The sequence below is a fragment of the Lethenteron reissneri genome, chromosome 52, assembly GCF_015708825.2.
Source record: "Lethenteron reissneri isolate LAM-NWPU_2019-01 chromosome 52, ASM1570882v1, whole genome shotgun sequence".
Lineage (NCBI taxonomy): Eukaryota > Metazoa > Chordata > Hyperoartia > Petromyzontiformes > Petromyzontidae > Lethenteron > Lethenteron reissneri.
The window spans coordinates 10,277,548-10,349,636 of record NC_083830.1 but is presented as its reverse complement, the minus strand read 5'-3'; the positions used below and the strand labels follow the sequence as shown (position 1 = coordinate 10,349,636).

Below are 72,089 nucleotides of genomic sequence, written 5' to 3'. Positions count from 1 at the left end.
GGGGTTAGTGGACCTCATTTACTTCCGGCCCAGACCATAGTAAGAGGGGACGGTGAACCCTTCATCGCGGTCCTCAATGTGGGCTCGCAGACGGTGGTGGTCCCACAGGGAACCGTGCTTGCTCACGCAACGCCGGTGCCATGTGAGGAAACCGTCGCAAATCACGTCAGCGTTGTCCCTGCGCCGCGACCGCATTCGGACAGCGATGAAGGGTGGCTCGAGGCGCTTTGTGCGGGATCGACGGACCTGTCAGATTCAGAGCGTCAACAACTTAAAACACTACTGCGGGAATTTTCCGACGTTTTTAGTCGGAATAAATACGATTTGGGTTGTACTCACCTGCTGCGTCACCATATTGACACGGGTGACAGCGCGCCAATTCGCCAAAATCCGTTTCGGTTGAGTCCCGCCGAAAAGGACCATGTCAAATCGGCTATTGATGACATGTTGGCCGCCGACATCATTTCTCCTTCCACCAGCCCTTGGGGAGCGCCGATCGTCCTGGTTAAAAAGCAGGACGGATCGTTGCGGTTTTGCGTTGATTTTCGGCGCCTTAACAAAATTTCGGTTGCTGACGCATACCCGCTCCCTCGGATGGATGAATCGCTGGACGCCTTGGCGGGGGCGCGATTCTTTTCCACACTCGATTTACTTTCGGGATTCTGGCAGCTTCCTCTGGACGATGATTCAAAGCCTAAAACTGCTTTCCGTACACCGCACGGCCTGTTCCAATTCAACCGGTTGCCGATGGGCTTACACTCAGCGCCGGCAACTTTCCAGCGTTTGATGGAATTGGTTTTGGCTGGATTGCAATGGGAGTCGTGCCTCATTTATTTGGATGACGTTATCGTCTTTGCTAAAACTTTTGACGAACATCTCCAGAGGTTGCGGGCGGTTTTCCTAAAGATGCGGGCTGCTAATTTGAAATTCAAACCCCAAAAATGCCATTTGTTGCGCGATTCGGTGCGTTATTTGGGGCACATCGTGGGACGCTCAGGTATTGCTACCGATCCCGCCAAAACGCAATGTGTCAGCTCCTGGCCGACTCCCACCTCGGTGGGAGAGGTCAGGAGTTTCATTGGTTTCGCGTCGTATTACCGACGGTTCGTCGCTGATTTTGCGACAATTGCCAAACCCCTGCACGCTTTAACATCTAAAGGGGTTCGGTTCCACTGGGGTCAAGAGGAGGAGGCTGCTTTCTGCTCCCTTCGGGATGCCCCGGTAAAAGCCCCTCCCTTGGTTTACCCCGATTTTTCTAAGCCCTTTTTGCTCGACACCGATGCGAGCAACACGGGTATTGGGGGTGTGCTTTCCCAGGTGGTTGATGGCGTGGAACGGGTGGTCGCGTACGGTAGTCGGGTGTTGTCTCCTGCGGAGCAAAGATATTGTGTCACCCGTAGGGAACTGTTGGCAATTGTCTATTTCATCCAACAGTATCGCCCATATCTGTACGGTCGGCATTTCACCGTCCGCACAGATCATGCGGCACTACAGTATGCCCTGCGAGTTCAACAACCATCGGGACAGTTGTCTCGATGGTTGGAGATTCTCCAGGACTTTGATTTTGAAACCACCTACCGTAAGGGCGTTCGCCATACGAATGCGGACGCTCTGTCGCGCATGCCAACCACCTCCGAATGTGCATGCCTCCTGGGGTCGGGACGTTGCAGGCCTTCAGGAGACGCATCGGTTCCGGTCTTGGCAGCCACCGACGACGACGAACCATTAATTACCAATTCGATCGAACAACAGGGAAGAGATTCCCTGTTGGGGTTGCCCGTCACTGAATGGGGGCGCCTCCAGATGGAGGATACCTCCCTCCTCGGGTGGCGTCGTCGCGTCGGGGGTGCTGGGCGGGTGAAGGGTGATTCGGATGCATGGGAAATGGTGCAAGGTCTGCTGATGCATTGGGACGGGAAATCCCAGCGACATCGGCTGGTGGTCCCTTCTGGGTTGCGAGGCAGGGTGGTGTGGGCCGCGCATGAGCGCCTATTACACCTGGGGACCCAAAAGACTCTTGCACTACTACAACTTGATTTTTTTTGGCCTGGCATGACGAGGGATGTTGGGGATCTATTGGGATCATGCCCTCGGTGTGCGCAACGGAAACCGCCGGCGCGGGAGTCTAACCCGCCCTTGCAATCGATCAAAGTGTCCAGAATAAATGAACTTGTCGCGCTGGACATTTTGGGCCCATTTCCCACCACCCCCAGGGGCAATAGGTATTTGTTGACTGGTGTCGAGTATTTTACACGCTGGCCTATGGCCTGGCCCCTTGCCAACCAGTCAGCAGCAGCCATCGTGGAGGCCTTTGTTCAGGGATACGTCCTGGACAAAGGTGCTCCGGAGCGGCTGCTGACCGACCAGGGCAGAAATTTTTCCGGTAAATTACTCAAACAAGTCTGTGACCTCCTAGGCACGAAGAAAATTCGTACCTCCCCGTATCACCCGCAAACTGACGGGATGGTCGAGCGCCTGCATCGCACCATTACGTCAATGATGTCACAGCAGGTCTCGGACTCACAGACTGACTGGGACCTGCATATTCAAGGGGTCTTGGCGGCATACCGGATGGCACCCCATGCAGCTACGGGATTTTCCCCCTTTTACCTCATGTACGGTCGCGAACCCGACCCGCCTGTTCGCGCCCAGCTGCAGATCCCCGAGCCGCAAGGGAAAACTAAATTGGCTGACCACGTCAAATTTAATCTGGCCAAATTAACAGAGGCGCGGGATGCTGCAATGCTAAACTCGGACCTCCGTCAAAAGGCGAATGAGCGCCTCAGGCTGGGTCGGGCGCACATGATACAGTGGAAGCCGGGGGACAAGGCATGGCTGCACTGTCCCCAAGTGCCACTGGCTACCTCCTCTAAGCTCGTGCGGCCGTGGCGGGGCCCTGTGGAGGTGGTCCAAGTTTTGCGACCACAGTGCGTGCGCATTAAATGGGGGAAGCGGCGATGGTTCGTGCACCCCTCTAGGTTAAAACCCTTCGTTGCGGTACACAAACCCACTTCACACATGCGTGGCCAAACGTGTGGGGGGTCGACCGACTCATTGGGTCCGTCTCCGTCGTTCTCACCTAATGCCTTGCCGGCCGTGCCACCTCCAGGTGCATCAGGACTGACGGGCTCACGCCCGACCACCCCTCCTGGGGATACCGACGGTCGCGCGGCATCGGATGAGGACTCACTCCGGGACGGACAATTGCCACCTGACGGTCCGCCACCCGAGGTTACCCCGTGTGAGGGGCCCGCGGCAAGGACGCGCGCAAAAATGCGCAGACTGTTATGAGGCCGGAAGATGTGTACATAGGTTGTGTTCATCGTGTGTTGTGTGGGTGGTGTGTTCCCTGCCCATTGAATGTACATATGTTGGGTTCATTGTGTGTTGTGTGGGTGGTGTGTTCCCTGCCCATTGAAATGTACATACGTTGGGTTCACCTGGTGTTGTGTGTATGGTGGGTTCCCTGCAAATTGTATATAGGTTGTTTTTTTTACGGAATTCGTATTTATTCAAGGGGGGTGCGTCGGGTTGTTTTCTCTTCTTGCTGTTGCATTTTGTTGTGTTCTTGTTGCTGTTCTTGTTATTGTTGAAAAATAGTGAGGCACACGCGCGGTCAAGGTGTAAATGCACTTTTATTGTCATTTTTGTATGTTGGCAGCCGGGACGGCTGCAAGCTATGCGGGGGGGGGGGGGGGGGGGGGGTGGGGGTGTTAAAGAGAGGGCCCGTTATGCATGGCAGCCTATGGAAAACAAACACAGTGGGCGGGGCTACGTAAGTGCACGAGGAGGTGCCCTCTACGACGTCCCAACCAGACACCCTGGGGGGGGCTGGTTCGAACGTTATGATCCCCCGGGGCCCCACCCCTCAGGGAGGGGTTGGGTATAAAAGGAGATGTTCAAAGGGCTCGAGTCAGTTATGTTTTAAGCTAAGGGAAGAAGACTGAAGACGTCTTAGATAGAGCCCTGGACTCCCCTAGTTCGATGTCCTTTTCAGGGCCGGACAGGACTGAGCCAGCGGCGTGGTCCCGAAAGCCAGAGCCGGTGCTCTTGTAAGAGCTGGTCTGGAACTCCGGGTACCGGGCCCGACTTACCAGTGTCGGGCCAGATAGCCTCCCCTAGCCCAGTAGTGGAGGACTCGGGGCTAGGACAGAGCTAGCTAGGGGTGTATTCCAAGTTATACGGGTGAGGGGGCCGATACCCCCTCGAGTGTTATATGCCCACTGTCGTATTGTGAAATAAATATACGTGTGCCTCAACCTCGGCGTCAAGCGTCTTCACCGGTACTTCACTATTGTAAGGACAGTGCAGTCAACCTCCGGTCTGAGTGGACTAGTGGCCACGGGAGGTAATGACACGGGAGTCGGCCTGCAGGGCGAATCGACTCGTGGCCACGGAAATTATCGAGAACTAGCAGAAGTACCCGGCGTTGCCCGGGTGAAAAATATATTTCTTAATAACCTTACATATATACACAGATTGGCTGCTACCCCTGCCCCCCCCCCCCCCCCCCCAGTCACGATCTCCTCGGCCGCTGTGCAGTAATATGTACGGCCTATAGTGTGGTGGGGTGTCGAGGCCTAGTACCGTGCAGAGCCTCCAGCCTCGCCTAAATTGCCCACCCGGCTGAGGCTGGGTACCGGGGCCGTTACCCCCCCCCCCCCCCCCGCGCTACAAAAATACTGTCTAATCGATATAATTTTATTATCTACCGACCCTATAATAGTAATTGCACACATTGGGGTGGGGGGGAGTGAAGAGGACGTGAAACATTGATGAATTTACCTCAGAGTCGCGTGTTAATGTGTGCGCATATTTTTAACGGGAATTAAAAATGGCGTCCACCCCGCAGCGAATGCGTCGCTACCCGTTGCCAGGGGCAACTGCCGTGGAAAACCAAACGGACCAATCGCGTCTCGCAAATCCCTCACATTTCGTCCAATGAAACTGCGTATGGTCCGGCGACATACAAACAGACACACACACAGACAGACAGACAAACAGACAGACAGATTTGCGATTTTATATATATAGATAGGGGCGTGGTCAGGTGACGTAAGAGGACAGTAGATCGAGTGGTCAAAGGTCGCTCTCGGGCCAATGAGAATTGAGAATATGGGCGTGGCCACACCGTAGATAAGGGGAATAGGCGGGAGACTCAGGGCTGCCAAAGTGGGGGTCTCGAATGTGTGATCAAGTGCGAGGGCGTGCTCCCTCAAATAAACATCTCAGGAACAAGTGCGTCAAAGTCGTCATTACACTTATACTGGCAAAAAAATCACGTAATATATATGTACATACAAACTTCATTTTGCAAAAATCTTTTTAATGTGGCACTTACTGAATGGTTATACAGCTCAGTATTATACTTAATTCAAAATAAGCTTAAAAATGTTTAAAGCACAGTACTCCAATAAGCTGTTGTGCACTGCAGATGCTGCATGTACTACATCGCTGGAACTAAAACACAATAACTTCCATGTGCGGGAATTGAACGCAGGCATTGTTGTGCAAGCCACAGTGGGCAGACATGCATATAACAAACACGATATGCCAGAAAATAGGACTCCCCATTAATTGAAATTATATTGCAAGTCAAGTCACACTATCAAATAAGGATGGGCAAGATTAAGGTCCATATCCATATATTCCCAAACGGCACAACGGACAACTTGGTCAGTTTTATTGCGATAGTTATATAACGACAGCAGCGCATTTTAAGTCCGATGAAAAAGGAAGTTCACCAACAAGGCATTGTGGGTTTCTCCTTTGATACCGGACAACCTGGACACACATTTCCTTGGCGTAATTTGACAGGCATGATTGTGTTCAGGCTGATGAATGAGAGCCTACTGTTGGCTTATATCCATATATTGCATACAATTTTGAAATTCACATTTTTCTTATAAACAGAAACATTTTAAGGCACTTAAGAGTTTTATGGAAAAAAGTCAAAGGCTGAAGTGTCACCATGCTCAAATGAGCCACGCTAGGCGGTGGAAATTCCACATTTTCGCAGCAAGTGCAACTTAACTAGTTATCGATAAGCGCTTACTCCGTTGGCAGAGGCAGTGCCTGGTTAATTTGTTTCACGACTTCGCTGTGACTTTTGTTTTCCGCGCTGGACGTGTTGGGTTTACGAGCCCTTTGTCTTACGAATCATTGTCTCCATCATGTCCCACTGCTCCTTTGAGACCTGAAAACAACATCGACATCGTCAGTCACCAACTTCGGTGTTCGGATTAGCACGGTTGGTGGCTATGAACGGTGCAAAAGAATTTCAACATACTTACAAAAACATTAATGGCTTCTGGCAGCGTGAATCTGGGGGCATCGTGTCACCGTTGCATTAAAACCAAAGCACGTGTCTGTTAAAGCGAGATCTTCACTTAGGGTGTCGCTCCACTTGGCTAATTCATTAACCCCATTGTCAAACTCAAGAAACCTAAGACGGACGTCTAATTGCCTTTTAACTATCCCAAGAACAAGAGTTGGAATGGGTAACAAAACCTTTGCTGTTGCAGTACCAGCGTGTTGTATTGCGTCTGTTTTTGTAATGTTCTTACCCGCCCCTACTGTATATCTGTGAAAAAGAGCTTTATAGCTTATCGGATTCCTTCAACATAAAAACTCTGATATTCTGAACGTTTTGGAACAACCTTGTTTCTTCCTTAACATCGTAAACCTTCCTTTAAAACATATCCTGAAGCAGAAGATTAGTGCTGGATACAACCGCATTTGCCAATAAGATTTGTAACTTTCATCGCTACCCATGTATCGATAGTTAATTTTCTGTTTTATTGAGGGATTGTGTTGTCTTTGTGTGGTCTGGGACTGTTCTTGCTGTTGTTTTGTTGCCTTTCCCAACCTTGGGAATTGATTTACTCATGCCGTTTTAACTTATATACTTAATATATTTTATGTATTCAGTGATTTGTTTACCTATCCTATTCTTTGCACAAAAATCGTGTTTTTGTTTTGTTTGTTGTAACTTTCTGACCCATCCCTACTGGACATGTGAAAAAGAGCTTCATAGCTCATCGGATTTCTCCAGGATAAATACAGATTCTAATTAAGCAAATAGTCACTGGTCAGCAGAGACCCAAACGTAACGGCTACAGGGCTGGTGCGACGCGACCTACTCGATCTAATCCAGCCGTACCTGTTTGAGACCGTTAAACTCCCCAGCCATCGACACGTACTCTCCTCCATCCAGCCTCACCACCTGCAAGGGAAAAGTGGCATTTGAAGGTGGCGCACGGTAGCAAGTCCAACTTTCTCTTGCTGGAATTAGTGACGTAAATGTGCACGTGTGAACCGCCGCAGAGGCAATCGTTCGCCACAGGAGCTCGCAGAGGCAATCGTTCGCCACAGGAGTTCGAGATGGAACAGCGGTCGGTTGGCCGCAACTCTGGCCCCTCTCTGCTCCACTGCCGCGTGCGAGGTGGCCCACATTGTAGTGGTGTTAGTGGCAGCGGTGGCGGTGCAGGTGGTGCATCTGTCGGTCATCTCAGGCAGTTAACCCATTACACATGGGTCTGTCCCGTGACCTGTTGTCAGCAAACCTTAGACACTTCCCGTGGCCTCAAAGTGCACCAAGCCTTACACAAGTCCTGTGGTGATGTCACCGCCACTTAGTGGCGAATGGCGGCTATTGTTGGTGGTGGTAGTGGTAGGATTATTCAACATCACTTTTGCCAGACACGCTGAGGATAGGCTTGCGGAGCCCCAATCTGGTTTCAGAAAAGGGCGGTCCTGCACAGATGCCATATTTTCTGTCCGTTTGCTACAGCAAAGGTGTAGGGAATTCCAACAAGACCTACATCTCTGCTTTATTGACCTGGTCAAGGCCTATGATACCATCAGTAGGCCTGGGCTCTGGGTTGTTCTTCATTAAGGACCTTCATGATGGCGAGCGGGCCCGGGTAAAACTACGTGGCCGGGAGTCGGAGCCATTCCCTGCTCACCTTGGGGTGCAACAGGGATGTCCTCTGGCTCCTATATTATTTAATATCTATTTCGATCACGTAGTTCATGAAGCCTTCGATGGCTGTACCAGAGCAATTTTCATCTGGTACAGATACAATGGGAGGTTTATCGATGCCCAGGTGCGGTCAAGGAATGGCTCCCTATTGGTCAACCATGTTATGTATGCCAATGATCTGGTAATCTTTGGGTCTTTCGGTAAAGCCACGTAGATATAAAAATAATAATATCACGATGAAATTTGCATGTAAATGTAAGATCGTAGAAATCTTGACAAATAAAGCTGTGGGGGTGGCCATTGTATTGTGAGAGATTAGCATGTCAATGTAAGAAGTTTACTTGTAAATGCAAGATTGGAGAGAGCTCGGAAAGAGCCATTGCCACATGGAGGTGGAAAAGGATGGCAAGCCGCCATTTACTAACACAGTTAACTGTGGCTGTGTTAGTGAATGTAACTCAAAGAGTCGAAAATAACTGCTAACATAAGCAGGTAGGAAGGGAACAACACAGACCTAAACTGGTTAATAACGTCCTTCCAATGATTGCTCAGTTTGAACCCATTATCTCGGTTGAAATTGTGTCTGTTTATATATTTGGATGGCTTCATAAACGAATCTTTGCTGATAGCCAGTGGGATTGCAGAGTACCTTCGTCTTGGCAAAATAAATTTCGTGTGTGCCCACAGCGTTAAAATAATTATCAGCCACGGCCGAGGTATTGGTCCTACCGTGTTTCAGATCTACCTTATGTTCACGAACCCGGTCCGAGACATGTTGCTTAGTTTCCCCAATGTAACTGCTGCCGCATACAGAGCTTAGTTTGTAGACACCGGGGTATTGCATGTCAGGGATCACATCCTTCACAGATGGGATCAAATCACGAATTTTATGTATGGTGTTGAATCGTACCTGGATCTTGTGTTTTTAACCGCCTCTACGGGAAGGGTTCCCACATAACTAATAGATTTTTCAACAAACTTTGAGACAAGAAGGCTCATCTGATCGAGTCGCGCACATTTCTGAAGAGATGCCGCGACACTAAGGTCATACCGATCGCCTTTACACTCACATCTGCTGCTGACACTTCTCCTAATGCTAAACGGATCTTGTTCAGGGCCAGCCTAGCCCTGATCACAGAGAGATCCTTGAAAGACCTAGACAAAGTCCCATCGGTGAGCTCCAGCAGGCAAGGCTGCGTTGGCTGGGTCATGTAGCCCGCATGCCCAGTCACCGCATGCCTAAACAGCTTTTGTTCGGTCGGATAAAGGGGGCTAAATGGGCGCGGCATGGGGTAGAGAAGAGATGGAGTGATGTGGTACAGGAGGACGTGGAGCTGAGTGGATTTGCCAATGACTGGTACCAACGGTGTCAAGATCAGCCTCTGTGGACAAGGCTCGTGAAGAAACGCTACTGGGCAGTTGGAGGTGCGGGGAAAGGACAGCAAACTTAACACAAAAAGCATTTCTAAAGAAATGAGTTTTAAATCTTTAAAAGTGTACAGCTCCAGTTGTTGGTGATAGTGGTGGTGGTGGTGGTGGATGTGGTGGCACTCACAGCGCCGCTGGCCCAGCTGGCGTAGTCGCTGCACAGGAAGGTGGCGAGGTTGGCGATCTCCGGCACGGTGCCGAGGCGGCCCACGGGGATCCGATCCAGCATGACTTCCTCGAACATGCCCGAGGGGTCGAGCCGGCTGAACGCGCCCTGCACGGCGGCATCACCACCACCAAAGACAAAGATCCCCCGTGTAGCCTTAACAGACTGTTGGAGCAAGTGCTGTTAGCGAGTAGCACCTATGAAGGCCGTGACGGCACACGAGGAGGGTGGGTGGCCAACACCACGCCCGACCGCCTTTGTCTCCCCAGTGGTGATGTTCACACACCGCACCAGGTACTCATTTGAGGCCGAGTCGACCTCGAGAAGGCCAAGGACCGGTTGATACAATCGTCTGGGGGTTTTGGACACGAGCGGGAATCGAACTTAGGTTGCCGGGTTCGTAGCGCCACCACTCCCCACACACATGTACACACACAAGCAACATACGACATACACAAACATACACATCACCACCAGCAGCAGCTGTAGCAGCAGCTTCATAAAAACCATCGTCATTAATATCATCGGGGTCGTCAGCAGCTCCAAAGCCAACCATTGGTCATTAATGTCAGTCGGGGTGTTATATTTGTAGCTGTCATCATCAGCAGTAAGTCAATACCATCAATGCCAACACTGCTATATTTTCGTACTTCATGGGCATCGTCGGTTTTATTACCAGCATCACTGATGTCATGAGCACCAAAACCATCATCATCAATATCGTTATCGGCTTATGATTTATAATCTGCATCATTAGCATTACAATCTTTTTATTATTGTCAGCACCATACACGTATGCTCTGATGCTTGACAAAGTGGCACTGCAGTTGAAAAGTGCTTGACTCTAAATCCGGGGGGTAAGGGGGGGGGGCAATTCATGTCGAGGGAAAAAAGTGGTCATCCTACGGAAAAACTGGCCCTCGCCATGGGAACGTGGATTTACCACCAGTGGCTCACAACCATCAAAAGCAATAAGTTTCAGCCAATTGCTCGGTTGAGTTGGGAGATGCAGGATTGGCATGCATAGCTGTGTTAAGTCGCACATCACTCATTATACCGCGTTGCCTATGTTTTCTCTGAGCCACCGGACTCATCCCCAGAAACCCACACACCTCACCTTGGTTCTGATTGGTCCGGGCTGAATGACATTGAACCGCATGCCATACCTACCCCATTCTGCAGCTAGAGACCTGGAAAAAAAGGGACGGCATTACAACCCATTCGCAAATTACAATTCCTCGTGACCCGCTCTGAAATATACCAACTCACACCGTATTTACAGCCTCACGATAGCATTCCTGTCCCTTCTTTCCCCATCATTACCCCTCAACCTAACGTCGCATCCATGATGTACGATGTTATAAAAAACAATTGCATTTAGACACTTTTTTAAATCCAAATCATCTTAATGAATAGACTTCAGATATGATTTGTGATAGGTACAATACAAAATATGATTAGGTTTTAGACAAAACTTCTGTCACAAGGACATCACCTTAAAAATTGCAATGTACCTTCTTACCAGATTGTGATATATTTCACAGGGATATGACCTATCACGGGTACTGTAATATCCAATTATGTCCGTCCAGTGCTCGCTAAGCTGCATTGGCTTCCAGTTGCCGAACGAATACATTATAAGGTTGCACTCATTACACGCACAAAGTGCTTGCCACGAATGAACCACGATACCTTGCTGATCTCATCAATGAGCATAAACCATCACGCAAACTTCGGTCATCCTTGCAGCAGCTTTTGGCTAGCCATTGAATAAAGACGGTCACGGCATCACGCGCTTTCAGATGCGCTGCTGCGGCCGTCTGGAACGCTCTTCCAATGTTAGGAAGCTACTGGAGCTTAACACTTTTAAATCGATATTGAAAATTAATTTCTTCAGAACTGCTTTGTGGTTTGTTTGTTGTCCTTTCCCCGCACCTCCGATTAGCACGGTTGGTTATGTATGGTGCGAAAGAAGTTCAACATACATATCACACCAGATAATGACCTCTCACAAGAATGTGAGAACACCTCTCACCAGGTCAACATTCCCACACTCACTTGTACATGGCCTCCACTCCAGCCTTGGCCGCTGCACTTGGCACAACAAACCCCGAGCCACTCTCGGCATAAATGGTGGTGATTGCCAGGAACGCAGCACCTGTTCACATGAGCGAGAATTATTTTTATTTCAGCTGACATCCGTCTCATGAGCTTTTTCCATGCAAAAAAAAATAAAATTATTCCTGCCTCAGCCAGGTAAGTGCTGTAGAAGAGAGCTGAACACGGACGCATCTCTGGGCCTAAAGTGAACATTCCACATTGCTGTGACAGGGGCCACTCCCCTTTGAGCAACCATTGCAAACTTTCCACACAGTGGTACACAGTGTAGCCACCCTGGGGAAATGGATGGCCCAATTGACCCCTGACCACGATTTTAACTTACGGTCTTCTGAATTAAATTTGAGCACTCTAATCTCTAATGCAGATATCCCTCGATTTACGAAAGGAAGGCGTTCTTTAAAAAACACGAGTACAATAAAATATTGTAAATCTGAACGGCTTTTCCCATTCATTTAATCCAACTCAACTACTAACCTAAATATATACACCTATATCATTTTCCACAATACAATAATAATAATAAAAAACATGAAGATTAAAACGATTGAATAATAATTTAAAAGAAAAAATTTAGCTTTCATGGAAAAAGATCTGACTGTAAAGGTGCTGTGGAGGTGTTGCTGTTGCACCGTGGGGACACCGCGAGACTCTGTGGCCGATCGATGCCGCAGCCTCCCAGGTGGCTCTTCTGTGACGATCTCACGGCACGTGGCCGTAGTGAGATTTCATTCACGCGAAAATTAGATTTCGTTCATCGAAAAGTGTCCTTAATTTGTCAATTGTGTTCACGCGAAATGTCGTAAACCAAACGTTTGTAAATCGAGAGATACCTGTACTTGGGGTTAATTTTCTAAAATGTTTGGTTTGGTAGAAGATACCAGCACACAATGGCCTATTGTAGCAAAGCACACCGCACGTTCAACGTCAACTTCATCGTCGTGACCATCATCATCATTTGTCGTCGTCGGCGGCCACGATGGCACAAAAGCAGCGGTCACCTTTGCCGGCCTGGATGAGCCGCTTGCCCAGGTCCAGCGTGACGAAGGCCGAGCCGTTGAGCACGATGTCTGTGATGGCGCGCCACGCGTTGGGGGAGAGACGCTCGCTCGGGGACACAAAGTTTCCCGCCGCGTTGTTGATGATCACCTGCAAGCGCCTCCCATTAGCACGGCTGGCTATGCATGGTGTGAAAGAAATTCAACGTACGTACGTACAAGTAATTCATGTGAAGGCAAGAGGGGTAAAGGCGCAGCCCTGCAATTGCTCGCTTATGCCACTGCAGCGGAAGGGCCTCCTCTAGAGGGAGCTATAGAGAGGCCTCTTGAGGGAGCTCCTAAGCTCTAGAGCCCCGATAATAAAGGGTTTTTTGGGCTAGATTGTGTAAATAGAAATGTGTCAGAATAGGTTTTTCCCCTTTTTTCTGGTAACAAAACTGAAACCTTTTTACAAGGAATCATGTCTGCATTAATCAGTTTCAAGGACAATGCATATATTGTCAGTGTTTTTTTTTTGCATTCTGACCACAAGTATTGTGGTTAATGCAGACATGATTCCTCGTAAAAAGGTTCCAGTTTTGTTGCCAGAACAAATGGGAAAAACCTATTCTTCTATTTTGGTACTGGTAAAGGAGGTCTCATGATATAAATGTGTCATTAAATCCGCCACGACCCGACACAGCCAATTATTAAGATTTGTCACGTAAATATTTATATGTATGCAATATAACTGTAGTGTAGCCATTTATACTCCTGCGTGGACAACGGTGGGGGGAATTAATAAACTTTCCCGTTGTTTCAACTGCCACGCCGGTAGATCAAATCAGCGACCTCTGGATTATAAGTCAAAAACTAAACTAAACTTTAGTATTTTACAGGTAAGGCCCACTGAACCATATAGCTCTTTTCAGAAGCGACCTGGCCACAAATGATGGCTCAACGAAGTGGCTAATTGTCACATGGAAATGTATAGCAGCCAAAAACTCTCAACGTGTGACGTTGATTCTAAATGTGGAGGGAAAAACCGGAGGACCCGGAGAAAAATCCACATGACCACGGAGAGAGAAACACCTCAAACTCCAAATATAGAGCAAGCGTCAGGATCGGGATCGAATCAACAACCTCCTGTATACCAGGCGAGGTAGTTAACATCTCACCACCGTGGCACCCAAACACAGATGAGCGGTGTGCAGTGAGTGCAAAGTGAAGGAGCGACCTCCGACCTGGGGCAGCCCCGCAACCTCCACGGCGGAGTCCACGGCCGCCTTCACTGACGCTGGGTCCCGCACGTCGCACTGCACGGCGTGCACCTAGTCAGGCACAGGGCGCACACCAACATCACCACCGGTACTACTTAGCAGGAGTACTATCACTCCCACGAATACCATGACCATGAAGTAACACTGATATACAGCACAAGCGCCGGTAGCATCTTTAGAACCATCACTACCACTGTTAGAACCACACCGAGTACCAGCGCCATCACCAGAACCAGCACGACTAGCACTACCACTTGCAGCACCACCACATTACCATAATCACGAGTAAGAACAGCACCAGCACCCCCACAAGCACAGATAGCGCGACCACCAGCGCACAACGATGAGCACCACAATCTTGAATTGTAACCACCACAAACGCAATAATAACAGACCAAAAAACGCATAGTTGGAGACATTCAGAAAAGTGGTGATAATAAAATAAACTTTTTATTTTACTAAGTCTCACTGAGCTATAAAGATGTTTTTTCAGAAGCAACCTGGCCACAAATTAAAGCTTAACAAAGTGGCTTATTATGTGGAAATGTCTACTCTAAATGCATTTTAAAATAAAACTGTCATTACAGAATGTACATTATTGTAATATATTACAATAGCACTAATATCACAAGTCCGGTAGACACACACATCTCATTCTCAAGGATGGCTGATCACCCATCACATGTCATTGTAAAGCAAAGAGGCATCCTGTGGTGTATAGAGGACTCATTTGTCGAGCACCTTGTTTCCCGTCTCGGCCGTGATCTCTGCTGCCGTCTGCTGCAGAACGTCCAGTTTCCTGGGTACAAAAACAAAGCAGCACTCTAGGGGACCGTATAGTACAGCAAGTAGGTTATCCATCACATCCGGGCGACGCTGCAGTCAAGAGCGTTTAAGTCAAAAATGGAAGGGACGCGAGTTCAAATCCTAGTCAAGGTTTGCAAGATTGCATTTGGTGTTGAAACATCGGCAGGAATGTATGTACTTATGCAATTGTACTTATACATCTTCTTGGTTCTTTCAGTAAAGTCACGTAGAAGGGAGATAATAAAATAATAAACCACAATAAAATAATACAATTCTCACGACGTTTCGGCCACAACGCAAGCAGCCGTCCTCGGGTGAAGAACAGGTCTTTCCGACAGACCTGTTCTTCACCCGAGGACGGCTGCTTGCGTTGTGGCCGAAACGTCGTGAGAATTGTATTATTTTATTATGTGTTAATTTTATTATTTAATTATTTCCCTTCTACGTGACTTTACCGAAAGAACCAAGAAGATGAATCCCTGCAGTCACGAAAGCTTTAAATTGTACTTATAAACTTTGTGACTTGCTTAGCTTTCCTATACTTTGCACTGCCATCTGTTTTTGTATTGTTTGCTGTGGTAACTTTCTGACTCGCCCCGACTGGACATCTGTGGAAGAGAGCTTGATAGCTCATTTTATTCTTCTAGTCGAAATAAATATTCTGATTCTGACTTGGCTCACCATCCATTTAGAGTAGATAAAATAAGTAGGATCTTTGGGAATTCAACAGTCACCCGACGGAGATGATGGCTCTTGCCATGGAAATGCAGACATTCCACCACCGGTTCAAGAGCTACGAAGAAGATGATTGTTGCTCAATGCTCATGTGAGCAGTGAGCCACTTTCACTCAAGACTACGACTTAAATTTCCGCAAGAAAGGGCAGCGTTAGTCAGATGCGTATTCAAGGACAGACGGACGGTGGTGAAGGCGGCCACCTGCTGGCGATGACGCACTGAGCTCCAAGGGCAGACAGCATGGACACCATGCCCCGGCCCAGCCCCGTGCCACCACCCGTCACAAACGCTACTTTGCCGGCGAAGGTTCCAGGGGGCAGCATGGGCGCTGCCTGTGCCGGGAAGTGAGAGGCGTGAGGCCTCGACTTGTCATCGCTCGCGCGTCTCCGCTGCTCGCCCAAGCCCTAAGGACACAATGGGGGGATCGCTGAGGCTTTGCCAACAAGCCGCGTGATGGCAGCAACGGCCCGCGCGCGGTCGCTCATATGTCCTTTTTCGCTGTACAAGCGAGACGAGCCGGGGCTGTGCCGAGCCGGCTTTGCCATGCGTGGCTCATGGAGGCATCAGATTACTCGTTATATATTTCGGAACACATGCCGCCCCTGATGTCACACGTAAGTGTACTGGTTTGGCAAACATGATTGACCCTGCTCTTGGCCCTGCTAGGCCCAGAGTCAGATGCCTTGTGAGGCCAGAGTTGTTTTATGGTACGGTTCTGTCTTGATTTGAAGCTTTCGTGACTGCAGGAATCCACTCTTTGGTTCTTTTGGTAAAGTCACGTAGGTTTAAAATAAAATAAATACAAATATGCTTCTGGTTCCACTTGGCTCAGCAAATTGCAAATGATTCTCAAAGATTTGTTTTGGAGGAGGGTGGAGGGAGCAGCTGCCCCTTGTACCCTGTTTCCTCTCAAAAGTCCAAACATTATAAGACAAAACCCACTTGAAGGGCATCATTTATACCTGCAATCGTGGTAACTGTTTTTTTCTTCCTATAACAGGTTGTTAGGTATTTAGGTCAGCGTGAACAAGCCTCCGTTTCAAAGTCGGTGAAATGTCAATGTATCAACTCACAATTTGAACATTATGGCAGGAACCCGGGGTCCCATAAGCCCCCGGTTCTCGTATAAACATTATATTATAATGTACACAAAAACTTTGCTCTTTTTCACCAATGGGTTTGAAGGATGGTGGCAAGTGTTGGATTGTTAAACTATGCCTTTAAAACTGAAACTACTTACCTGCAGTACCTCTATTTAAATACACTATCGAAATTTTTTATACACCCCTCTGTCAATCATCGTGTTTCTCAGTGTGGATTCGTGAACACACTTTGTAAACAATACATATGTAGTGGGTTCAATTTAGGCGCACACACTTCTTGGGAGGCAACACTCATTTATTAATTAACACAACGTTTACTCAACAGTTACTCTTACTCTACACATAGGGTGGTGACCACCGACCTACACTAGCTAACACACAATTGTATTTTAGTCTCTCTCTAGCGTGACCCAGCCAGGTGGCTGCTGGCAGTCCGCTCACTGTAGGTCTTCTCTTCTGGCATCTTCACGAGGTGTCTTCATTCTTATCAGGAACAGCCCTGCTCTGCCTTCACACCACCCTTATATCTCGTCTCTCTGGCGTGGCCGGCTCCGCCCAGGCCACGCCTCCCTTCCCAGGCCACGCCTCACTTCCCAGGCCACGCCTCACTTCCCCCACCTCTGGGAAGGTCCGGATCCCTCCAGCACGTGACCCCCCAGGCACCCCCTTGGGGCCCCCAGCCCTCGTACGGGCCAACACAGTAGTGACCGTTCTGTCACTACATCACCCCCTCCTGTATAAACACACAGCCGTCCCCGGCTGTAACACAACTGTGAACATCGAAAAGGTGTGCCTCCGAACCAGCAACATCAATAAATGACCGGCGACCGATAAGAAATACAATCACGTAATATATACAGAATCGACGAGGGTAAAAGGGAACCGCATAGAAAACGGGGAATTAACAACAAATATACATGAAAACTGGCTAACCCACTTACGCTACAGCACAGCCCCCCCACCGTTAGAATCACGCATGCAATGACAGTCACCCGTTAGCACCCCCCCGCCTTTCCGACGTGGCGTCACAACCAGTAGCACGCGTCGGCCATATCGGGGGGAGAATTTCCATGTTACCACCCCACCGCCTTTCCGACGTGGCGTCACAACCAGTAGCACGCGTCGGCCATATCGGGGGGGGGGGATTTCCATGTTACCCCCCCACCGCCTTTCCGACGCGGCGTCACAACCAGTAGCACACGTCGGCCATATCGGTGGGATTTTAACCCAGTCTCTCTCCAAGACTCGCATCGCAGCATATAGCTGTACCGACCGAGCTGAGATGACCCAGTCTCTCTCCCAGACTCGCATCGCAGCATATAGCTGTACCGACCGAGCTGAGACGACCCATCGTTCACTCACTGCACAACATGCACCCTAACAACTGAGGGAAACAGTCTCAACGTAACAGGCCAACTCCACCCGAACCTTACGAATCTCCAGCCCACTGTTTCAACGCGCCTCAGAGGGTCTCAACCTCCGAGCCGTCAGGTCAAGCTGTCAGCCATAGCATGACGGGACCACCCTCCCTGAGCCATGTGAGCGCACAGCCCACAAGGCTAGACAAGCCACAGAGTGTCTCGCTCTCCGGGCTGTCAGGTCAAGCCGTCAGCCATTGCATGACGGGACCACACACTCCGAGCCATGTGAGCACACAGCCCACTAGGCTAGACATACCACGGAGTGTTTCGCTCTCCGGGCTGTCAGGTCAAGCCGTCAGCCATTGCATGACGGGACCACACTCTCCGAGCCATGTGAGCGCACAGCCCACTAGGCTAGACATGCCACGGAGTGTTTCAATCTCCGGGCTGTCAGGTCAAGCCGTCAGGCACAGCATGACGGGACCACACTCTCCGAGCCATGTGAGCGCACAGCCCACTAGGCTAGACATACCACGGAGTGTTTCAAGCTCCGGGCTGTCAGGTCAAGCCGTCAGCCATAGCATGACGGGACCACAACGTTCATGTTAGACACGCAACACTCACTGGGCCATCCTGGTCAGGACCTGCGCCCCAAGATAGTGACAGCCAGCAGCACAATTCCAAATCCCTGGCAGCATGTCACCATCGCAATTTAACACCATCACAACACATACAATTTGAATTATGATCCCCCACAGAACTAATCCAATGCCGAACAGGTACGCACAATTTTTTTTTTTTTTTTGACGATCCCGAATATTCAATGGTCACAACAATACACCTCACATCCCGTATCCGTACACATCATCTCCGAGACTCGCATTGCAGCAATGCAGCTGTACCAACCGAGTGGAGAGAGCAATGCAATTTGACGGCAATTAACGGAAACGCACCCCCGATCCATGTAGAACACAAGGAGCATTCCCGCACAAAAGACATCATCTGTGCAACAACGGACAGGAACCAACCAGTGAGTTTGAAACAAACCGAACCTGTCACTTCAAAATCCCCTTCAACATTAACCATGGGACTCAGGGCATTCGAATTTTGAGAGAAAAAAACTGTACACAAACCCCAAGAATCGCCGAATTGATTAATACAGTATATGCAGTATACGAAGTTCGTACAGTCAATCATTTGGCACAATGCTCCATCCAGTCCCCACATGGCAACACACACAATCAATACTCCAGACAATCCGTACATAGTAAATAATCACAAGCAAGTACCCAACATTCCATACACTGTTAACAATTTCAAGCAAAGCTCCATACGGTCTGTACATTGGCAACAATGACGATCAAAGTTTCTGACAGTTACAAGTGACAATCACGAGCGAAACTCCATACAGTATACACAATAACAATGGCGATTTCGCAACACAACGATGTAACAACACGAGTCATTAACACGGCAACATACAGGATATCAACGGAGCTCGGGACACCAACAACGAATTAATCATTAACTACCCCCAGAAGATACCGATCTCGACGCCGTAATTAACAACAAACACTGGTCGCCGCGTCAATTTCTCACGCACACAACCGGACGAACACGTTCCGCAACCCAGCGAGTAAAAAAAACCCCGCAATCGCAACCCGGCACACGCAAGATGGGTGAAGTTATTATTATTATTTTTATTGGGGCCGGGTGCTTGTCAAGTCACAACTCGCCTGGCAAACTGTGAATAGCGGAGGGCGGCAAGGTGGAGCACTGGAACGGCCCGAAGAATCTTTGATGGTGAACACGGCCTGCTCTTGCGAACCCATCCACCTCTCGCGCTCGAGCAGAAGGCTGGAACTCCCCCTCTGCAGGCGTTGATGTCGGCGGGAGCGGCATTTCGGCAGCAGGAGCGGTGTTTTGGCGGGAACAGCGCCCCGACCAGCCGCCGAAATGGCGGGAACGGCGTTTTGGCGGGAACAGCGCCCCGACCAGCCGCTGAAATGGCGGGAACGGCGTTTTTGCGGGAACAGTGCCCCGACCAGCCGCCGAAATGGCGGGAACGGCGTTTTGGCGGGAACCGCGCCCCGACCAGCCGCCGAAATGGCGGGCCCACCGCGTGGCCCGCATGCCCGGGCCTCCCCCGCCAGCCACCGCAGCGACGATGGTGTCCTCTCGCCGCGGCTCCGTCGCTCCGTTCCCGATGGCGGCGAAGCAGCAGTGCGATGCAAGTCCCGCCGCTCCGCGTGCAGCGCCATCTCTCTCTCTCTGTCACCGGGGCTGCCATCCCCGGGGCTGTCCGAAGGACGGTCGTCACACCATCCCCGTCGTACGAAGATGTCCAGATGAGTTTTGTATTTGTTTTTCGTGTGCCCATTTTACTTCCCTAGGATAACACCAAGCAATATTTATTTTTCCACAACTTCTGACACCAAATGTAATGGGTTCAAATTAGGCGCACACACTTCTTGGGAGGCAACACTCATTTATTAATTAACACAACGTTTACTCAACAGTTACTCTTACTCTACACATAGGGTGGTGACCACCGACCTACACTAGCTAACACACAATTGTATTTTAGTCTCTCTCTAGCGTGACCCAGCCAGGTGGCTGCTGGCAGTCCGCTCACTGTAGGTCTTCTCTTCTGGCATCTTCACGAGGTGTCTTCATTCTTATCAGGAACAGCCCTGCTCTGCCTTCACACCACCCTTATATCTCGTCTCTCTGGCGTGGCCGGCTCCGCCCAGGCCACGCCTCCCTTCCCAGGCCACGCCTCACTTCCCAGGCCACGCCTCACTTCCCCCACCTCTGGGAAGGTCCGGATCCCTCCAGCACGTGACCCCCCAGGCACCCCCTTGGGGCCCCCAGCCCTCGTACGGGCCAACACAGTAGTGACCGTTCTGTCACTACACATACAATAGTACGCGTTTTCAATGCACTGTTCATATTGTAACAAGCGTTAATACTAATGTTACTCTACAGAGTAGTGGGTCACCGCTCCTCTTATCCACATTGATACGAGCGGTATGTGGGGACTATGGCTTAAGAGAAGTATTATCAAACAGGTGGAATTAACGGTGCAACGCATCTCATCTGTTCTGCAGGTAATAAGATTGTCATCGATTGATCCTGGCTGCAGACATTGGTAGGTTACAAATAATAATGAAGATAAGAGAGCAGTTTCACCGTATTATGCATACCGTGGTGACAAATAAAGGACTCAAGTCATGTAGGCAGTAGTAATAGGTTTTTACCCTTTCAATCGGTACATGCCTTTATACAAGGCATCATGTTTGCAATAACCACAACAAAAGCAGTCAAAATGCAAACAAAAAGAAACAACTCTGATGATGATCATGATATGCACTGTCCTTGAAGTTGATTGGTCCACACCCGAGACAGCTTTTCTTAGAGCCTAGTCTCCATTGGTGTTGAACCAGATGACGCCAAAGGGCGTATAAATCAAAGACAGTGCACTGTCAGAGTATTGAGAGGTCGGGGTAAGCATTTACACTATGAGACCTCCTTTACCAATGGCAAAATATAGTAATAGGTTTTTACCCTTTCAACTCATGTAGGCAGTTTGAGCAGCTTTGAACAAGACTTATTATCCTGCCCGTACCCGAGCATGGAGTGCATTCGCTTGTTCAGTTCTTCTGCGCATTCATCCTCGCTGCTGCGCTTGGACACGACATGACAACAGAATGATCCGCGCCAGGCGGGTCGATGCGTTTATGTGCGCGGAGGGACGGAGTCGCTAAAAATAAATTAATTACGATTTTGACTTCCGTTTATTCGGAACCCCAGGGTCCCGCCATAAAGTGAATTTGTTCCCATTGCAACGAACGGATGTTGTTGGGGACACAACAATGAACGTTCATCTTCTTGGTTTTGTCGGTAAAGTCACGTAGAAGAGAAGTAATAAAATAATAAAAATAAAACAATAAAATAATTGTCACGACGTTTCGGCTACAACGCAAGCAGCCGTCTTCAGGTGAAGAATGAGACACTGCCAAGCTAGGAGCTTATATATAAGCTGAGTTGGAGGTGGAAGAAGAGCGCCTTAACAAAATAATGTGCATATCAAGAGGAATTTAGCATATTCATGGGCAATGCGTAGGAAGTCATGTAGAAGGGAAATGATAAAATAATAAAAATAAAACACTATTATTTTATTATTTCCCTTCTACGTGACTTTACCGAAAGAACCAAGAATATGAATCCCTGCAGTCACGAAAGCTTTAAATCGATATTAAAATTTTCGCCTGCAACATCGCGGCCCTAGAATAAAATTGTATAAAACCCACACCATACATTTGCACAAAATTGACGCTTCCGTTGACACCACCACCGCCGCCGTGACACAAACACGTGGGGGGAGGGTAAAGTGGGTAAGAGGTCACCACGGCGGAGACACGAAGCCCGCGGCCGCGACTCGGCCACTCGCGCCACCGCCTGAACACTGGGGGGGCGGAGGGGTGGTGATGGTGGTGGTGATGGTGGGACACGTCTCCGTTTGTTCAAAGAGTCGAGAGTTGCTGCCGGAGGCTCAGAGTTGCGAGCGACGGCGGGAGACGTCGGGTTGGGCCTTGTACCTGTTGCCTTGACAACAGAGGCGCGCCTCGCCTGGCGAGCGAGGCCCGCAGCAGCAGCAGGAGGGGGGAAGAAGCCATGGCGGGCGAGGGCGACGAGCGGACGCCTTGCTGCCGCTGTTGTTGTTGTTGCTGCCGCTGTTGTTGTTGTTGCTGCTGTTGTTGCTGCTACTGATGTTAATGCTGCTGTTGTTGCTGTTGCTACTACTGCTGATGTTGCTGATGATGTTGCCGCTGTTGTTGTTGTTACTACTGCTGATGTTGCCGCTGTTGTTGTTGTTGCTGCTACTGATGATGTTGCTGATGTTGCTGCTGCTACTGCTGATGTTGCTGCTGCTGCTACTGCTGATGTTGCTGCTGCTACTGCTGATGTTGCTGCTGCTGCTGCTACTGGTGTTGTTACTGCTGCTGATGTTGCTGCTGCTGCTGCTACTGCTGAATGTTGCTGCTGCTACTGCTGATGATGATGTTGCTGCTATTGCTGTCGCAGGGGCTTTTATTTAACGCGGCGCCGCGACCTGCACGGAGACTCCGCCCACGCGCGTGGCCGCCCAATGGGCGCGATCGCCTCGAGGGTGGGCGGGGGGTCGTGAGCCGGACGACGGCGTCGTTATGGACACGCGCTGTGAAGAAGGGCCATTGCCCGAAACGTCGTTTCTTATGTATCCCCCCCCCCCTTTTTTTTGAAGCCACCGTGGTTTTAACGACAGCGATGCGTTTGTTTTTGTTATAGTGTATCATAGCAGTCAACCCCTTAGGGGCCGTCCATAAATGACGTCACGCGATTTTGGACGATTTTTGACCCCCCCGCCCCTCGTCACACGGCGTCACAAAAAGTCAGACCCCCCCTCAAATATGACGTCACAAAGCTCTGCCCCCCCCCCAAAATAAAACATGCTTCAAATAGCTTTAAACTATTGTTATTGTAGTGCGTATTTATTGTGGCGCTGCACTCTGATGTTGTAGGAGAAACATTTATCAAAAAGTCTATTTAATTAAGTAGAACGTGTTCTTTATATTTATTTAAAGTTGCGCATTTTGATGTGACGTCACATTTCTCAACCCCCTCGTCACACATCGTCACAAATGTCTGACCCCCCCCCCCTAGGTGCGTGACGTCATTTATGGACGGCCCCTTGCTCCGTGGTTTGCTTCCGTCTGTGAGCCAGCACGTGCGTCTGTGTGCAGCACGTGAAAGTATTAGCAGCAGTACACAAAAAAAATCCGAAATTATTTAGTTTCTCGTGATTCGCAACCGCGGTCAGAAAGTCTTGCGGAGTGGAGGTGGTGGTGCTTCAAAATCAGTTCTCGTGATGTTAAAGCAGTTGGAAGACGAACGTTTATACTGGTGTAGGGCTGTTACAGAGGGGCTGTTTGTGTAGGGCTGTTTGCATAGGGGCTAACGGATAACAAACACAGTGGGCGGGGACTCCGTGAGCACACGGGGTGGTGCCCGCAACGACGTCCGTACTGGACGGCGTGAGGGGGGTTTCGATCCTCTAGGGGGGTATAAAAAGGGTTGAGCCAGAGAGCTCAGGGCTCAGTCTTAGTGTAGTTAAGGGAAGAGAGAAGACCGGCCAGATAGGCCCTGGACTCCCCCTGGGACGCCGCCCTTGTAAGGGCAGTGCAGGCTGGAGCCAGTGGCGTGGTCCCGGAACCAGAGTCAGACCTCTGGGATTCCGGGTACCGTAGCCCGACTGACCAGTGTCGGGCCAGACAGCCTCCCCTAGCCCGTTAGCGGAGGACTCGGCTAGGAAGGCTAGCTAGGGGTGAATTCCCAGTTGTACGGGTGAGGGGGCCGATACATCCCTCCAGTATTGTAAGACATTGTGCAAATAAATACGTGTGCCTTACCCCGTTGTCCACGCGTCTTCAAGAACACTTCATCTGGCGTCAGAAGAACCAAGAACATGGACACGCGCCAAACAGCTCGAGCCAGGGAACAGCAAACGGAAGACGCCGCCGAAATTGTCGAGCCCGAGATGGCTCAACAAGACGACGTGCAGCCGGGGCCGGACGCGTTCTTGCCGGAGCGTCGCCATGAAGAGGAGCAGCGGACAGACCACCTGAGGCTGGCTCACGAGAGGCTGGCGGAACTGCTCTACGCCGCTGCCGCTACGCTGGAGAACATCACACGGCTGGGGGCTGGTGGTCCACCGCGGGGCGAGGGGAACCGGCGTCCGGAGCGCCTTCCCGCCATTTCTGAAGATTCAAATTTTGAATTTCCCGCCATCGATGCGGCGACCGCTAGGGGCGTGGCCAACCTCAACCTGGGGTCCGACATCGGCCGCGCTGGGGCTGCCGCATCAACGACGGAGGAGGGCGCGTCATCAAAGCTGCGACAGGCGATGCCATCTGCCGTTCGCGCCGAGACGCAGCCGGGTCGGGGAGACAGCAGCCCACGGGACTCCACGGCAACTGCTGCGCTGCATCAAAGGCTGCCCCCGCTTAAAGAATTCGTGGGCGCAGAGGGCGACTGGAGCGGCTTCCGAAGACGCTTCCTCGCCCACCAAGAAATGGCTAAATGGACAGACGCAGAAGCTCTCAGCGCCCTGCCGGCGCTCCTGGACGGCGACGCGCTTGCCGCCCTAACATCGGCACCGAAGGAAAGGCGCTCTACGTTACCAATGGCGCTGCAGCTGCTGGGAGGGGTCTACGGACCATCGGCGGAATGCAGACAGGAGTTCTACGACCGCAAGCGGGGAGAAAAGGAGTCGCCCCTGGCGTACCGAACGAGCCTCCTGGCGATGGCCAAGTCGGCCTTCCCCCGTATGGATGACGACGGCATCGACGCTATGGTGACGGAGAAAATACTCCTCCTGGCTGACGATCTTGACATCGCTGTCGTCGCACAGGAGGACGCGGAAATGACATCGCTCCAGGCGGCGCGGCTCCTCCACGCAAACCTCCTGTCGCTCCGGCGAAAAGCCAGCAGGGCATCGGCGGGGCGTGCGGTGGCTGCAGCCACCCTTCCGACGGAGGAACTCTACGCCGTCGACCACCGACGGCAACAGGCGACGAGTGCACGGCCGGGCCAGGACGGGTCGGGCCGTTCCGACCATTCGTCACCTCCGACGTCGCTCCCGCGGTGCTTTAACTGCGGCGTCCGGGGCCACGTCGCCTCGGGGTGCCGCTCTCCTCGTCAGCGCGGGACGACACCTCACCGGGACGACGGGCCTCATCCCAAGCTCCACCATCAAAAACCGGCGAGTCGCGGCACCCCACACGTTTGGCCCACACACACACCCGTCACGCACTCAAACACCGCGACGAGAGGGGGGCCGGTATCACGCACCATCGCACCATCACGCACCACTCCGGGTACCCATATCGAACCCGGCCAGTGGTCCGTGCTGGCCGATCGTGTGGTTGCCGCATCGTCGGGGTCGTCGGCCGTTGTGGGGTATATCGACGGGGTTGAAGTGCGCATCCTGGTCGATACGGGAGCATCGGCGACTATTATTTCGGAATTAATTTATAATATTCTCCTCGTCCGGAGTCGTCCCTTGATGCCAGTTAACATACCATTCTATGCGGCTAACGGGGGCTCACTTGGCATCATCGGACAAATTTGTGCCCAAATTTGTATCGGGGAAATAAAATTGTCTGGGCCGATTTTTGTTTCTTCCTCGCTGGCGGTTCCGTGCCTGCTGGGGACGGACTTCCTGGCCAAAATGCCGATTGTAATTTTGATCGACCAGGGGTGCATAGAGCTTCCATCGGGCAGACGCATGGCGTTTCTGCCATCGCCGGTTGCGACTCGGACGGCGTTCGCGACGGTGCCGGCGCTCGTGGAAAGAACGGTACGCGTTCCTCCGGGGACGCAAATGCTGGTACCCTTGAAACTTCGGCGGCCCCTCGTTAAGGGTGCTGGGGCACAAGGGGTACTGTTGGGACCGTCTAGGGCCGGGGTTAGTGGACCTGACTTACTACCGGCCCAGACCATAGTGAGAGGGGATGGTGAACCCTTCATCGCGGTCCTAAATGTGGGCTCGCGGACGGTGGTGATCCCACAGGGGACCGTGCTTGCTCACGCAACGCCGGTGCCGTGTGAGGAACCCGCCGTAAATTGCGTCAACACTGTCCCTGCGTCGCGACCGCATTCGGACAGCGATGAAGGGTGGCTCGAGGCGCTTTGTGCGGGATCGACGGACCTGTCCGATTCAGAGCGTCAACAACTTAAAACATTACTGCGAGAATTTTCCGACGTTTTTAGTCGAAATAAATATGATTTGGGTTGCACTCACTTGCTGCGTCACCATATTGACACGGGTGACAGCGCGCCAATTCGCCAAAATCCGTTTCGGTTGAGTCCCGCCGAAAAGGACCATGTCAAATCGGCTGTTGATGACATGTTGGCCGCGGACATCATTTCTCCTTCCACCAGCCCTTGGGGAGCGCCGATCGTCCTGGTTAAAAAGCAGGACGGTTCGTTGCGGTTTTGCGTTGACTTCCGGCGTCTTAATAAAATTTCGGTTGCCGACGCATACCCGCTCCCTCGGATGGATGAATCGCTTGACGCCTTGGCGGGAGCGCGATTCTTTTCCACACTCGATTTACTTTCGGGATTCTGGCAGCTTCCTCTGGATGATGAGTCAAAGCCTAAAACTGCTTTTCGTACACCGCACGGCTTGTTTCAATTCAACCGGTTGCCGATGGGCTTACACTCAGCGCCGGCAACTTTCCAGCGTTTAATGGAATTGGTTTTGGCTGGACTGCAATGGGAGTCGTGCCTCATTTATTTGGATGACGTTATCGTCTTTGGAAAAACCTTTGATGAACATCTCCAGAGGTTGCGGGCGGTTTTCCTAAAGATGCGGGCTGCTAATTTGAAATTCAAGCCCCAAAAATGCCATTTGTTGCGTGATTCGGTGCGTTATTTGGGGCACATCGTGGGACGCTCAGGTATTGCTACCGATCCCGCCAAAACGCAGTGTGTCAGCTCCTGGCCGACTCCCACCTCGGTGGGAGAGGTCAGGAGTTTCATTGGGTTCGCGTCGTATTATCGACGGTTTGTTGCTGATTTTGCGACAATTGCTAAACCCCTGCACGCTTTAACATCTAAAGGGGTTCGGTTCCACTGGGGTCAAGAGGAGGAGGCTGCGTTCCGCTCCCTTCGGGACGCCCTGGTGAAAGCCCCTCCCTTGATCTACCCTGATTTTTCGAAGCCCTTTTTGCTCGACACCGATGCGAGCAACACGGGTATTGGGGGTGTGCTTTCCCAGGTGGTTGATGGCGTTGAACGGGTGGTCGCATACGGTAGTCGGGTGTTGTCTCCTGCGGAGCAGAGATATTGTGTCACCCGTAGAGAACTGTTGGCAATTGTTTTTTTCATCCAACAGTATCGCCCATATCTGTACGGTCGGCATTTCACCGTCCGCACAGATCATGCGGCACTACAGTATGCCCTGCGGGTTCAACAACCATCGGGACAGTTGTCTCGATGGTTGGAGGTTCTCCAGGATTTTGATTTTGAGACCACTTACCGTAAGGGCGTTCGCCATACCAACGCGGACGCTCTGTCACGCATGCCAACCACCTCGGAATGTGCATGCCTCCTGGGGTCGGGACGTTGCAGACCTTCAGGGGACGCATCGGTTCCGATCCTGGCAGCCACCGACGACGACGAACCACTGCCTGATAATTCGATCGAACAACAGGGAAGGGATTCCCTGTTGGGGTTGCCCGTCACTGAGTGGGGGCGCCTCCAAATGGAGGATACCTCCCTCCTCGGGTGGCGTCGTCGCGTCGGGGGTGCTGGCCGGGTGAAAGGTGATTCGGGTGCATGGGAAATGGTACAGGGTCTGCTCATGCATTGGGACGCAAAATTACAGCGACATCGGCTGGTCGTCCCTTCGGAGTTGCGAGGCAAAGTGGTGTGGGCCGCGCATGAGCGCCTGTTACATCTGGGGACTCTAAAGACCCTTGCACTGATACAACTAGATTTTTTTTGGCCTGGTATGACAAAGGATGTTGGGGATCTTTTGAATTCATGCCCGCGGTGTGCGCAACGGAAACCGCCGGCACGGGAGTCTAACCCGCCTTTACAATCAATCAAGGTGTCCAGAATAAATGAGCTTGTCGCGCTGGACATCTTGGGCCCATTTCCCGCCACCCCCAGGGGCAATAGGTATTTGCTGACAGGAGTCGAGTATTTTACGCGCTGGCCCATGGCCTGGCCCCTTGCCAACCAGTCGGCAGCAGCCATTGTGGACGCCTTTGTTCAGGGATACGTCCTGGACAAAGGTGCTCCGGAACGGCTGCTGACCGACCAGGGTAAAAATTTTTCAAGCAAATTACTTAAACAAGTTTGTGACCTCTTAGGCACAAAGAAAATTCGGACCTCCCCGTATCACCCACAGACAGACGGAATGGTCGAGCGCCTGCATCGCACCATTTCGTCAATGATGGCACAGCAGGTCTCAGATTCTCAGACTGATTGGGACCTGCATATTCAGGGGGTCTTGGCGGCATACCGGATGGCACCCCATGCAGCTACGGGATTTTCCCCCTTTTACCTCATGTACGGTCGCGAACCCGACCCGCCTGTTCGCGCCCAGCTGCAGATCCCCGACCCGCAAGGAAAAACTAAATTGGCCGACCACGTCAAATTTAATCTGGCTAAATTAACAGAGGCGCGGGATGCTGCGAGGTTGAACTCGGACCTCCGTCAAAAGGCGAACGAGCGCCTCAGGCTGGGTCGGGCACATGTAATACAGTGGAAACCGGGGGACAGGGCATGGTTGCACTGTCCCCAAGTACCCCTGGCCACCTCCCCTAAGCTGGCACGGCCGTGGCGGGGCCCCGTGGAAGTGGTCGAGGTCTTGCGACCACAGTGCGTGCGCATTCGTTGGGGGAAGCGGCGATGGTTCGTGCACCCCTCTCGGTTGAAACCTTTCGTCGCGGTACACAAACCCACTTCACACATGCGTGGCCAGACGTGTGGGGGGTCGACCGACTCGCTAGCTCCGTCTCCACCGCGCTCACCTAATGCCTTGCCGGCCGTGCCACCTCCAGGTGCATCGGGACTGACGAGCCCGCACCCACCTGCTGCTGCAAGGGACGCCGAGGTTCCCGCGACGTCAGACGCGGACTCTATACAAAACGAACAACCGCCACCGGCGGGTTCGCCACCCGGGATTGCCCCGTGTGACGGGCCTGCAGCAAGGACACGCGCAAAAATGCGCAGACTCTTATAATGCATTGGACGAACATTTTTTTTTCTTCTTCTCTCTTACGTACGGTTGCGTGGTGCTGCGTCGGTGGGGAGCTCCTAACACATTTTTTTTGTGTTGTGTTGCATGTGTGCTGCGAGTTCCCTGCTTAACCTGTATATATGCGTCGCTCTTACGGTATTCGTATTTATTCAGGGGGGGTGCGTCGGATTGTTCCCTTCGGGGTTGTGGGTTTTGTTGTTGTCATTGTTGTTGTTGTTGTCGTTGTTGCTGTTGGTTCCTTCATGTTAGCGTTAAAAACGTTTTTTTAAGGCACACGCGGGTATCCAGGGGTTAAATAGCCTTTATTAAAGTTGTTGCAGCCGGGACGGCTGCGAGCTGTACAGGGGGGGGTGATGTAGGGCTGTTACAGAGGGGCTGTTTGTGTAGGGCTGTTTGCATAGGGGCTAATGGATAACAAACACAGTGGGCGGGGACTCCGTGAGCACACGGGGTGGTGCCCGCAACGACGTCCGTACTGGACGGCGTGAGGGGGGTTTCGATCCTCTAGGGGGGTATAAAAAGGGTTGAGCCAGAGAGCTCAGGGCTCAGTCTTAGTGTAGTTAAGGGAAGAGAGAAGACCGGCCAGATAGGCCCTGGACTCCCCCTGGGACGCCGCCCTTGTAAGGGCAGTGCAGGCTGGAGCCAGTGGCGTGGTCCCGGAACCAGAGTCAGACCTCTGGGATTCCGGGTACCGTAGCCCGACTGACCAGTGTCGGGCCAGACAGCCTCCCCTAGCCCGTTAGCGGAGGACTCGGCTAGGAAGGCTAGCTAGGGGTGAATTCCCAGTTGTACGGGTGAGGGGGCCGATACATCCCTCCAGTATTGTAAGACATTGTGCAAATAAATACGTGTGCCTTACCCCGTTGTCCACGCGTCTTCAAGAACACTTCACTGGTAAAAACCTGGTTACACCAGCCCACAGGGGATTATTGTGTCCGTCCGTCGTGCAGGGAGCGGCTTGTTGGGGAGGGTGGGGCTGGGTGGGGAGGGGAGGGTGGGGAGGAGAGGGTGGGGAAGGGCTGGGTAGGAGGGTGGGGAGGGGCTGGGTGGGGGTGGGTGGGGTGGGGCTGGTCACCCCGTGGTGCCCTTATAAAACTCAACGTTTAACCTACTCACGCCGGCTTGTGCCCGCCCTCACAGTCGCCGCCGTTGACCCTAGCCATTGACCGAGCAACCCTGCGCAGGAATGTGTTATGAGCGGCTGAACACGAAGCTTCACAGTCTGTTGTCGTATAGCCAGGGCCGGATTAAGGTTCTTGTAGGCCTTGGGCACTTTTCTTTCGTAGGCCTTCAGTGATAACTTTCGACAGCTGCTACCGCTGCCCATGTCACGACTACCGTCGATGCCAATCGCTTGGTTCACGCGTAGCACAACAACAACGCCGCCGCTTGTCTTCCCTTGCACCACTCTCTATTGAGAATGAGATTGTGCGAATATTTTTTTAAGATGTTATTGATAATTTTCCAATGAAAGAATCTCTAAAAGTTCATCTCCGGCGTTAATTTCTCTCATCTTATGAACAAAAAAAACATTGACATGACTCTGCCTCTTTGTATGTGTAGCGTCGGAAATGCACATTGTATACCGTCCGTATATACACTTACCTACAGTTGAGGGCACAGGCCCATAGGGGGTGCCACCCTGAGCTGGGGAAGGTCAGGGAGAGCCAGACCATTGAGGGGCCGGGTTCTCCCCCCCGCCCAGACCCCAAGTGAGGGGTTGGGGGGTTCTTCCAGAGTCCCCTGGAAGGTTCCAGAGAGGGGGCGGTACCGGGGGCGGGGAGTTCCCGGGAAGTGGATAAAAGGGGCACCTCAAGCACAGCTCGGGGCAGTGTTACAAAGAAAGAAGACCAGCCTAGCTCAGACCCTGGGACCCGACGTCCTTGTAAGGGCCGGGGCCGAGCGCGGACCAGTGGTCAAGACCCGTACCTTGGCTGGGTCGGGTCAGTTCGGGCACAGATAGCGGAGGGCTCAGGGCCCGGTTAACCCAGTGTGAGGCCACGCTAGCCATAGATAGTGGGAGTTAAGGGGAGTCTTATTATTAAAGTTTATAAATAAACCGTGTTGTCTCTAAGACGGCGTCTCCAGTCTCCGTGGAACCCACTACACTTGCTATATATATTTATTCAAGAAAGTATCTTGCTTAAACAAAAATCTTCCAAACAACACCTTAAAGCACGGCCAACATTTTTTTCGAAGGCCCTTTAAGTTTTCCGTAGGCGCTGGACACAGTGGCGACTTGTTGCCGCTTGGCTTGCGTTTTGGCAGCAACCCAGTCCTGAGGACGATCGATAAAAAAAATTGCCTGCCCCGGACCCAAAACAAACCACCGATCAATATTTACCTCAGTAGACTCAAACTTAGCGACAGGGTCGATTAAAGACTGACAAAACAGATTTATATTTTTTGTTATTTTAGACTTTTATGAGAACCGGTTTGTGAAGCTGCGTCAGTGTGCAGTATCGCCAGCACGTCCATTTGTATTCTCGTGTTGTGTCCTCGTGTCTGTATGTGTACGTATGCGTGTTCGTGTCTGTATATTTCTGTGTTTTTAATGTATTGCACTGTGTACAGTATTGTGCGGTACAGCCAAGTGTGACTGTATAGTGTGTAGTAGCGTGGTGTACTGTTTGTATAGCTTGGCGTAATAAAGGGCGTACAGTGGCTGTGTGTATGATACAGGTTGCGTGTAGGCCTTGATACTTGGCGATACAGGCTGTTTGTGTAAGTGTTGCAAGCTGTGTGTGTGGGGGGTTGTGTGTATAGCTAGGTTAGTGTGTGCAAAGGGCCGGTAACCCCTCGACCTGGCACTTCTACAAAGCAGCACGGTAGAAACATCGACATAATCTCGTGCTGGAGACCCCAGGGGACAGGCATTTAAGACACCTTCTGGTCAAACTCCATCTGGCAGGGCCAGACTGAACCCCTTCCGACTCTCGTTGCTTAAGAGAGGCTGCCACTCCTCTGTTGGGAGATGGACCGGTACCGCCTGGCTCACTGTGGAATACAGGATGCCCGGTGGACCGGTTCTGGCTCTAGTCATCATGAGGGGTGGACAGTTCCCCACTCGGGGCAGGAAACTGCCAAACAACTTGGAGTGGCACTTCTTTTGAACAAAAGACTCGAGTGTGGTCACCATCGAACAAAAAGATCACGACATCGTGCACTTTCAGATGCGCTTCTGTGGCTGTCTGGAATGGTCTTCCTTCCGACATTAGGAAGTCATTGGAACTATGCACTTTTAAATCTAAATGGAAAACTACACTTTTTGGAACTGCTTTTAGTCTTTATTTTATTGTCCTTCCCCCGCACCTCTGATCAGCACAGTTGGCTACGTACGGTACGAAAAGAGGTTCAACATACATGCATAGTTATACGGTGCACATACAGTATGCATATATTAAGTGCACTAATAGGCTCAATGTGAGATTTAACAATTTTATTAAACCCGTTCGCGAACTGTGGATTTCCCGGTTGGTCTGTGTGTTGAGTTTGCACAGTAGTGCATGGCGGAAGCTTTAACAGAAGAAATTCCTCGACACGCAGACCCGTCCGGAAAAAAACAACCCGGAAAAGCATTTGAGATTAAAATCAGCTACGAAAACCTACGGGGTTAAATTTTTTCAGCAAACAATGGAATAATATAACCCCAAAAAGCGCAACATCTCCGAAGGCACTGACATCAATTTGCTTTGAACAAGTGCGAGCTCAGGGGTCGGCAACCTGCAACTCCGGAGCCGCATGCGGTTCTTCAAGGACTGCTGTGCGGCTCGTGAAATATTTAGTTTTTTTTTACCAAATTGGGATAAACATTGCCCTTATTATTTTGGTTACAGACCCCTGTACCATCGCTGGTCGAGTTACTGCAAAATAATGCAATATAACAGCGCGTACATTCGTCATCGGCATCTGCGCTATTTGCATAGCCACCACGAAGGTGCCCACGTTTTACGGATGGGTAAAGTTTGCCAGTACGGGGGGTGATGTTGCTCTGCGGTTTCACCAAATAACGTAAATGTGCAGCTAAATTTGTAAAAATGTGCCCATTACGCATGGCCTGACTCTGTTCCGAACAAAAACACCACCAAGGGGTCTTTAAGGCACCCTGTGAAGCAGCTGGCCATGTACTTTTCAGTTATTTCACATTTTTTGGCTGTTTTGCTATTCCAGTCCTTTGTAGCCATGATACCATTTCCCTCAACACAGCACAGAAAGTGTGAGATTAACAACACCACACTCCCGCATGCCAACAAGCCCTTTTTCTTAACGTCATAAAATGTGCATTTTAAACACTAGGCAAGCAACACTTCATTGATAAAGCACAGTTTTACAAACACGTAAAATGTGTTATAATTTATCACAGGTGACAAATAATAACGCCACTTGTGAAAGATCCTTTTTAAAATATAAAACTAAACTAAATTATTTGTATTTTATCAGATAAGGCACACCGAGCTATGTAGCTCTTTTTCAGAAGCAACTTGGCAACAAATAATAGCTCAACAAAGTGGTTTACATCATGGGACCTCCTTTGCCAGTACCAAAATATACTCATCGGATTTTTCCCCTTTTTTTCTGGCAACAAAACTGACACCTTTTGCAAGGAATCATGCTTACATTAACTACAATACTTGCAGTCAAATGCAAACAAAAAACAATACTCTGATAATTTATGCATTGTCTTTGAAACGGATTGGTCCACACCAGAGATAACTTTCTTTAGAGCCGGCAGCCCGTTACCTGCCCGGGTCATGCTGTGTAGTATTCCCCGAGTGTTAGTGAGATTAGGAACGGTGATCACCACCCTGCGTATAATTCTCCAGTTGGTTGTTATGCGTTAATAAAGTGTTGCCTCCAAGTTGAGCGTGCGCTTCAGTCAAACCCACTATAATCTGACTGGTACTCATTTTCTCACTGCTCTCAACTTACTTCTTTTCTGAAGCAGCCCAAAAACTGACGAATGTCACTGCCACCCTTCCAATTGCTCATGATGACACTCACTGTGAATGGAAGCTGAATGTTATAAAACTGCTTGCACTTTAATCAAAGAAACACATAAGCAAGTACAGCTATACACTATACTATACGAATATGCAATAAATGAAAGCTACTGTCTACAAATGTATATTACACATGCAGCGAAACATAAATGATTGACACTTTACTCCGACTTCACGTGGGCTTTCTGACAAATATAGCGTAATAAAGACATTAACGTTAGTTGAATACACCCGTGAGCGCCATTGTTGGTCGCTGGGTGAATGTGTGGCTAATTAACTTTCCAAGTAATTTACTTAGCTATGATAGCTGACGTTAGTGATGGTTGATTGGCAATCGGAAATTGGCCCGTTTTCACTAAAAACGTTTGTTTCCACTCGATAGTGATGTAGCCTATGTAACACTCATTACATTCTAGTTTTCCACTTTTTAATACATTTTAAATGAATGAAATGGAGAGACAGTACAGTGTTTGACATTGATTGTACCTACCCACAGCAGTCGAGCATCGGCTTCAATATATTGGGGGGGATATTTTTAGCATATTTGAATATTGGGGGGGATGTGTTCCCACCAAAATATATTTTAATTACGGCCTTTACGCTGTACGACCACAACGAACACGCATCGGCGAGTTTACCCGACCCCCCTACCTCCCGTACGCCGGCTCTACACCGCAGTTCCTGGGCCCGTGACGCGTCACAGAAAATCGGGCAGCTGGTCGTAGTTGAACATGTTGTTGGCGGTGTTTGACCAGGCGGCGTGCCGCGCGCCATCCATCTCCGTGGCGACCGCGTTGCCGGCCTGCAGGCTGTGGTGCTCCCCGCCAATTTGCTCGCCGCACTCGGGGCACGTTCCTTTCTGCATGGCGCCGCCGCACTCGCCGATAGCGTACACGTGGCCGCGGGGGCACTTGTACCAGTGGCCTGGCTTCAGGCCGATGGCCTTCACGATGGACGCGCGCTCCGAGTCCGAGATGCCGAGGCCGCTCTTGGGAAGCTCCTCCTGGAGGCTCTCGGCGAGCCGGCGCACCTCCTTCTCCTGCTCGGGCCCGAACCTCCGCTTGTTCGTGAGAGCTAGGCGTGCGCACAGCAGAGGGATGGAATGATCGGGCACTCCGGTTAGATCGCTCACGTAGGCGTTCGCGGTTGTGCTGTATGACATATCTCCGGGGTCCTCCGGTATTTCCTTCTGCATTTAGAATCAGCATGCGTGTAGATTATTTGGCTGCTATACATTTCCACGCGATAAGCCACTTCGTTGAGGTATAATTTGTGATGGCCAGGTCGCTTCGGAAAAAGAGCTATAGAGCTCAGTCGGGTTTACCTGGTGAAAAAAAAATATAGTCAAAATATATTGGTCCGACGTGCTGGGAACTTCATCGATAACTGAAGTGAAGAAGCTCCCGGCACGCGGAGCAAAGCATCAGACATCACCACAACACACGGTATAGCTCTGCATTTCATTCGCAGAGCTGGAATGTAGCCAAATTAACTCGCAAAACCAAACATGTGATTAGCTCTTTTTGATGACAGTAAGAGAAGGTGATGATGATGGCGATGACAACAACAAAGGACGATTATAACAATTGAGTTGGAAACACGCTCACTTTTCATGATCTCTTCGCCGATCGCAGTTGCTGCGTCGGACACCTTGGCCATGCTACTGGCGACGCTCATGCCCGCCTGCACCTTGATGAGGAAGCTCAGACGCAGCGTCTCCGTCCGCAGGTCCTGCAGCTGCTGCTCCGTCAGCCCAGCCGTCTGCTGCTCGCACATCCACTCCACCAGCTTGTCGAGGGCCTCCTTGACTACCTCCTTCCTCTCCGTACTGATCTTCGACAGCTCCGGCCTCAGCTTGGCGATGTCCGCCAGTAGCGTGGCTTTGTTCTCCAGAGTGTTCACCTGCAGGAGGTTTAGCTCTCCCGCCAGCAGCGCACTCAGAAAATCCGTTGGGATATTCCACTCGGATACCGTCGTCCTGTCCGTGAGGAGGTCGAGCATCGCGCGCAGCGGCGACGCGGGCAGCGATTTGGGGTTCACCTTCGCGAGGATCTCCCGCACGCGGTTCTTCGCCTGCGCGATCTCCTCGTCGCTTCCCCACAGCTTGCGCTTCACGGCCTCGATGTCCCCGAGCGTGCGCTTGATGATGTTGCCGTAGCGCAGGTTCCGCCGGATCGGCGTCTTGCACTTGGGGCACTCCTTGAGCTTCACGACAACGGGCGTCTCTTCGCCGTCGCCCGCGCCCCCGCCGCCGCCGTCCTCGCTCGTCTCCATCCACCGGTCGAGTCCCGTGCCCTCGATGAGGTGCTCACAGTCCTCCAGCAAGACGAAGCGCGCGGACGGCTCGTCCTCGTTCCCAAAGAAGATCTCGGTGACCTCGGCGGCGTGGCAAATGCGGCACTTGGAGGGGCACGGCTCCCCGCAGTAGCCCACGCACGCGTGGCCGCACGGCAGGTGGCGGCGGCGGCAAGGCTTGTCGCAGCGCGGGCGGTCGCACTCCTCGTAGCACAGTCGCCGGCAAATGTAGTGCCCGCAGCGCCATTCGCACGGCTCGACACACGGCATGCACGGCTGGCCGCACGGCCGCGCGCACGCGCTGTGCACGCAGCGGTTACGGCAGCGCAGCGCGCACGGGGGGCAGCCACGCGCCGCGCACGGCGCGGTGCACTGGTGCGAGCAGGGCAGCGAGCGCTCGCACGCTTCCCCGCACGCTGCATGCCACCGCCCGTTCTTGCACCTCTGGCAGTTCCCGTGGCACGCGTGGCCACACGCCAGCGCCGTCTGGCAGCGCACGTGGCACGGCCTAGGCTCGTGTCTGCAGGCCGCACGGCACCTTACACTCGTGCCCGCACGCCTGCCTCTCTTTCACCAGCACCGCGCACGAGGCTGGGCAATCCTGGCCGCAGGGACGGGGGCATGCGTGGCCGCACGCCTGCGGCTTCGGGCACGGCACCAGGCAGGAGAAGCTCGCTGCATCCACGTGACACGGCACCATCTGCTCATGCCCGCACGCCGCCATCGTCTTGGCCACGGGCTCCGTGCACTTCCCGCACCGTTTGTGGCAAACCTTGCGGCACCGGTGCCCGAGCTCGCAGATCGTGCGGCTGCACGGCTTCTGGCACTTTAACTTTTTGTGCTCGGGGTCCTCCGTGTGGCAGCTGCGTGTGCACACGTGCCCGCAGTCCAGCCGGAACTCGCACAGCAGCTCGCATCCACCCTCAGGTACCCGTGCAAAGTCCTTGGCGGTCACCACCGCCGTCTCGCGCTCCGGGTGGTTTTGGCAGCGCAGCCTGAGCGCAGGGCCGATGCGCCCGCCGGCCTGCAGCTCGCCGATCACGCGTTTCCAGAGGGGCACCGCCGATAGCATCTTTGCGTCGCCCACGATGAAGAAGCCGATGCGCGCGCGCGACAGCGCCACGCACACGCGGTTGTCGATGTTTAGGAAGCCCGTCTGGCCCCGGGCGTTGCTGCGCACGAGGGACAATAGCACCAGGTCGTTCTCCTCGCCCTGGTACTTGTCCACGACGCACACGCGCACGCCGCCGTAGCGATCGCGTGGCAAGCGCTTGCGCAGCGCCAGCAGCTGGCCCGTGTAGGTGGTGAGCACGGTGATGCGCTCCTGCGCGTAGCCCTGCAGCAGAAGGTGCTTGCAGAGCGCGACCACGAAGTCCGCCTCGTGCAGGTTCTGCCGGCTCTTGGTGTCCTTCACCTCCACCTCCGCGTGAGAGTGCTGCACGAAGTACAGGTTCGTGGCGACGCCCTGCCAATACATTATTTTGATTACTTTTCTGCATTAATTTAAAGTGATTTGTGTACCTTTCCTATACTTTGCATTCATGCCGTGTTTTTGCATTGTTTGTTATACAATTCTGGCCCAATGTCCCTTACAGGACATCTGTGAAAAAAGAGCTTTAGAACTAATCGGATTCCTCCAGTATAAATACAATATTCTTATTCTCAACAGCGTCAGCAACGTTAGCGATGGACGCAAAACGAATGGAGATGGCCACAGCCACCCACCGGAAAACCGAAGTGCCACCGTTATGAGACGATCGAGCCTGAGCGACGACACAGGCCAAGTTTTCGTGACGTCATTCGAGTCTGCAGTGCAGCCGAGCAAGACCACACACACGTGGTAACTGGCCGTGTGTGTATGCGGTAACTGGCTGTGTGTGTATACGGCTTAACTCGGCTCTGAGGGGTGGGGGGTGTAGAGGTACTGTGCAACTCGGATTTCGCGCATGCGCCGCCATCTTCTCAGTCCCATCGTGTTCTCTCGCGTGCGTAGCTACGAGTTCTCGTTTTAATCGGCACAGACTTTATCGCAAAATATCGTCGCAACCCTTCAACACGACTCATCCACTCCTCAAGGTAAGAGTATAAAATGATAGGTTAAGGAATTTTTTTAAATGCTGTTTAAGAGTCTGCCTTTTTTACACTAAGAATGGTTTTCTGTTCGAGTTATTGCTTTAAAATGTCATAAAACGATTTAAAGTGTACAGGGCTGCTTTGAAACACTCAGAAAAATGGTTTTCAATTAAGTGGTTTTTTTTTCTTAGAATTGGTTATAAATGTGTGTACATTATGTGTAGTGCAGGCAGTGTACATGTGCAGTCCGTATTTTGGTTGCTTTTGCTATGGGGGAAAATTCCCCGTGATTCGTCGTTTCGTTATATGTCGCAACTTTCTGGTCCCTAACCCCAACGTATATCGGGGACCCCCTGTGCATAGCTCAGCAGGCCCTTACCTGGTAAAATAAAAAGTTTTATAGTTTCATAGTAAATGGGAAGCCAGTGGAGTCGAAGGAGAAAAGGCAAAGTGGGGGAGGGGGGGGGGGGCTGGAGCCCCTTGTCGCCCCCCTTTGTCTTCCCAACGATGCCCCCCCAACTTCGAATAGGACCTATCCCAACCCCTCCTTAGCAATCCCTTTTGTTTGACTGCATCAAAACTACACCACCACTTACAATAACCCCATTTTTCCTTTCAAATTATTATCATAGCTGTGTACAATTGTATAATTGTTGTAAAGCGCCTTATTAAAAATACTATATGAATCCCATTAGATTATAAGTAGATAAGATCATAAAACATGATACTGGCAAAAGGGGCCCATAGATATAACTGCTCGACCCGAGCTACAAATGCTCTGACACTGGCAATGTCTCCGACTCGTCGCCTTTTGGTGTCTTCTTGTCTGACACTGCAATGTCTCCGACTCTTCGCCTTTTGGCGTCCTCTAGTCTGACACTGGTGGCGAGACTAGGCCATAAAGAAGGCTGTTGTCTCTGATGTAGGCCAGTCAGTTTCGAAGACAATGCATCATAGATTATCAGAGAATGTTTCTCGGCATGTTTTGTCACAAGTACGTGTGGTTAATGCATACTTGATTCCTTGCAAAAGGTTTCTATTTGGTGTTTTTACACCTGAACGCCTCCTGTTTTATTGGCAGAAAGTGCAAAAACCTCTTCTTAGTTTTCATTCAAACAAAACGTGCTGCTCAAATGAACACGACAGGGTCCTGCTACGCACGCCTCTCCCGAGCCATGGACGCGTTTATCTCCCCATAATCCATCTCTACTTTCATCTCATAATCCGTCTCCACTTCTCAACGTGTCCGGCATCAGTGGATTCGAGGCGCAAGACGTTCGGTGGAGCTCGCAAAGCGCAACCACGGCGCCTTCCTCCGCGACGACCCCCTCTATAACAACGGTGGAGATTCCAGCTCGCGTTGTTGTTCATCGACTCTACATCTACATTACGGATTCGAGCGCGGGCCCTGGGGCGTCTCTCCCCCCAGCGCACGGCCCTCACCTTCACGTTCTCGTACTCCAGGACGGACGGGTGGTTCTCCAGACGATCGTAAATGTGCGGCACCAGCAGCTTCGCGATCTCCGGCCGCATGCGGTGCTGCGTGTGCGCGCGTACGTGAGCGTGCAGAAAATACAGAGTCTCGTTACGCACAGCTATCCCTTGCCAAGGACACTTTTCTCTTGGTTGAATCTCACTCGCGTCTGAAATGTAGAGCCGACATTGGGGTAATGTTGGGCCGACATTGGGGTAATGTTTGGCCAACGTTGGGGTAATGTTGGTCCGACATTGCTTTCAACTACCACGCCCCAAACCACACCCCAACGTTGTACGTTTACTGGGTGATGATATCCCACCTGTGCTAACCCTGGAAACGTTGAAGGCAAGAGTTAAGGGCGCAGCTCTGCAATTACCCGCTCACACCACTGCTGGCAAAAACACTTCCACTGGAGGGAACTCTAGAGGGTATCTTGGTCTACTCTTCCAAACTGCCCAGATGTCTTGGAAGAGGTGGGAGTACCCACATTTTACCCCACCATGATAGGAAACCTGCCGATTGACTAACTGCGACGCCCCCATCTGACAAAACAAACCTCGCCACGTTCGTCAATAACGCAGTTTGTGGCCTAACAAATAAAAATATATAAATGGGGACGTTTCAGGCCATGGCCCTTCTACCCAGCACATAGAGAGGCCAGAGAGGTAATTCCTTCAACTCGGTGGACAGAGGTGGTGGGTGGTGCGTGGTGCGGTGGATTTAGGGAACTGGCGCCGTTGTTTCAATTGCCACGCCGGTGACCTCTGGATTCCAAATCCAGCGTGTGAAGGAGGCGGCAACGAAGGCGAGTGGCTCTCACGGTGGCGAGATGTTATCTGCCTCACCTGGTATGCAGGAGTTCGTGGGTTCGATTCCGACCCTGATGCCTACTGTATATTTGGAGTTTGTGTGGCTCTCTCACTGTGGGTGGCATGGGCTTTTTCTCTGGGTCCTCCAGTTTTTCCCTCCCACATTTAGAAGCAACGGGCTTTCACATTATCTGGCTGCTATAAATTTCCACATGAGAAGCCATCATTTGTGATAGCCGGGCCGCTTCTGAAAAAGAGCTATACAGCTCAGTGGGCTTTACCTGGCACAATAAAATTAGTTTAGTCTTAGTTCAGAGTGCCGTAACGGCGTGCGGCGGCCGGGTGCGGCGCAGCGCTCACCTGGATGCTAAGCCGGGCGAAGGGGACGCTGTTCTTGACGAGGCGCTCGAAGAGCGACACCTCCAGGTTGTAGTGCTTGGCAAGCTCGTACACGCTGGCGCTCGGCCGCAGCTGCCGGCGGGGCCGGACAACGGGCATCACAAACACACGCGGGGGAAGCAAGGCAACGCTCACGATGCACGCAACATACACGCTCGGGCTCATGCGCGCAACACATATACGCACACGCGCGATATACACACGCACATGATGTATGCATGCACGCGATACACAAACGCACACACATACGCAATACACACACATGCTCGCGATATACACACGCATGCACACGTGCCTCACGTGGAATCAATGCACGTGTGAACACAATTGTGTTTTCGCGAGCACATTTAATGTGTACCCCAGATAATCCACCCAGTCAACAGCCGCACCGCCCCTGGTAAGGCAATGCCGATGGTGAAAATGGTGGTGATGCTGACGATGAGAAAACGGTGGGGTGACGATGGACACGCTTGATGATGTATGCTTTCAGTATGCATCGGTGAAAAGCACTGGCAAACGCAAGGGTGTGTAATAAAACAACAGCCAGAGACAGGGACAGTGGTTACGATGACGACGACGATGATAGTGAAGCTCGATCTATAATGGTGATGACATTGATCTCGAATATGGTGATTATAGTGATCAAACGACAAAGATAAAACCGCGATGACGTGCGACGATGACGAAGATGACAATGATGACAACGGTAACTGGCCACATACAGGAGTCGGTTGGACAGACGGAGGCTCCGAACAAACCTGCTCCTCCTTCTTCCGTACGGCTGATGTAGATTCAGAGCAACGACTACAATTTCACATTCAGGTGGTCAAGCCAGATAACCGCATCAGGAGCAGCGGAGTGTATCGCTGTGATGTCTCCTTTATGTTTGTGGGCAACAAACCTGCTGATGATCCCCAATGAGGATGAGATGCTTGCAGGCGCTACTCAGCGTGGTGATGATGTGAGCTTCCAGGACCTCGGCCGCTTCCTCCACGATGACGATCTGGGGCCGCACCTTCTGCAGGATTCCCCGGAACTTGGCGGCCCCTGGGGGGGGACACGGACGACGCGTCGGAGGTCACCGGATGTCGCCGGAAGTCGCCAGCGTGCTTGCGCCATTCCGCGTAGCGTCACAGCGCACCGTGGCCAAATATAAACTATATTTTTTCCTTAAGCAGGTAAGGCCCGCTGAGCTATATAGCTTTTTAGAAGCAACCTGGTTATCACAAATGATAGCTCAACGAAGTGGCTTATCGTCATGTAACTTTTATTGCGATGCATAATTTAAATTCTTATTGATGTACAGGAATCCATCGACAACCGCAGTTTCATGTACCAATTGCGGCCTGGAAATTTGAGTATCCACAGGTAAGCACGGTGTTAAGAAAGTCACATGACGTGTATATTACGTCATTGCATCCCAGCATGACATCATTGTATTGTGTGATGTCGTCAAAGAAGTACTGTACCGATAACGTTAGTTTAATTTTCTTCCGATTCCAGGAAAGGGTTAATTTTGCCCTTAATCATGGACCTGAAGCGTGCAGCGAGTGGTGAAGGTGAGATTGTCACGTGGGCTGAGCCTCTACTCTTTCTAAACAGCCCCTTCCCCCATGATCTCATTGTCATCGTCATCACCATCGTTAGTAGTAAAGGTATTGTACTGAATTTTATTCAGTGTTTAGTTAATAAACAGGGAACTTACTTAAGCTATGACGAGTCTGACCTTGGCCGTGGTTCCCCAATCCACTATTTTCCACAGGCCCTCTACTTTACCAATCGCTGACTTGCCTACCGCGGCATTTTACAGGAACCTAGCCCCCTGTGATTGGTGAGGGATTGCTGTCATGTGATATACGTATTAATGTGTCCATCTATGTGAAGCGTTCTGTGACAATAAAATTGCACATTAAACTTGAACTTTAGATACATGTATGTCTGTTTAACTTCTTTCGCACCGTACGTAGCGAACCATGCTAATCAGAGGTATGGGGCAAGGACAAGAAACCAAACACAAAAAGGAGTTCTAAAGAAATGAGTTTTCAATCTAGATGATTTAAAAGTACATAGCTCCAGTGGCTTCCGAATATCGGAAGGGCCAGCCAAAAGCCACTGCGAAGATGACCGGAGTTTGCGTGATGGTTTATGCTCCTTGACGAGATCATAAGCACGAATAAAGATGAAAGTTGCGAATCACAGTTTGCGAATGCGGTTGTGCGGAGGGGCCTTGCCTGTCGTGGTCATGCCGATGACAGTTGCCTCCTTCAGGATGCCGTGGTCCTCTTCGTCCCGCACCTCTGACAGTTGGTCCGCCAGCCTCTGGTACTTGTCCTCCTCGTCCGCGATCATGTCCCGGATGCTCGTCTGGTACCTGGTCACCCACAGCCTGCACGGCACGGCATGCGCACACACACACACAGACAAAGATCCTCCATATAGCCTTGAGAGACTGTTGGTTTTCCGGTCTTGGATAACGCGCGCTGAGGGATTCACAAGCGGCGGCGCTGGGCTCACACCAGGCCGGGTCTCGCGAGAAGCGGCGGCGAGGTCGCAGCAATCGTCCCCGTCGCATTCCAGTTTCTCACAGAATTCACAATCAGGAATCCGGATGAGCTATGAAGCTCTTCATCATAGGCATGCCCATATATGGGCGTGTCAGCCAATCTGCCTGCATGCGTCAACTGGCTGAGACGAGGTGGAGTTTGCAGCTCCCCAAAGCTGGATCAACGGTCCACCACTGCCAGAACGTCTGACATGGTTTGCGAGCCACCGTGAAATCAATAAGCAGCTGACACTTTATCGTGCCTTCGCATTTGAGTTGTGTTCCCAATTTTTAGACGATTAAAGAAAGAAAAAATAGTTTTAAGGAAGGAGACAGCACCGGCAGTCTCGTACCGGTACAAACGCCACCGCTCTGCCATCGCCAGGTGCCAGACGTTCTGGACTTGTTTCTCCTCCTCGTCAGACGTGAAGGCCACCTTTTTCAGCTCGCTCGTCACCATCCTCTTCATGTTCCGCTTGCTCATGGTGCTCTGCACACCACAGGGGAGGAACGCGACGCCGGTTGCTCCGTCACGAGTTCCTCCGTTTGAGCGCTCGGCTCTCCGTCAGAAGGCTGCAGGCTCGACGTCTCGAGTCAAAAGTCGAATTTATGTATTTTTTGTTACCACTGATTTATCCGGAGAGGGCCACGCCGAGTCGCGGGACCCCTCCTCAGAAGGGTCCTGCCGCCGCCGCCACTACTTTGGGGGTTATTATTTTAGGATGTTTTCAGCCGATTATTAACGAGGTTGTGTTTGTTAGGAAACCGGAGAAAACCCACGCATTGCGCGAGGGGGGGAGGGGCAACGCTCTATCCCCCGATTAGTTAACTTGCTGCACCGCCTTCTCCTGGCGAGCCAGGGCATGGCAACTCTACACTCCCAGCATGTGCTGTGATCCACCAACCCTCACTGCCTCGACAGTGCTGGTTCACAGTAGACACGTACAGCGTAGCCATCACAGCCCAGACTTGGCCCATTCATCCCTTCCGATCCCTGGATGAGAATCGCTTTGAAGTGACCGGGCGGCTTAGCAGTCAGAGTGCCGAGCCAGCACCAACGAGTCTGCTGGGTTCGAATCCAGGCAGCTGCTTGTGTTTAAACCCAGCCCTACAGGTGTCCGTATCCTTTATATAAACAGGAGATAAAATCAACTGCTCTTTGTGTGTTTACCTCCAATTACCGCGGTTAGCCACGTATGGCGTGAAAGAAGTTCAACACACGTACAAGTGGAGCGAGTTCCTGGTCTCAGCCCTGTCACAAATGACTGCACTAAAGAACTTGGTTCCGGGTAATTCTTATTAATTACATTATTTACTCTGAGAATTAAAATATGGAATTGTCTGTCATGCGAGGAACCTCCCTCTCATGTGCTGAGCAAGTGTCACCCTCTACTGTGTGCGGACGAGAGATCATTGGAGTAAGGGACCTCAGATGTAGCTCCGTGATAGCCACTTCCATGCGTCGTTCTCTAACGCGAAGGGTCGCACCGCTCTGCGAGAAATCAAAAGGGATTCTTCCTCGTATGGTGACGTTCAGTACAGACAGAATAAGAGGCAGGTGTGGACACCTGGGGGCACCGCAATGGCGCGATGTGAACTACCTCTCCTGATATACAGGCGGTCGTGGGTTCGATCTCAACCATGATGCCTGTATATTTCCATGGTGGTCACGTAGATTTTTCTACGGGTCCTCTAGTTTTTTCCTCGACATTTAGAATCAACGTGCGTCTAGAGTATTTAGCTGCTGCAAATTTTCTGCACGGTGACAAGCAACTCCATTGGGCTATCATTTGCGAGAGCCAGGTCGCTTCTGAAAAAGAGCAACATAGTTCAGTGGGGCCTTACCTGGTGAAACAAAAGGTATTCTTTGGGTCTTTCGGTCATGTACGTGACCCAAAGAATATTAATTCCTACAGTCACGAAAGCTTTAAGTCAATATTTAAACAAAAGGTAGTTTAAGAGTTTTAGTTTAGACGGACGAGCCGCAGAAACAAAACAGAGCCGCGGGAGCTGACAAACGAAGGTAGCGGCAGTGCGGAGTGGCAGGAACCCTCACCTGCCACCTGCCCCCCTCCTCCTCCTCCTCCCCCTCCTCTCCAGCCCCACGGTCCTCGACGCTGAAGGCGACGAACTGTCGGTGGCGCTCGTTCATCGCGCGGCGCCGCTCCGCAATCTTCTCGTGCTGCGTGCGGTCCTCCTCTATCATGCGGTTCCCCACCAGCTCTTCCTCCAGCTCCTCCTCCGGCTTCTCCAGCAAATCCTCCAGCTCCTCCTCATCTTGTCCTGGCTGTGCCCCTGCTTGGACGCAGCGCGTGCATGGCGAGGTCGTGCCGATACAGGTCAGGTCGCCGTTTGTCATCATTGTCGCTAGGAATTTGTAACGCGCGTAGTTGCTTGTCGGTCTCAGCGAGAGAGACAGAGAATGATTCAGAGACACGGGAAACCACAGACAGACAAGTGGGACGGCAGCAGCCAGAAATCGGCGACAATAACAACTTCCCCAAGCTCTGCCGTCCTATGTTGCGATATTGGGCTCACTTCATCAATGAGTGATTATTCACGTGGGAGGAAATCGGAACACCCGATCGGCGTATGGATTGAAATCAACCGACTTGCTGTATTGCCGCCGTACCCTGGCACATAAGCCAGGAGACGATGACCTCGCGGGCAGGGAGAAAGTTCTTACAAATGCACGTGCGTGTGATCCACCAACGCTCGCTCCGGTCTCCACAGGCCTGGGCCCGCACCTCCGTGTAAATCGGAGGTGCGGGGCAAAGAAAACAAACTTAACACAAAAAGCAGTTTTAAAGAAATGAGTTTTCAATCTCCATTATTTAAAATTGCAGAGCTCCAGTGGCTTCTTAACATCGAAACGAGTAGCGTTTGAGACAGCCACAGGAGTGCATCTGAAAGCGTGCGGTGCGGTGACCATCTTTGGCTAGCCAAAAGCCACTGCGAGGATGACCGGAGTTTGCGTAATGATGGTTTATGCTCCTTGACAAGATCAGCAAGTTATTGTGGTTCATTTGTGGCAAGCACCTTGTGTGTAATGAGCGCGACCTGATAATGTGTTTGTTTGGCAACCGGTAGACAATGCGGGCTCGGCGAGCACTGGATGGACACGGTGGGATCTTGCAGTGCCCGTCACGACCACGTGACAACCCATTGCCTTGTAGCCTCTCACCTCCATGCACTCCTGGGAGTTGCTGAGCTCCGATCTCTGAGAATCCGAGGCCGAGCCACTCCATGATGTATGACACGCGCTTGCTTCCCATCACCATCTGCTGCATGCACTGCTGCTCGCGCGCAAACAGGCGTCTTGTCTTCAGCGTGGATTCAAACGACTAAAACTAAACTGTTCGACTATTTTATTATTTTACAAAGTAAGAAGGCCTACTGAGCTATATAGCTTTTTTCAGAAGCGACCTGGCCACAAACGATAGCTCAACGAAGCGGCTTATCGTCATGTGGAAATTTATAGCGGCCAAATTCTCTGAATGCATGATGTTGATTCTAAATGTAGAGCAAAAAACCGGAGGACCCGCAGAAAAATCCACGGCAACCACTGGGTGAACATGCAAACTCCAAATATAGAGCAGGCGACAGGGTCGGGATGGAACCCACGACCTTCTGCATAACAGGCGAGGCACCCATCCTCAACCCCGAAAGCGATGGGTGTTGCCAGATCTGACATTTTTAGCCCCAGATTTAGAGCTGTCGTGCAGAGTGAATTAGACTCGAGGTGGATTCTCCCCACCTTACATTAGAAAGGTGATGCAGATCAAGCCAAACAACTGATCACTTTATTCCTCAGCCTAAACACTCTACCAACCACCACACCTCTGGAACAATCTCCCCGAAGCAATCCGCACACTCAACTCCATCGCTACATTCAGGTCACAACTCAACAACACATTTCCTTGCACTGGCATAGAACACACATTAATATGATGGCGCTGTGAGTGGTAGATCTGTGCCACTCAAAGCGCCATTAAATTGACTTCACTTCACTTGACCATCCGATTAGCACGGTTGGCTACGTGCGGTGGCGAAATAAGTTTAACATACACATGTACAATCTAGATTTGAAGTTTTCGTGACTGCAGGGATCCATACTCTTTGGTTCTTTCGGTAAAGTCACGTAGGTATAAAATAAAATAAATTTAATCACGACGTTTCGGACACAACACAAGCGTCCGTCATCAGGTGGGACAACCACAACAAGAAACAATTGCTGAAGTGGGCAAAAGGGCTGCTGTAACGTCGTGATTACATTTTTATTTATTTTATACCTTACCGAAAGAACGAAAAGAGTATACACATGTACATTGGCGTTTGTCCTTAACATTGCCTGCCATGAGAGTAGACAAAGTGCAGACGCAATCGCAAGAGAGATAGCGAGGCCACAAAGAGAGGGACAGTCGCTCGAATCGCGAGCAACAACTCACCTTCACGACCTCCTCCAGCTGCTCCCAGTGCTCTCTGTCGACATGGCTCATCAGCACCGAGTCTCTGAGGATGCCCAAGTGAGTGGCCATCAGCTGCGCCGTCTTCTCCTCCAGCATCTGCTGGCATTGGGCCATCTCGGTCTTCACCTGCATGGGGGGGTGGCGGGCAGAGCGGTCACACCCTCCGCATGCACCTAGCCTGGCACACACACACCGAGACCGGCAAGACCGCCCATCCCCCTCCCCCGAATAGAAGATGAAAAGGAAAGCCCACGCAACCCACGGAAACAAAAAACGAAACGGCTCTCATCCCGCCGACGCAAACTTTGGGGGCAAGTGCTGGGCCGCGGGATGCCACGAAGGAGAGCGGGGACTCACAGGCCACTCCTAAATACATAAATAATCTTTCGCACTTCATCTCATCTCTTTCTCGCATCACATTCTCTCTCATCACTTTATCGTACCACTTTATCCTATTACTTTATCTCGTCACTTTATCTCTCGTCACTTTTTTTCTCTCTCTCTCTCCCTCGATACTGTTCTGTAGAGTTCCAGATGGGATTCGCGGATAACCGAAATCACAGACAGCAGGTTCGTGAATAACACGGGAATACCGATGTTATCTCTTGCTTGGGTTCGAGTCTTCCCAGTTTGTGTTGGGAAGTCTTCCTCCAATTTGGCCAACACCACTTTACACCACCGTTCAGTTCACGTCGGATCACTATTGACCCGCCCATATCGTGAGAAAAAAAGCTTCCGAGCTCATTGGATTCCTCCCGTCTAAATAAAGATTCCAATTCTGATCGTCACAAGGAGCTACTATAAAACCAGTTAAGGCCCACTGAGCTATACAGCTCTTCTTCAGAAGCGACCTGGCCACAAATGATAGTTCAACGAAGAGGCTTATGATGTGTAAATTTATAGCAGCCAAATACTTGCACGCCGATTCTAAATGTGGAGGGAAAAACCGGAGGACTCGGAAAAAATCCACATGGCCACAGGGAGAAAGACACTGCAAACTCCAAATACAGTAGAACCTCGGAGATCGAATGCCCCAGAACTCGATCAATTTGGTGATCGAACAAAATTTTCGGCCATTTTTTGCCCTGGATATCGAACAAAAATTCGGAGGTCAAACAACTGGAAAGAACCTGTATGGGCCGAGACGCGTAGCCAGGGCGACCGAGACAAATGCGAATGACCCAGTTTACGTGTAGCTCTCGCCGAGTGCAGACCCGCAAAACATCTTGATCAGTTTTTAGTAAAAAGGCCCTCAAGTGAATCACAGTTAGTGGTAGAAAAAAGGCAAAGAAAAGAAAGAACCCCAGAAGGGCAGTTACCCAACGTTTTTATGGAGGGGTCTCCCCTTCCAAGCAACACTGACACCTCCTCCTCCCCTCCTCACCACCTTCCACTCAAGAGTCAAGCCATCCACTCTCCTTACTACAGGTAAAGTGAAGTTCAATTTTCATTTATTCTATTAATTATAACTGTGTTTCTTGTTTTTTGTATGCTTTTATGTACTGTTCTGTATTTTAATATTGTAAACTTTGTCTAAAAATGGCCCATAATAGGAGCATCCTTGGGTGGGGAACCAATTAATGCTATTTCCATTCATTCTTATGGGGAAAATTGATTCAGTGTTTGAACAAATCGGTGTTCGATCACGGTTTTGGAACGAATTAAGTTCGACCTCCGAGGTACCACTGTATACAGCAGGCGTCAGGGTCGGGATTGAACCCACGACCTCCTGTATACCAGACAAGGTAGTTAACATCTCGCTACCGCGGTGCCCTAAGTTACAGTGGCCATCACAATTTCCCTGAGAAAGGGCGAGGGGTGGACCAGTGGGCCACAGAGTCCAAATCCCCAATCCCCACGGTGGCGCCGGCTCAACCCCCCGCCCCGACACGGCCATCGCGAACTCCCGTCGGCTTCGGGGCTCGCCAGGGGAAGCTGAGACCTCGTAGAAGAGTCTGCGGAGGTACGCCGGCTTGTTGTCGCGATGCTTCATGCGCAGCCTCCTCAGCGTGCAGCTCTCCAGGGACTCTCGTGAGCATTGGCCGCCCACTCGCACCACGCCATCCGTGGACAACATCTTTGTGATTCCTGGGACAGGGCACAAAAACAAGTGACCAATATTACTCATTATTCATAATAAAGGTTTTTTTGGAGTTAGATCTCGTAAATAGGAATGTGTCGTTAAACCCGCCACCACCCGACACAGACAATGAGTAAGGAATTGTCACGTTAACTAAACGTGGTAATCGGTTACTACTCTAGCACACTGTTAGTCATGAGCGTGAATCGAACTCAGGTTCGGGTCGCAGGGGTCGTGGTGCAGTGCGCTAACCGCTGCGCCAAACACACACATGCACACGCACGATCAAACAACCCCCATCGAGGTCGCTCATAGCGGGGAATAGACAAAAATGACAAATCGCCATGGGCCTCATTCTCAAGCCGGTCGCACAATGGCAATATTTGTTCCGTTTATGGGGGCCTTCCCACGAACCATTCGACCCCGGACCCCAGGAACCTCTGGGAGGGGGGGCTCCTGACCCCCGTGGAACGACGAGGCATGGAGAAGCCTTCATCCAGCGGTAAAAGTTGCAACGGGCGGTCGATGCTCCATTCGTCCTGTTACGATCGCGCGCGAGAGAGATGTCACCTTCGAGGAACTGGTCCAGGGCGTGGTTGGTGTAGCAGACGACCAAGATGGGACCCGGGTCAACTTGGTTCCACGCAGCCTTGTTGTTCAGCAGCAGCTCGGCAATCTTGAGGCCCACGTAGGTCTTTCCTGCAACCATCGCAGCAACGGAGAGGTGGGATGAACTAAATTAGGTCCACAAAATGAACATTTATTTAACTCAGAGCTCCCTAATGCAGCCCTGCAACTACAGAAGGGCCTCCCCCCGAGGGAGCTGTACAGCGCCTCTCTACATGCTATTTTGGCCTACTCTTCCACGCTAAGCAAAGGTCTTGAAAATGGTCGGAGTTACCCACACTCTACTCCCCGGCAGGTCTCGTGTAGCGGACCATGACATTGATAGTGAGGATCCTGAAATGATGGGTTTTAATTATGACGATGACAACAAAGATGATATCTATGGGACCTTCTTTGGCAGTATCAAATGATCAAACAATAACAATGGGTTTAATCCTTTCTGTTCAAACACCAAATACAGTACGACTCTCGATTATTCGTGCTAATGGCGGGGAGGACGGCAGCGGATAAATAAAAATCGAGGATAATCCAAAAATAAATTAATTTTCCGCAGATCTCTATGCCAAAAACCACTAATATAAGGTATAAATGAAATTTCACGAAATAAATGAACAGATAAATCACTCAATGAAGTATAACTGATGATTGATTGTTACTCTTTCGATTTAGAACGAATCCCAACGATCAGTGATAACAACACTTTACTGCCCCCGCCCAGCAGAAAAGTGGACGACAGAGCCACGCCAATCAAAATCAATAAAACCCCGCCCACTGTTGTAAAGATATGCCACTACTGTACAGTAGGGACATATTTGTTCGGTTTATACACGTGACTTGTAATAAACATTTCCAAGAATAACAATGTATAACTGATTTGAGATGATTAATTTGGGCTTTCAGGAAAATCCATGAGTTATTAATTTTTGTCAAAATCTACTGCACATACCTTTTCGCAAGGTATCAAGTCTGATGAGTCAAGATTATGTTGTGCGGTTGGGTGACTTTAGGGTGTCGCTAGCAGGTTTATTGTTTAGTGATTATTTCGGTGTTGTGTTTATTTGTGCTCTGATAAATATCAAAGTGTCTCTTGTAAGAGTCGGTGGTTCTTCATTTTCAGTTGACTGGGCTGAGGAGTGGCTATGCGCCAAGAGTTGGATGGCTTTATGAGTGGTTTGGAGGTCCTGTCGGAACCTGGTGGACCCCGACCCAACCCTCACAATGATCACAATGATGACAACGACGCCGATGAGCACACACGCATGTACCAGTGCCGGGCGGTCCCTGGATGATGGAGAGCTCCTGGGTCACGGCGACCACCAGGGCCTCCATCTGAGACTCATCGAGCCCCATTTCCTCCTTGGTGGGCCACCTCTTTGGCTGCAGAGCGGGGGCCACGACCTGCGCCTGGGCCGTCGCGTGGCGATCCAGCAGCAGGCACGAGAAGTCGTAGCTGGGGCTCCGCGCCAGCAGCGGATCCCTAAGATACTGGGGCGCCTCCACCACCTTCTCGCAGTCCACCAGGTAGCGGCTGAAGGGCAGCTTGTTCTCGTCCACCTCCTTGAGGCCCTCCAGGACGTAGCGGAACGCCTCGAAGTACGACGTGCTTTCGGCCATGAGGAAGCACTCGCGCGGCCCGATGACGCGCAGCAACCCCCTGCTCTCGGGTGCGAACGCCACGCAGACGAAGCCCCTGCGCAGGTCCTCAGCGGAGCGCTCGGCCACCGTGCCAAAGAGCATGGTGGTGAAGCCGTCGCTCGACAGGCACACAAGCGAGCCGAACAGCAGCCGCTTTGAGTTCTCCCAGCGCACGTTGTGCAGCGCTGCCGCGTCAAAGCGCACGCTGTGTACCAGGCCCTGCGGCGTGCAGATGGGCGCCACCACGCTCGCACCCGGGTACACGCGCACGTCGTTGAAGCGGCCGTGGAGGGCACGTGCACCGCCCACGGCCGTCGCGTCCAGCACCTCAGCGATGCCCTCACGCAGCGGCCTCATGAAGTCCTCACGCAACAGCCGGAACTGCACATCCAGGTAGGTGGCCGCGTCCGGGTAGCGCCCGCACACGATGTTGGGCCGCACGAAGGGCTTGCGGTTGGGGCGGATGTCGGCGTACGACGGGTAGAGTGGCAGCTCACGGAAGTTCTCGGGCGGTTGCGAGTCCAGGCCATGCCCGATGGCCAAGCCCTCGCGTCGCCGCTCCTGCCGCGCCTGCACTTGCTGCTGCAGGTCCCGCAGCTGCCCCTCGGCATCCTTGAGGGAGCGATTGCCGCCGTGGCAGAGCGCCGTCACGGTGGCGTTGAGCAGCGTGAGCAGCAACGACGCCTCAGCGATGGAGCTGTTGGGGAAGACGGCGAGCAGCGCGCTGGCAATGTCCAGCATGGCGGAGACCAGCACCGGGTAGAGGGCGGTGCGCGCCCGTGAGCTCTCCTCCGGCATGGAGGTGATGAAAATGGGCAGCACGAGCTTCAAGAACTTGGAGTCCTTCACGAGTCCCACGAGGCAATGGTGGCTCGATCGCTTGGTTTTGGACGTGCTGGCCCTGCCGACGACCCTAATAAGCAGCTCCAGAAAATCCTTTCGGATGACCTCCAACATGAGCAGCGGCCTCAGGCCCGAGCGTGGCGTGCTCAGGCGCAGGGCAATCTCTGACGGCTCCACCTCCAGAAAGGCCTCTAGGGCCGTGAAGCTCAGGGGACGCTCCTCCTTCGGCTCGGCCCGCGGCTCTCGCGGCACGGACGAGCTGTTCCGCCGACCCCTACCGTCGCTCTCTCCGCGCTGTATGCGCGACCCTCCACGCCTAGGCTGGCTGCCAGCCCGCCCCCTAACAAGATCCAGCTCAGCTCGGTCCTCCGGACGTTGCGGCTGGCCCTCCTGGACCCCGGTGGCTTCGCGCAACCCTCTGCCCCTGCCCCGGCCACCACCGCCTCTCGGTTCGCAGGCGCCTCTCGAGTAGGGGGCCCTTCTGTTCTGACCGCGCCAGCGCGCCAAGCCAGCGTCGTCCCCGGGTGGCCCACCATCCTGCCTACACGGCCCGGACCGGGCCTCGGGGTCCGGGTGCTGTGCCATGAGCGGTCTCATGCCGCCCCTACCTTCCCGCAGACCGCCATGCCGGTCCCTGCTCACGGGCCGTGTGGCCAGGGGAAGGTCAACTATGCTGGGTATCCCCACGCAGCCGCTGGGCCTGCGGCGGTCTGCCGTTCTGGCCGCTACAAAGGGCAACACAAACGGGGTAGATGGGGGACATTGACCGTCATGCAGGCCACGTTTTACTCAAGTCAATTTCTTAAACCATAAGTCGGCCCGGGGCATAAATGATGGCGCATTCGTTACCAGAATACATATTCTTAGTTCTTTATTATTGCCATTCTACGTGACTTTACCGAAAGAACCAAGAAGATGAATCCCTGCAGTCACGAAAGCTTTAAATCGAAACAGAATACATTTACCGAGTTTGGCGCAGTCCAGCTGACATGCCCTCAAGTAGTGCGGACTCCGTAGCAGATTCATAAGAACTTGCTCAGAGGGTTTTCTTATTAATATTATTACGAGGAACCTCACGCCAGTGGGGTCGGATGGATACCGTCAAAGGAAATGTGGCATGCAGCGGGCTTGTCGGTATGACAGGGAACTCACCGGCAGTTCGGTCGATGCCAGACTCCTCCGCCATCGTGACAGGCAGAATGGGCGCGACCCTTCTGTGCCTTGCGTGATTCTGCGTGACGAGAGGAGAACCACTCAGCACCTTAACAGCTTCAAGCCATCAGTAGATCTGGTAATCACGCTGTTCTCATAGCGTGGGCACTAAGGTGCAATGTTTCACAAATACATACAGTCAGCAGCGGTTTCGCGGTGGCAATGAGGGGGGGGAGGGGCGATGTTGCTACGCGTCGTCTCACGGACGGCATGCATGTGTTACTTTACGTTTCACGTGCACAACCGCAGAATCAATCAGCAAAATCCTGCCGGATTCAAACCGCGAAAGCCTGCGACAAGCAATGACACGCGCGAACGCTGGGCTACGTCACCGCTCCTTGGGTTGAAGAGCGTGCCCGTCAACCAGTCGGTTGACTCCTCCTTTGGAGGTAGGTGTGCTTTGCACGTCGCACGCAAAATATTGATAATTCACAACTTTTTCCTTTCCACGTTTACATTATGGGGACGCCGCCACAATTGCCAGGAGGCCTGCCTCCATCCACCCATTGCTATAAAGTCAACCCCTGAATAAGCTCCCAGCGCGTGGTGCGAAACGTCGGGCATCAAAGCGCCTCCGAGTTTGTGTAACAAACAAGTTTTACCGTGTGATATGACCGTGCCGAACATCAAGCGGTGCAAGTTAGATGCAAGCACTTCCTTCATCGTTTTGTGGAACAGATAGTCGGCATGTATTCACAAAAGATGTGGCGTACATTGACACAGTCGTAGATGTTAGCAAGTAAACCAGGCACAAACCACTAAGGGTAACCACGTGCATGTGTACAGCCCTGTGTTGATCCACGAGACTTGTTTTGATTTGTTGGAAGTCAGAAGCCAGAGAGCCATGCAGATCTCTGTCAAGGGAGACTTGGGCCAGCAAACAATAACAGTTGTGGTGACAACCCCAGGTCCTCACTCGTGCGATTTAGACTCATCCTGGTCTCTCCATTTCTCTCCTGGTCAACCAAATTAAACTCGACTACTGCTGAATGAAGGCTTTCTCAATGGCGTGTGAATGCTGGTGGGTTGTTTGACCGTACTTCACCAATCTGGTGAGTGCGATTTGGTGAAGGAAGGAGCCCCTGAACCATTTCACGTATCACTCACCACTGATGTCGGCAGTAAATCAAACTCAAGGAACCGGATTCGTAGTGCTGCCACTCCCCACCCCAATGAAACGCGGTACGTACGTTTTGGGAATGAATAAAAGCCACGGTGTCTCCACTCAAATCAGTGTGTCCCTCCTCCCGTCTTCCTCTTTCCCCACACCCCGTCTTCCCCCATCTCCCTCCCCCCCCATCTCCTTTCCCCCATATCCTTCCCCCACGTCTCCCTCCCCCATCTCCTTCCTCCCATCTCCTTCTCCGCGTCTCCTTCCCGCCGTCTCCTTCCCCCGTCTCCATTCCCCTGCACTGCCAATTAGCATGGTTGGGCTATGTACGGGGCTAAAGAAGTTCAACATACAGTAGAACCTCTGGTCACGACCATAATTCGTTCCATAACTTTGGTCGCAACCCGATTTGGTCGTGACTCGAACCTAATTTCCCCATTGGATTGTATGTAAATACGATTAATCCATTCCAGACTCCTACGAACTGTATATAAATATTGTTTTTTAAAGATTTTTAAACACAAAAATAATTAATTATGCCATAGAATTCACGGTGTAATAGTAAACTAAATGTACAACCATTGAATAACACTGAGAAAACCTTGAACAACAGAGAAAACTAACATTGCCGCTACAAGGTTTAGAATCGTTCAACAAGATGATTGTTTCATCTGCTACATCAGTCGGTCGATTCTGAGAGAGAGAATATTCTTATGAGCAATTCATGTTTCTATTGAAAGTAAGTTAACAGTAATATTTGGGTACAGTATTGTTTTTGGAAGCATTCACCGTAATATCGTATGAACGTTTACTTCACCGCATCATCGTATGAATGATTAACGGGTTCTTATGTTAGCGATTTACGTACTCAGTGCTTTCGCTCTCTAAATTACGGCTTGAATGAGGGGGGAGGGGAAGGGTATGACTACACTTACAAAATTAATATATTACTAGGAATTTTATATAACAAAAGTTATATATATAACTGTTACGTTTTGTGTTGTTTGTTTGGTGCTTACAAAAAAAAATGGCGCGGAGGGGGAAATCGACCGCGGCCTTGTTTGATCGCCACCCGAGTTGGCGTTCGTGACCAGATTAAAAAATGTTGTGAATTTTTTGGTCGGAACCCGATTTGGTCGTGGTCAGAAGCGTTCGTGACCAGAGGTTCTACTGTATATATTATACTAGTGGGAAGTACCCGGCATTGCCCAGGCGAAAAAGACAGACACACACATCGACTTACACACAGACATCGACCCACACACATAGAAACACATCGACTTACACACACACATGGACTCACACACAGAAATCGACTTTAGACACACACACATGGACTTACACATGTAGTGACTTGTAGCGTCACTACCGTGTTGACCTACACACACATGCATGACGTCACTACGCGGGGAGCGTCACTACCACACGGGTCCACACACACACACATGACGTCATCACGTCTGGATGCGGGAATAACATCACGGCCGGGTCGGGGGGTCTGGATGCCGTGGGTCTGTACCGCGGGCATTGTGTGAGGCTGTGGCACTCTGGATGAACCTGGCTGGACACGTGACTGGATCAAGGTGGGGGCCGGGGGCACCCTGGGGGGCCACGTGGTCACCTTCTCGAGAGTTCTTGAAGGTGGGCGTGGCCGGGGTGTGGCCCGGACACGCCGAGGCGCATATAAGTGGCCTCCGCACCGGGTTCGAGGCTGCTCGGGTCCAGGATGAAGATGCCTCATGAAGATGCCTCGTGAGGAAGAAGAGTCAAGCCTCAAGTCAGCGTGGTCAACCAGTAGCCTCCTGGCTTGGCCACACTAGTCGTATCAGAGAGTCAGTGTTAGCGACTGATGGTGTGTGTTAGTGAGGATAGGTCGGTGGTCACCACCCTATGTTAAGAGTTACCTATTGTGTTAATAATAAATAGTGTTGCCTCCCAAGTTCACTGTGTGCGCCTCTATAGAACCATTACACACACACATCGACTCACACACACACGTAGACTTACACACACATATCGACTCACACACACACACATAGACTCACACACACAGACACATCGCCGTACACACACACATCGACTGACACACACAGACTTACACACAAACACACATCGACTCACACACGCACATCGACTCACACGCACACATGGACTTAGACACACACATTATAGATGTAAAATTAAGTAACTTAATTTGAAATGATTAGTTGTCTACACACACACACCACGCACACACATTGACTAACACACACACACATCGACTTACGTACACACATATCGACCTACACACACACATAGACTTACACACACACATCCACTTACACACACACAGATCGAATTACACACACACAGCGACTTACACACACACATCCACTTACACATACACAGATCGAATTACACACACACAGCGACTTACACACACACATGGACTTACACACACATACATAGACTTACGCACAGACATATCGACTAACACACAATCGACTCACACACACACGGACTCACACACACATATATTGACGCACACACACACACACATCGACTTACGCACACACACATAGACGCACACAGACACGTTGACTTATTGAGTCACACACACACACATCGACTTACACACACATGGAACTACACACAAACATATGGACTTACACAAACACACATCGACTAATCACACATGGACTTAAACACGCACATATCGACGTACAGACACACAGCGACTCACACACATCGACTTACACACACACATGGACTTTAACACACACATACATAGAGTCACACACATGGACCTACACACACACATAAGGACTTACACAAACACACATCGACTAACACAGACTCACACACACAGATCGACGTACACACACATATAGACTCACACACACATGGAACTACACACACACAAACATATGGACTTACACACACACACATCGACTAACACACACAGACACATCGACCTGCACACACACACATCGACTTATACACACACACGGGCGTACACACACGGACGTACACACACACATCGACGAACAGACAAACTCATCCACTCACACACACACATATATCAACGCACACAGACACATTGACTTATCGAGTCACACACACACATACATCGACTTACACACTCACATATCGACGCACACACATATAGACTCACACACCTGAAACTTGAAACCGTGCATGCCTTTGGCGATGCACAATTTTCCTGTTCTTGTGATTTTCTGACGTTTACAAAACAGACGGCCGACCTTGTGTTATGACCACGGCTGATGCGTGCTCGTTATTCCGAACATCAAAGTCACGCGCCACAACCAAGAGCCAAATATCTGTGGAGATAATCCATCCGGCACCGGTGTTCGTTGACGGAGGGAAACCCCGACATCCCTGGCACGGCAATGCTTTGCGTTGTTGTTGTTGAACCAATAAATATAATTTAGATATACAAGGAGACCCGTGTACTGTATAGGTACCCCACTAAAATAATATAAAAGGGCAGAAATTACTCCATCGAGAAAACAACATTTTAATTCAAACCCAGTAAACATGCAACGTTGAGTCAACGTTGGCATATGGTTGGAACCGTTGGTCCAACGTTGGGCCAACAGCTCCACGTTTGCTGGGACGCCTGTACACGTCTCCCACTGAGATCAATACACGTATTAAAACGTTTAATACTTGACCGATAAACTCTGCCATAAGGAGCCGTCCATAAATGACGTCACGCGATTTTACCCGATTTTATACCCCCCTCCCCCCCTCGTCACACGGCGTCACAAAGAGTCAGACCCCCCTCAAATATGACGTCACAAAGCTCTGCCCCCCCCCCCCAAAACCATACTTCCATTTTGAAAATAAAACATGCTTCAAATCACTTTAAACTATTGTCATTGTAGTTCGTATTTAATGTGGCGCTGCACTCTGATGTTGTAGGGGAAAACATGTATTAAAAAGGAGGCGTTGGAAAGCTGAACTTTAGCATAAAATTCACTTGAAAATATTCATCGTCTAACTAAAACTGCAGATGTTCAGAATATTATATTGAAATTCTCTTATAATTATAAAATATTAAAAGTAATTATAACTATAAAAAATACTTGAAACTTTGTAGTAGAACGAAGCAAAATAGAGAGTACAATTATAGCAATCACATTCATTCCACAGAATGAAAATCCCTGGTAGAATCATTAGAATCAAAATGTTTAATAGTAATCATTAAAAAAAAAATCAGAAAATGTATGCTTCTTCATTCTCCCATGGAGAAGCAAAATTCTCCTTCATGGAATAAAAAAAACTTTATTTTTTGCGCGTAAAATACTAAATCGTGCACACGATATACTGAATCGTGAGCGGTTTAATTTTTTTTCATTTCCATAAGGGAATAACATAGTTAAATCCTAAATGGTTAAGATCCTAAATGGTTAAATTCAGTCACTCATGGTTCATAGTAGGACAATGGCGAAAAGAAGCATGACGCCATTTTCTGGGTATAAAGAACAAAAATTTAATGGAGGAATAATGAATGAATCATGCAGGACGCGTTGGCTATTGTCCGCTTGCCGAATGACGTATATTAATTATCCCTCCATGCTCGAAAAAGGCTGTTTGATGTCTTTGTACCCAAAAACTTTTCTCTCTATAGTACCATAAATGTTATCGTAATATAATAATAGTATAAAAATGTAAAACTGATATAAAAAATTCATATTTAATAAACAAATGTGTGTGATTTTAAATTGTCTATTGTCATGACAGGAATAATAGTACTTACGTTTTTAAAATCATTATTCGAAACTATTTTTTTAATATAACGACTGCATTAAAAGTTTATTTGCACTTCCTCTTCCTGACGAAGTATTATCCCTTCATCTATATAATATATAAAATGGAAATTTGTGAATATGTGTGTCTATTCGAAATGTTTAGCATACTTCCCGACATGCAACAAACTTGAAATGTGGCATGTGGGTAGTTTCCAGACTGTACACAATGGAAAAAGTATAAAAATAGACTTTTGTATTTTAAAAATAGACTTTTTTGTAACGGCAGCGTTACACAGTGTGCCTGCTGACGTCACGGATCCCCCCACCCTCCGCGAAGGCCGCGTATCCCGCACAAATTAGCGGCTGGGTTTGGGGGGGAAATAATGAATATTAAATACTAATAATGAATATTATATACTAGGCTACAAACTTTAAATTTTCCGTGTGGCTAGCTTCCATACTGTACACAATGTAAAAAGTATAAAAATATACTTTTTTTAATTTGGGGGGGGGGGGGGAAATAATGGATATAATATATTGCACAAGTGAGCAGTGACGTCACATCTGTGATGTTTAAAGATTTCCAAAATCTTTAAACAAACACAAGATCCAGGTCCGATTCAGTACAGTACACTAAATCCGTGATCTAATCCCATCTATGAAGGATGTCATTCCTGACATGCAATATCCTGGAGTCTACAAACTAAGTTGCACCTGTGGTGATTGTTACATTGGGGAAACGAAACGACATGTCTCGGACCGTGTTCGCGAGCACAAGTCAGATCTGAAACACGGCAGGATTAATACCTCTGCCGTGGCCGACCATTGCTATAACGCTGTGGGCTCTCATGATATTGTTTTTTCCGAGACAAAGGTGCTCTGCAAACCTTCAGGCTATTATCAAAGGTGTGTTCATGAAGCCATCCAAATAATTAAACATAGACATAACTTCAACCGAGAAGATGGATACAAATTGAGCAACCATTGGAAGGATGTTATTAACCAGGTAAAACCTTAACTGCTTTATAGTTTGCCTTCATATCCGCATCTCCAGTTTCTTCAGCCTCCTACCCCCAGCCCCGCTCACTTCCCAGCCCCAGCATATTGTCGAGCTTGCAGCTCCTCACTCTCCCCCCCTCTCTCTAGCTCTCCTCCCTGGCTCCTCCCCCCTCTCTTACCTATATAGCCTCTTGTTACAAGCAGCCCTTTTGCCCACTTCAGCAATTGTTTCTTGCTGTGGCTGTCCCACCTGATGATGGACGCTTGTGTTGCACCCGAAACGTCGTGATTTAATTAATTTCATTGTATACTTACATGACTTTACCGAAAGAACCAGAGAGTATTTAACATTATAATATAATCTATGCTAAAAATAAAAGGTGACCTTAAAACATTTAAATAATAATAAAAATTAATAATGAAAATTAATACAAATTAGTGTTGTTATAACAATTCTATTTAATTAAGTATATATATTTTTTAAGTTGTGCATTTTGATGTGACGTCACATTTCTCAAACCCTCCCTTCCCCCCTCGTCACACATCGTCACAAATGTCTGACCCCCCTCCACCCTCTAGGTGCGTGACGTCATTTATGGACGGCCCCCAACGAAGCCGGTGCGATTTGCTAAAACATTTTGCTATTGCGTAAACTGAGATGGCATTGGAAATCAGTGGGTCACTGTATTTTACGTCAGAAATCGCTTTTTGAAAAGAGTAACCACAATATATTGATGTCATTCATTAACCGGGCGAGACAATCCGAGATTCGCTATACCTTTTGCAAGGGCAGACACAACTGACCAAACACACACGCCATCACAGTGACAATCTGAATTCTCGTTATATACAAAATGTTTACATTCACACGACTGCTAAACAATGCAATGCTTTGCTAATGAACTCACAGGGTCTTTAAAGACCAACTTATCGAGCATTCTTTAGGAATTTCCCGCAGACAAATATGAAACACAGCAGCTGACTGCAGCAGGCTATTCACAGCACAGGAATTATGAATTTACAGTGATGAGTCATGAGTTTGCATCGGAAGACAAACATAGCCCAAAGCTCTCATAAGCAGAGACACTTTGTACCATGTGAGGTAGCTCTATTAATAGCCTCTGTAAGCACCAATCACACCTACTTACATTACGCCCACCAAGACCAACTTTCATCACATTCACAATATTCATAATCAACGTTTTTGGGTTAGATCGCGTTATTTATAAATGTGTCGTAACCCTCCACCACCCGACACGGCCAATCAGCAAAAAAGTGTCACGTTGACAAAAGACAAATAGTTCACTGCTTTAGCCCACCGGTGTGTTGAAGCGTTGAAGCGTGAAACCACAACATTTACAATTTGTAAGTAGTGAACTATTTGTCTTTTGTCAACGTGACACTTTTTTGCTGATTGGCCGTGTCGGGTGGTGGAGGGTTACGACACATTTATAAATAACGCGATCTAACCCAAAAACGTTGATTATAAATAATATTGGTCGCGAAAGCCTACGTGTTAAACTGACATTCACAATAATTCGCCGCCTCTGTCAATCCACTGCTGGATGAAGGCCTCCCATGTCCCCGTGTCGGTCGTGTGGGGCTTGTTTGACCGTACTTCACCACGCAGCTCCGTAAGGGTCCGCGAGGTAGGCGAGACCCAGGACCGGTTAAATACATCACCCGCCACGGATGTTGCTCGTGCCTGGGAATGGAACTTTTGGGTGATGCGGCACCACCTCCAACGCCACCCTCCGCCTCCTCACGCCAAGACGGTCAAACAAGCCGCAAAGGGGTTCGTTGGGCATGGGTTTATTCTCAATTAGAATTTGTGACGTGCGCAGCGACACTCGGCACCGACATCTATCGGCCACGACCTCGCAAGCCCCACCCCCGCAACACCCGCAGTTCTAGCCAGGCTAAAATCCTGCTTAGCTTCCCAGATCCTGTCGGAATTTTGGCGCATTAACGTTGAGTTGGTAACAGTAGGTTAACATGCGTACACACAAGCAGAAATGTAGCAACTGATTAAACTGCTGGCACGTAGGGCCTCCACCCACCACTCCCCATTACCATCCTCAACGAACATCACTAATTAATGACACTATGTAACACGATTTTTGTCCCTGGGGAGTAAGTGTTACTTTTTTAACTGCTTATGCCTAAAAAGTATATAAGATGGATATTATTCCCCACAAACCTTGCTGTTGTGACCAGGACGTTATGTGAAGAAATTACACAAATGCACACCACGTTTTCTCATTGAAAATAGGTAAATAAAAAAATATCACTGTCCTGGTCACAAAAGCAAAGTGTGTGGGGAATAAGCCATTTTCTGTACTTTTGAGGCTTAAGCAATTAGGAAATAACAGTTACTACCCAGGGACACGTTTTGTTTGTTACACAGTGTCACTGTGCCCCAACAACACAGCAGCAACGCGACCACCCTCCTGGGAGGCTCAACCAGGACACACCCACTTCTACTTAGCCACGCCCACCTAATCGCGAGCCCCACCCACTACTCAGGTGGCCCCGCCCACTACTCCGGTGACCCCGACCACTACTCCGGTGGCCCCGCCCACTACTCCGGTAAGCCCCACCCACTACTCAGGTGGCCCCGCCCACCACCCCGGTAGCCCCGCCCACTACTCCGGTGACCCCGCCCACTACTCCGGTGGCCCCGCCCACTACTCCGGTAAGCCCCACCCACTACTCAGGTAGCCCCGGCCACTACTCCGGTAGCCCCGCCCACTACTCAGGTGGCCCCGCCCACTACTCTGGTAGCCCCGCCTACTACCCCGGTAGCCCCGCCCACTACTCCGGTAGCCCCGCCCACTACTCCGGTAGCCCCGCCCACTACTCAGGTGGCCCCACCCACTACTCCGGTAGCCCCGTCTACTACTCCGGTAGCCCCGCCCACTACTCCGGTAGCCCCGCCCACTACTCCGGTAGCCCCTCCCACAACCGCCCGCGTAGCCCCGCCCTTTGGTTGAGTGGCAGGTAACCACCAACAAGGCCACATAAACTTATTTATTTACTTTCATTTCTTTGGTATAGCCCCGTGAGCCATTCGGCTCTTGAATCGGGTGCAACCGCAACGAACAAGAAAACATCTTAAAGTGACTTTGCGCAAACAGAAAAATCCAGGGAAAAAACTGCAAAGTCTTCCACTCCCGTGTAAAACATCCACACACGAAGCTAAAAAGTCAATGAGTCCGACGCGCCGGCTCAGCCTATTGCACCCTGTCATGTACGCTTGGCAGAGCCGGCCCAGCCACTAAGCGACCCTTGCAATTGCAAAGGGCCCCGTGGCCAGCAGAGGGCCCCCTAGAGTCACTGCGAGCTCGTGGGTGAAAAAAAATCATACATCAAAGGGGCCTCCAACCAAATTTTGCTTAGGGCCCCCAAAGGTCGAGGGCCGGCTCTGACGCTTGGTGTAGGCGGGGAGCCTAGACGGAAGAGCACAGTACAGTACAACAATGGATTTTGCTGCACTGCCGCTCGCCACGCAGCCTATAGCACCTGTGTACGCGCGGTGGTCACCTGTCCGAGAAGCAGATTTGAGAAAACCTTTTGAACCGGAGTGGCGGCGACCTCTGGACTGCGAGTTCAGTATCGTGATAACCACTCTGACTGTTTTCACAGATTCTCGCTTAGATTTGCCAGTACTCCCAAGACCCGCAGCGCAGTATAACGACCGATCTCTAACTATACAGCCAGTCGATCGCTATGCTCCTAAGAAGGGCCATTTCTCGAAAAGTCAGCCTGTTTTTTTTTTATAACCGTAGGTCATTTTCTGTTCACTCTACAGTACATGAACACTAACGATATAATGATCAGAATCGGAATGTTTATTTAGACTGCAGGAGGAATCCGATGAGCTATGAAGCTATTGATCACGATGTCCAGTCGGGGCGGGTCAGCGAGTTACAACAACGAACAGTACAGCCGATCAGGGGTGCAACGTAGAGAACAAGCTAAGCAAGTCACCACATTAAAATAAATAGAAATACTGAAAAGTCTGCAAGCGCCACTTTTTCAACACATTGCAATGATGACAATCACACTACGCTGACGATATTATCAATGACTAGTATTATAATGATAAGCGACGATGATTACAACCATCGGGGGCTTTAAGTTTTAGCCGTAGCTGTCTGGCCGGGGCTGAGGTCCGAAACATCTATTCCGCACCACCGCAAAGAGTGCGCATGGGGGATCAACGTCCCCGTGGTGCCTGCCACAGCAGACCCTGCCCTGGGGTCCCCCACGCGACTGATAAAACACTCGGCGAGAAACGAAGCCACCCGCTCACCCCGATGGCGACGAAGATGCCACTCCCTGGTGGTGGAGGACGGTTGACTTGCTTGGTAGATGGGTGCTGGGCTGAGATGGCTGAGTTGGGGTCGCTCGAGTGGGGCACGCATCCTTTATAAGCTCTGTCCAAAACCCTCCCCTGGCCCCCAACCATCCACCCACTGCCCACCCCCCCCTCCCCCTGGCCGCCCCCCTCCCCCTGTCCTCCTCCCTCCCCCTGCCCTCCCCTCCTCCCCCCTCCCTCCCCCTGTCCTCCTCCCCCCTCCCCCTGCCCTCCCTTCCTCCCCCCTCCCACCTCCCTCCCCCTGTCCTCCTCCCCCCTCCCCCTGTCTTCCTCCCTCCCCCTGCCCTCCCCTCCTCCCCCCTCCCTCCCCCTGTCCTCCTCCCTCCCCCCTCCACCTGGCCTCCCCCCTCCCCCTGCCCTCCCCTCCTCCCCCCTCCCTCCCCCTGTCCTCCTCCCCCCTCCCCCTGCCCGCCTCCCCCTGCCCTCCCCCCTCCCCCTGCCCTCTCAAGCCGTGGCTCTCGGCCAAGTCGTCGTGGTCACTTCTGGGAGTCGCTGCGATTCCTCGTCAACTGAGGAGTCTACGGCACATCGGTCACGTGTCCGTCGGGTTTCTCTTTGCCTGGGGGGGGAGGGGGGTCATTGTTGAGGGGTCTCGCGAACCGCACGGAGGAGCAGCGGCAGCTTTGCTGTGGTGACGTGTGTGTTTGGCCAGTTGTGTCTGCCCTTGCAAAAGGTATATAACGAATCTCGGATTGTCTCGCCCGAGGGCGAAGTCAAAGTGACGAACGGCAAATTCGTCATCGAGGAGTGGCGCTCATGTCACATGTCTAGCCAGTGATTGCAATTCCACATTCCTTCCACATTCCTGTGCCGGGGGTGCGTTTAGTCATAAGACAACCGCTGATGACTTTCCCCACAAAGTGGTAGGAATGATATTGACCCCAAAAAGATTGTGGGCTGAGTCAACCCCCCGCCACCCCAACCTGGATTTTAACTCGCACTCCTTCCGATTGCGTCTGATGCGGGACTTGAACCCGGGATATTTGGGGTGGGAGGCGGTGGTCGCATTGACATCCACGGATGAAATGCGCCTTACAAATGTAAATTATTGTTGTCCACTACGCCACAGAGGACCAAGCACACGTGGATACTGCATGCCGATTGTCACGGTCATCATCATTAACATCCATGGTTATCATCATTGTCAACGTCATGTCATGGGCATCATCACTCTCATCGTCAGCACGTAACCATGCTCAGAATCATCATTAATCACGGTTATCATCGTCAGTAATTATGGTCAGAATCATTAGTAATCATGGTTATAATGATTAGTAATCATGGTCAGAATAATCAGTAATCATGGTCAGAATAATCATCAGTAATAATGGTTATCATGATCAGTAATCATGGTCAGAATAATCAGTAATAATGGTTATCATGATCAGTAATCATGCTCAGAATCACCATGCTGATCGTGCTGATTGGGCATGACGCGGCTCGGAGTTGACGGTGGCCCGGTGGTCGAGACTAAGAACGGAGCGGCAGCCAAAGGCGGAGCGCGTCCCGAGGGACGTCCCCAGCGGAGACGGAGCAGTGGTGAGCGCAGCTCGCGAGCGAGGTAGCTGGTTGCATCGCGGGGTAAGACCATCCAGCAGTGGATAGATCACGGCTGCTGACGACGACTGATTTTGAATGACACACGTCAACAGCGCAGCGCTGTACCCTTCAGTGCGCGTCTCGAAGGGGCTTTCTTTGATCACAGTGTAACAAAACAATGTTGTTCCTGGGTAGTGTCACAAAAGCAAAGTTTGTGTGGAATAATAGCCATTGCCTATAGCTTCTTAGACATAATGTAATTAAAAAAATAACACTTCGTACCCAGGAACAAAAGTTGTGTTATATTTAGTCCCATGGCAGACGGCACCGAAGCTGCCTCCTTCCTCCCTCCCCCCTCGCTTTCGGTCACTTTCGGGCACCGCCACCGGAGAACTTCCCTTCCGCAGCAAACGCCGCACGTCACTGGCGGGCAACTGCGAGCGTGGGCGGCAAGTGGCGAGCAATGACGAAGAGGAGGGAAAGTGACGCTCTTCCCAAATGATCTCCTCCCGTTTACCACTGTAGTGGACATTCCACGATCCTGCGGCGGGAACGAGGCCACGTATAGGACAAGCATCGTTGACTTCCCCACAAAGTGGTACCAATTTTAGCGACCCAGGAGGAATGTTTTTTTTAAACAAGAACTGCACATTGTATAGCAGCAGCTCCCCAAGGTCGGTAGTTGATACAGTACACGTGTGTGCAGTGCCCTGTGCAGAAATGTGTACAGTGCTTAACTAAATGTTTTATTTTGCTCGGGCAAAGCTCACTGAGCTGTAGACCATTCAGAAGCAACCTGGCCTCGAAGGATGCCTCGACGAATTGTCGGCTTGTAATGTAGAGATTTAGAGCAGCCACAAACTCCAAACGCAAGTTGATTCTAAATGTGGAGAAAAATCCATGCGACCACAGGGAGAGAGAGAGAGACACCGCAAACTACAAATACACATATACAGCAGCAGCAGCAGGCGTCAGGGTCGGGATTGAACCCACGACCTCCTGCACACCAGGCGAGGTAGTCAACATCTCGCCATCGTTATCAATGCCAGTATCGTGGACACGCGCAGTACAATCACTCCCCTCTTGTCCCACACTGCATTTAGACTCTTACTATGCACCGACAGATAAGCCTTGTTTTGACCATACTTCACCACGCCGGTCACGAGTGCGGCGGGTTGGTGAAGGGGGGGGGGGGTGAAGGGGGGCACACACGAGTACAGTACAACAGCGCGTCTCGCGAGGAGCTACGCGGCGAGGGGCTTGAGGCTTGGCAGGGCGATCGGGTGGGCGAAAGACGCCGACTGGCGCCGCAGGAGTCGCGGTCAGCGATGATTTCCGCCACCCCAACGTGGCCAACCAGCGGCCAGGTCACGGCCAACCATCTCCCACGGCCTGCAAGGCGCGGTGTGGGGTGGGGGAAGAGGGCCCCTCATCCAGCAGTGGATTGACCAAAACAAACAAAACAATGAAACCACCTTGGCAGTGTCACCGGCGTGCGTCCTTTGCAAGAGTCCTCACCTGCGTATGGCTCTTAATCTGTGGACTGTGCCAAACCCAAGCCCTCATTGTTACTGCCCCAGCTTGGGTCACTTAGCCAACACTGCCATCGTCACAACAACCACCACCACAAAACCAGCGGCCGCACCTCGCCAGCAAGTGCTTTATTATTACAACTACTATAGCCACTGAGCGTTCTCCCCCACGGGGATTTTCACCACAAATATGCAGAATGAACTCACTTGTACAGATGCCATTGTTTATACTATTTTTATTTAGATCAGCCATGATCTATCGACTGCCCTACTCCACCCCCTTCACCCCAACCCCACAATAATGTTATCATCTCATCAGAATCTTTATTGATACTGTAAGAATCCGATGGCCTATACAAAAGCTATTTTGTACAACATGTCCAATGAGAAAGTTACAACAAACAATAAAAAAACATGGCATGAGTGCAGAGTACTGAATAGAAAAGTTAAGCAAATCACTAAAAATAAACACAAATCTATTCCCCAATGGCCAAAGTCCCATCACCGCCACACCATATCTCCCCCATGGAAATGAATAATCCCTCCCGAGACACACACACGGAGTGGGAGCTTCCAACCCAACAACAGTGTCGGGTGTGTCGCTTGCCAGTCAACGTGTGTGTATGTGTGGCCAGGTGGGGAGCGGTAGTGTAGCGGTGAGCGCGCTACGCTACGAACCTGGCGACCCGGGTTCCATTCCCGCTCACGATCAACACCAGTGACAATATTCTAAACCGATCCTGGGCCTCCCCATTGTCGACTCAGCCTCAAATGAGTACCTGGTGCAGTGGTGTAAACATCGCCACTGGGGAGACAAAGGCGGCCGGACGTGGTTGCTGGCCAACCCACCCCCTCTTGTGTGCCATGGCGGCCTTCATAGGTGGCTACTCGCTAACAGCACTTGCCCCTTCAGTCTGTTAAAGGCTACACGGGAGGTCTTTGTGTGGCCAGGTGACGCATTGCGTTACCGCGAATAGAATGCGACACCGCCATCCGCATACAAAAAGCTGACTATCGCGGGGGGTTACGTTCTCGGAAAGTGGTTCGGCACACGGAAACCAAACACAGACAACATCACAATTGAAATAAGCACTGTAGTGTATGTAGAATTAACAAAAAACTAAACAACTTAAATACACATGTGTAGTGAGTCACAGAAATAGACTTGGAGGCAACACATTTATTCAACTCCAACACACGGGGTAACTTTCCCCTTAACAGAATAACAACCTATGGTGGTGACCACCAGGCTAACTACACTAGTCCCTATCGGGACCCGGCTTATATTCTCTGCGGTGTGGCTGGCTCCGCCCTTGGTCACGACCGCCTTCGATAATCCTCGGGAAGGATCTGAATCCCAATCACGTGACCACCCCTAGCCCCCACTTGGGGCCCCCTTTTGTAGACTTAACTGGTCACGTGTCCTCTCGGGTCAACCAGAGTGCCATAGCCTTTAGTAACTTCATCCTTTGGCCAGCACTCACACACCCTGTCCTGTAGGGCTGGCACTGCACGCCAAGCGTGGTGCCATCCAGCGCTATCAATCAGCACTCACCGGGCCCCTCTAGGTCCGGTACTGCACCCACACCCTCGTGGTGTCCACGACGTCCTTACACCGCACGCCGTGCCTCTCTAGGGCCGGCACTGTACAGTGACATCCCGCGATGTCACTGCACATGTAAAAAAAACCATACAAAAGTCATTCCTCCACAATAATTAGGAGTATAAATACTTGAATAGATACCGTACTTACCGACAACGATCCGAAGCGTGTGTCTTGTTTGTCTGCGAGTGGGGAGCGGCAGTGTAGTGAACCCGACCACCCGAGTTCGATTCACGCCCAACACCATTGACGATTATCTAAATAGCAGCCAAAGGCAGTCGGGCGTGGTGCAGGCTACCCCACCACCCTCGTGTGCCACAGTTCCGGCCTTCATAGGTGCTAATTCTAGATTTGAAGCTTTCGTGACTGCAAGGATTCATACTCTTAGTTTTTTCGGTAAAGTCACGTAGGTGAAAAATTTAAATAAAAATTAATAAAAATAAAATAATAATAAATCACGACGTTTCGGAGGCAACACAAGTCTCCGTCATCAGGTGGGAACGTCACAGCCAGATTTGCTGTATCAAGTGAGGCATCATAGGTGCTGCTCGCCAACAGAACTTGCCCCAACAGTCTGTTCTTCGGCTACACTGGGCTTCTAGATCACGTAAACATAAATGTGTCGTTGAACCCGCCACCACCACCACCTGACACGGCCAATAAGTAAGGTCTGTCACGTAAACAAACGTGCCAATTCGTTACTAGTAAACCCACAATATTACTAGTAAACCCATAACATTTACAATTGTAGTACGACGTTTCGCCGGTGATTACAACCAGCCTCATCAGGCGATTAGCCAGAATTATGAAGAAGTCTTCTTGTATTCGGTCTTATATCGAGGTGTGGGAATGTCATGACCGTGATGACATCACTAGGAATGTTATTCTGAGAATATGCAGTACCTATTACACTGGTCTACAATTTTTTAGA

At 50.8% G+C, this 72,089-nt stretch overlaps 2 protein-coding genes across 2 annotated transcripts; both read right to left on the bottom strand.

The window, feature by feature from the left end:
- Window positions 1-5,305: 5,305 nt before the first annotated feature.
- Window positions 5,306-23,083, bottom strand: LOC133355761 (2,4-dienoyl-CoA reductase [(3E)-enoyl-CoA-producing], mitochondrial-like). Its single transcript, XM_061573091.1, has 10 exons — window positions 22,562-23,083; window positions 15,698-15,900; window positions 14,695-14,752; window positions 13,918-14,004; window positions 12,698-12,845; window positions 11,637-11,736; window positions 10,696-10,768; window positions 9,540-9,686; window positions 7,163-7,225; window positions 5,306-6,196 (listed from the first exon to the last, which is right to left on the bottom strand). The coding sequence occupies exons 1-10, from the start codon at window positions 22,637-22,639 to the stop codon at window positions 6,137-6,139; spliced, it is 1,017 nt and encodes a 338-aa protein (XP_061429075.1). The 5' UTR covers window positions 22,640-23,083; the 3' UTR covers window positions 5,306-6,136.
- A 10,116-nt stretch (window positions 23,084-33,199) lies between these two features.
- On the bottom strand, window positions 33,200-66,574 carry LOC133355742 (NFX1-type zinc finger-containing protein 1-like). The gene is given in 16 exon segments (XM_061573053.1): window positions 33,200-35,849; window positions 36,383-37,587; window positions 37,589-38,535; window positions 40,587-40,682; window positions 41,790-41,900; window positions 42,730-42,875; window positions 44,060-44,214; window positions 44,724-44,860; window positions 46,427-46,665; window positions 47,555-47,666; window positions 48,819-48,965; window positions 50,782-50,927; window positions 51,490-51,618; window positions 52,812-54,749; window positions 55,177-55,255; window positions 66,419-66,574. Coding segments are annotated over 16 exon segments (6,120 nt in total). The 3' UTR covers window positions 33,200-35,472.
- Between the last annotated feature and the right edge of the window lie 5,515 nt (window positions 66,575-72,089).

Excerpts from the sequence above, each read along its gene's own strand:
- LOC133355761 (XM_061573091.1), bottom strand. The coding sequence starts at position 22,639 with ATGGCTTCTTCCCCCCTCCTGCTGCTGCTGCGGGCCTCGCTCGCCAGG. Across the intron at positions 15,901-22,561 it reads CTCTGTTGTCAAGGCAACAG|GGCTTGGGCGAGCAGCGGAG; the intron begins GTACAAGGCCCA and ends TTGTGTCCTTAG. Across the intron at positions 14,753-15,697 it reads CAGTGCGTCATCGCCAGCAG|GAAACTGGACGTTCTGCAGC; the intron begins GTGGCCGCCTTC and ends TTTTGTACCCAG.